The sequence below is a fragment of the Diceros bicornis genome, chromosome 30, assembly GCF_020826845.1.
Source record: "Diceros bicornis minor isolate mBicDic1 chromosome 30, mDicBic1.mat.cur, whole genome shotgun sequence".
In the NCBI taxonomy this organism is placed as follows: domain Eukaryota; kingdom Metazoa; phylum Chordata; class Mammalia; order Perissodactyla; family Rhinocerotidae; genus Diceros; species Diceros bicornis.
The window spans coordinates 2,843,442-2,899,944 of NC_080769.1; the positions used below are offsets into that span (position 1 = coordinate 2,843,442).

Here is a 56,503-nt window from a genome sequence, read left to right on the forward strand (position 1 = left end):
TTAAAACCCGTTGCCTCCCATCTTTCAGGGAGATGAGACAAATTTGAGAACTCTTGTCTCCTGGTTGACATCATCTGAAATAAAAACTCTGTCTTTGCCATAAGCCTAGTGTTCTAGTGTTATGTGGCCCCTCTTGTGTGGCGGGTAAAGAACCTGGGCATGTATCCGGTAACAAGCCCTCTCCTATCTTTTGCAAGTACTGACCCTTGGGTAATTTTGGCTCCACAACTGAAGGACTACTCTGTGAGAACTCAACTTGATGCCCTGTGTTAGTAAATCCTTCTCTCTTACTCATTGTAATATGAACTATCAGTCTGTGCGAGTTCTGGAAATTGTTCCACTTCTGTTTTTCTGGTTTTACCCCTAATCTTAGGTAATGTCCTCTCTTTTGTGTACATACCAGCACTCAGACAAAGACTCCAGGGGAAACTTCTGGAGATCTCTGAAATTATCTCTGTGTGCAGCACCCTCCTCTCTGATCATTTGCTTTGCAAATTCCAGCTGCCTCAGCCTCTCAAAACTCCAAACTCAGTCTCCTCAACTCAACAAGTCTGTTTGGGATCCCCCTTCCCTAGACAGTAGCCTGTGGTTTCTCTCCAGGAGGCAAACTGGAAGAGTCATAGAGTTCACCCCATTGTTTCCCTTTTTCAGGAATCACTGTCCTCTCCTACATTATGCTTTGTCTGAAGAGTATTGTTCTGTATATTCTCTTCTTTTTGGTTGTTGTTTAAGATGTGAGGTAAGTCCAGTCTCTGTTATTACATCATGAGGAGTAGCGGAAGTACTGAAAATTGTTTATGAGGTATCCCAAAAATCTACATCTTCAACTGTAAAAGTGAGAACACTTATAGTAATTGCTGATATATTCAGATTTACTTCTATCATATTACATGTTCTATATTTATATTTCCTGTTTATCAAGCTTTCCCCTCTGTTAGGTGCTTTATATCTCTTCTTTTTGCCTAGTTATTTAATAATACATAGTTTTCCATAGACATTTCAAAAAGATGAAAGAAAAATCTATATCTTTACTCACCTATGGAAAAATACAGATACTTTAATTATGATTACAGTATTTTAGTTCTATTCTGTTTTATTTCCTGCAAATTAGACATTCTTGTTGTTTATGTAGTCAATGATTAACAATAGGATTCTTTTTTAAGAATTAAATTTGGGCCTTCATATGATTGTTCTTTTATATAAAGTCCACCACCCATATCTACTATATCAAAGGTCTTTTAATAATAACTTCTCTCAGATTTTTTCCAGTTAAAACATCTTTATTTTAAGTCCTTCTTGAAAGATAATTTCACTTGGTACAGCATTCTTTGTTGATATTATTTAATATCAGTACATTATAGATACTATTTCACTGGATTATATTTTTTATTATTGCTTTGAGACATCAGTAGTCATTCAGGTCTCATTTCTTTGAAAGTCTGCTTTTATTTCTGGCTGTTTTTAAGATTTTGTCTTATTTCTTGGTATTCTGCAGTTTTCTTATGAGGAATCTAGATTAGATACTTCTAGTATTAATTGGGATTTGTTAGACTTTCTGAACTTGAGAATTTGTGTTTCAAAAATTCTAAAACACTCTCAGCCATTAAGATATTTGAATATTACCTTTTCCTTATTATTTTAATTATTCCTCTCTAGGACTCTGAATAAACATATTTTAAACAATTTCACCCTCTCCACATATTTCTTAACATATTTTTCATCTCTTTTTCCCTCAAGACTGTCTTATTAACATTTTTTCAGTATCTATCTTCCAGTTCACTAATTTTTCTTCATTTGGTTCTAATCTCTCAGTTAATAGATTCATGGCCTTTTGCAACTTTCATCATTATGTTATTTATCTCTAGAGATTCTATTTAATTATTTTCAAATATGTTTGTGCCCTGGTGTGTATTTTCAAAATTCCCTTTAATTGTATCAAATTTATTTTAAAAAGTGATTCCATGTTCTGTATCTGATAATTTCAATAACTGAAATACTACTGTTTATTTTTCTACTGGCTCTTACTCATGTTACTTTGTTTTCTTAGTTGTTCTGTGATATTTTTTACTGTTTCTTTTTATTTTCTGTATGCATTTATTTGTGAGAATTCTTTGAGGCCTCAATGGGAAATGAATTTTTCCAGACACAATTTATGTTTCATTTTATTTTGCCACTACCAAGTTGGGATAACATAAAATCAACATTGTCATCTAAAGTTTTCAGGCCACATAGTCGGTGTGATTTTAGATTGCTGGGCTGGCTTATCACTCAGAGGCTATTCCCCGCCATGTAGAACCATAGCCAGGCCAAGCATGCCTCTTGCTACTTCTTTTTTTCCTGTGTTTATTTATAGTTAATCATTAGATGCAAATATAAAAATAAGGGTCTCACTTTTTAGAGGAATTTTCACTAGAGTTTCTACTTTGGGGTGCCTGGAGTTAATCCCCATCCTAAACCTACTTCGCCAATATAAAATCTGAAGTTCTTCAGTGTTGATATATACCCTGAAAACCACAACTGTCATTTGAAAGCATTTACCCAAGGCGTTCCCTATTTTCATTTATTTTGGAGTTCAATTAATTCCTTACCTTCAGACTGCTCAGAAATGAATTTAAAATGATGATTTCTTTAATAAAAATTCATTTTTCCAGCATGTTATTTGAGAGAGCAAAGTGATGTTTCTTCCATAGTGGAAATGGTCCAATATACTCAACATGTCACCAGGTGGCTGACTGGTTCCTCCAGTGAATGGTACCCTATTGGGTGTTTCAGTCTCTGCTAATGGCAGATTGGTTGCTCAGCAGTGACAATAGCTGAATTTATCTTGGTGACTGTAAGTCCATGTTGCTATCCCTGCTACTGTAGCCATCTAATCATTAGTAAGAACAGAAGTACCTGGGGGAAAAGGCGTCTGATGTCCACATAAGCTTGTTTATTTTTGCAATGATCTTCCTATATGGAAGTTTCCTTCTGTGAAAATTCATACAGGATACAGGTATGTTCATACTCTATGCTTATTCAAGGAGGTCTATCCACATACTTCTATGCCAGACCTTTCTGTCACCAATGTCCCAATCATTTTCCTTCCAAATCCCTAAACACCCAGTCAAACCATCAATTGATTCAATTGATTCAAATGAAACAATATAAATCTGTACCACTGCTCATATCTCTTTCCAGGCATAAAAGGCAACCAGATAGATTGCTCAAGGTTCTGCCTCCCTCAGAAGACTTACCTTCACTGCTTTTCTTCAGGGGCGCTACTGAGTGGGCATGCCATACTATTGGTCTCCAAGTTTGGATTGTGCTGGAATATCCCGTTAATCAGGCCTGACGTTTTTCTTTCTTACTCAACTGTTCATAATAAACTGCCTAAGAGGCCACAAATGCAGGTTTAGGAAGCTTAAGAGCCAGAAAATTTGAACTACTTGCTCATTTATATTTCTTGTACCTTCAGGACCAGCTCAACATTGATCTTGTGTATCCTGCTTGCCTTAGGGTACTACTGCACATGGCCAAATGTATGTCTTGGTGAGTTCAGGATGAGCAGCTCCAATTACATGGTATCTTGGAGACCCCAGGTTAAGAATTTATTCTCTACTAGGGCCCAGCAACAAGACATAAGCTTTTTCTCAAGTGAAGAATAGTTACCTACAAAGGGTGGTATAACATTACTCTAAATTCCTGAAGGTCTGCTTTGTAATTCACTTATAAAAGTCAGAAAAGGCTCCATTCAGCACCTCATCTACCATGGACACTTCAAGTACCATTGCATCTGTTGAGTAAGAACAGTATACACAAATGAAGTATATGTTGACTCCAAAATACATAGAAGCCCAAAAGGAATTGTGCCTCTTTCTTAGTGTTAGGAAAGGCCAAATGCAGCAATTTGACTTCATATTGAGATGGGTATCTCAACATTCCCCTGTACTGCTAGTAATTTCACCACCTTGGTAAGCTCCTTAATTTTTGTGAAATATATATTCCATATTCAGACATACATATTTTTATGTAGATGTGCATAGTATTTGCTAATTTCCTGACTATCACCTGCTTTTGTTAGTCTTTAGTAATAACTATAGAAAAAGAAGCATTTGCCCAATCAATAGCCACATTCCAAGTTCTGTGGGATGTGTGGATTTGCTCCAACAACGAAGTCAGTTTCGAAGAACAATTACAACTGGTGCTGTCACCAGATTAAGTTCATGAAAATCCAGTGTCATTTTCCAAGCCCTGTCTATCTTCCAAATGAGCACAGTGTTTAACAGATATGGTATGAATCAACATCTCTGTACCTTTAAAGTACTTGATAATGGATCTAATCTCTCAAATCTTTCCAGTAATAGAGTATTGCTTTTGGAGGATTTTAGCTTTCAGTTTCCTTACCTGGAACTTGAACTGAAAATTAAAGCCATTTCAAGTCCTAAGGTCAATATTTTTGTCCTCCAAGTTCTCCAGTGCCCTTAGAAGCAACCCACCAACCCATTACACTTCTTTCACTAAAATGTTATAAGATAGCGAATATGAGGATACTCAGTGTTCTGCCTTCTATGGGTATTTATCTATAGTTATCTACACATTTAAGTTTAATGTAATTTAAATTTGTTTAATTTAATTACTGTTTTGTTATAATATGCCAAGAACTATTGGTGTCCCCTTTAGCACAACAAATAGAGTCATTAATGCCTTTCAATCTAATCAGATCACAGAATCAATTCCAGATACCCATTCCTAAGATTCCATTCCTTTGGAACAAATTTGGAACCAATAATTGTAGAACTTAGCATTCAGTCATGAAACCCAGACTACTATGAATTAGGGATAATGGATTTATTATAGGAATTAGACCTCATACACTTGAGGGAGCAGGTTGAGAAGGGAAGACTTGAAAGAGGAAGTTTTGAATCTCAAAGGAGCCACCAACCAGTTAATTGGAGAGCATCTACCTGCTGAAGAGAGACCGCAAAGGTTAAGTTTGTGGTGAAGCCTTTGAAAATCTGTCATCTCTCTCTCTCTGCAGCCAAGTGTCTGTTGATAGTCTTGAGGCCACTCTTGATCACCAGGGACATCAGTTGTAAGAAGAGCTGAGCAGAACAGAATAGAGTGAGGTCAAGCTGGAACTCATTCGCACACGTGCATCTGTCTGTTGCCTCATCACATGCCAAAAACCTTCAGAGAGTAATTATTGTTTCACTTCTGCCTGTTAAATCACATGATAATTCTCTTTTAGCTTGAGGGAAGGTGATTCTAGAAAACCTGTTAACCAAGTTGATATAGAACAGCTCAGCACAACCAGCACATCCTCCTGGTTAGATGGTATTAGGCAGGAGGACAGGATTCAGTTTCTAAACTTTCATGTGGCTGGTCAGAAATGTTCTAGAGTGTGGCAAACTATGTTACTGTTCAAAATATTTACCACCACTCATTCAGTGAAATATGTTTCCCTCCTCCATTGACTAGTTTGGCTACAGTGAATTTCAGTTAAATACAATGTCTATAGTGAATCAATCTATGCAATTACACTTATTTTCCAAGTAGACTCCATTTTACTATAATTAACCATGCAAACAATTATTACATCGCTAATTTGTACCAAAGGTCGTGTTTGATACTACTGAATAAGATAAAAGTCTCTCTGTTTGCAAAATATTAAGTGTATTAAAGTCTACATAAGGGGTAAACAAAATATGGCATGTAAGCCAAATCTGCACACCGCTTATTTTGGTCAATCATGTTTTATTGGAATGCAGACATGTTCAGTTGTTTTCATGTTGTCTTTGGCTGAGTTTTGTCACAACGCTAGAGTTGAATGGTTGTGGTAGACATCATGTGACCTGCAAAGCCAAAATTATTTGCTCTCTGGCTCTTTACAGAAAAACTGGACAACCTGTGATCTAGATTATTAGAAAAATAATATGGAGATACAAATACTGAAGGATTTACACATGGAGATGATATCATTGTAATCAATGGTATAATTCTGAACGAAAAATTAAGTTCAATCTCTTATTATATCTGTAGAAATTTTAGCCTTCATCACAGATATGACACATAAAAGGGGAAAACATCATGTGTATATTAATATTTCTATGGATTGGACTAGTTTAATACAGTTGTTCAAAATATAAATGTCACCACTTAATTAACAAATGATTACTACCAAATTTCTTCATTTCCAAAATAAGAGATGAATTTTAGGTAAAGGAAAACATGAAAATGGTGAAAACAATTTGGAGATATCTAGATATATTATCAGTGTAATCTTAAGGAAGCAGATGTTAGAAAAAACATGAACTAGGAGATTTTAAAGACTTAGGAACTTTAGGAATAAGGAAAAAGAGACAGACATTCACACCCACCAAAATATCTGGATTTCTGAATCTCAATAGATATTTTTTAATTTTGTGCTATTAATGAGCACTTCTGCAGTCCCAAGACAAGCATCCCTGTCACTCTTAGAAAGTGAGAGTCATGACAAGACTTATCAAAGTAGCTTTTATGTCCTTCTTCCTAAGACTGTGGATAAAAGGATTCAGCATGGACGTCACCACAGAGTACATAACTGAAGCTATTGTACTGACTTCGGAATTTGGGGTAGCGGCAAAACTCACATACACCCCAAGTCCTGTACCGTAGAACAAGGAGAGGATAGAGAGGTGAGACATACAGGTGGGAAAATGCTTTATACTTGCCACCAGCTGATGAAATTCTCAAAATAGAGGCTACAATCGTAGAGTATGAGAAAATGATCCCATTGTGTGGAATAACACCTATAATTTCACTTGCAAAATACATCACTATATCACTGAGAAATGTGTCACAGCAAGAAAGCTGGACCAGCTGATTAAGTTCACAGAAAAAGTGAGGGATTTCCAACTCTGCACAAAAAGACAGTTGCAAAACCATTAACCTCTATGACAATGACTGCAAGGCAGTTATGACCCAGGATGCCATAATCAGGAGGCCACAAAGCCAGGGATTCATGATGACCATGTAATGGAGGGGGTGACAGGTGGCCACAAACTGATCTTAGGCCATCACAGTCAGGAGGAAGTTATCCAAATCTCCAAAAAGCATAAAGAAGTATATCTGAGTGATGCATCCTGCATAGGTAATGACTTTTTCTGTGTCTGGATGTTCAGCAGCATTTTGGGGATTGTGGTGGAGGTGAAACAGAAGTCTGCAAAAGAGAGATTGGAGAGGAAGAAGTACACAGCCATGTGGATGTGGGAGTCAGTGAGGATGGCCAGTATAATGACAAGGCTCCCAAAGAATGTGACCAGGTACACGGATAAAAACAGCCCAAAGAAGAGAGCTGAAGTAATACCTCTTGTGTGAGTCCCAGGAGGATAAATTTTGAAATATGTGTTTGGTTTTCTGGTTCCATGTAGCCAATGAATCTGTTGAAAAAGAGACAAAAGTAATACAAATTTAGCCTCAAACAGTGGTGAAATAATTAGTAGAAATGACATTTGTCTTTGCACCTATTTAATGAATTATTATATATTATGTATAGATCAATGTGTTTTTAACTGAAAAATCAGGGAATTCCAAATGCTCCCTTTTATTCTTGATGCTGTCACTGATAGCCATTATAGTCCTTTGTCCTCAAAATTTGCACTAGATAATTTCCCCTGCAAATTCTCTGAGACTTTATTTTCTTCATTCATCAAATATACTTGACCAATTATTTTGTGGCAAGTATTGTTAAAGTCCGTGGATATAGCAGTGAAGTTAATTTTTTAAAAATCCTTTTTATGTGTCTGTTGGCCATCTGCATATCTTCTTTGGAAAAATGTATGTTTATATCCTCATGCCCATTTTTGGATCAAGTTGTTTGTTTTTTTGTTGTTGGGTTGTATGTTTTTTTGTATATTTTGGATATTAACCCCTTATCAAATACATGATTTGTAAATATCTCCTCTCAATAGCTAGGTTGTCTTTTCATTTTGTTGATGGTTTTCTTTGCCCTGCAGAAGCTTTTACGTTTGATGTAGTCCCATTTGTTTATTTTCTCTTTTGTTTACCTTGCCTGAGGAGACATGATATTCAAAAAGATACTGCCAAGATCGGTATCAAAGAGTGTACTTCCTATGTTTTCTTCTAGAAGTTTTATCATTTCAGGTCTTACATTGGGAAATGCAAATGAGATATTATCTCACACCCATAGAAATGGCTATTGTTAAAAAGACAAGAAGTAAAGAGTGTTGGAGAGGATGTGGAAAAAAAGAACCCTGATACACAGCTGGTGGGAATGTAAATTGGTGCAGCCACTAGGAAAAACAGTATGGAGATTCCTCAAAAAATTAAAAATAGAAATACCACATTATCCAGATATTCCATTTCTGAGTATTATCCAAAGAACATGAAAACACTAATTCAAAAAGATGTATGCACCCCTATGTTCATTACAGCATTATTCAAAATAGCCAAGACTTGGAAGAACTTAAGTGCCATCAACAGATGAATGGATAAAGATGTGGATAAAACTTTTTTTTTTAAAGACTTTATTTATTTATTTTTTCCCCCCAAAGCCCCACTAAATAGTTGTATGTCATAGATGCACATCCGTCTAGTTGCTGTACGTGGGACGTGGCTTCAGCATGGCCAGAGAAGCGGTGCGTCGGTGCGTACCCGGGATCCGAACCTGGGCCGCCAGCAGCGGAGCGCGCACACCCAACCGCTAAGCCATAGGGTCGGCCCTAAAACGTGCTTTTTTTTTTATTTTATTTTATTTTTTTTATTGATGTTTTAATGGTTTCTAACATTGTGAAATTTTAGGTTGTACATTTTTGTTTGTCCATCACCCCATATATGACTCCCTTCACCCCTTGTGCCCACCCCCCACCCCCACTTCCCGGGTAACCACAGTCCAGTTTTCTCTGTCCATGTGTTGGTTTATAATCCACATATGAGTGAGATCATACAGTGTTTGTCTTTCTCTTTCTGGCTTATTTCACTTAACATAATACGCTCCAGGCCCCTCCATGTTGTTGCAAATGGGACGATTTTGTCTTTTTTTATGGCTGAGTAGTATTCCATTGTATATATATATATACCATATTTTCTTAATCCAATCGTCAGTCGAGGGACACTTAGGTTGCTTCCACTTCTTGGCTATGGTGAATAATGCTGCAATGAACATAGGGGTGCATAAGCCTCTTTGGATTGTTGATTTCAGGTGCGTTGGATAGATTCCCAGTAGTGGGATGGCTGGATCATAGGGCATCTCTATTTTTAATTCTTTGAGGAATCTCCATACCGTTTTCCATAGAGGCTGCACCAATTTGCATTCCCACCAGCTGTGTATGAGGGTTCCTGTTTCTCCACATCCTCTCCAACATTTGTTGTTTTTTGTCTTGGTGATTATAGCCATTCTAACGGGCGTGAGGTGGTATCTTAGTGTTGTTTTGATTTGCATTTCCCTGATGATTAGTGATGTTGAGCATCTTTTCATGTGCCTATTGGCCATCTGTATATCTTCCTTGGAGAAGTGTCTCTTCATTTCCTCTGCCCATTTTTTGATCGGGTTGTTTGTTTTTTTTGTTGTTCAATTGTGTGAGTTCTTTATATATTATGGAGATCAACCCCTTGTCAGATGTATGTTTTGCAAATATTCTCTCCCATCTGGTTGGTTGTTTGTTCATCTTGATTCTGGTTTCATTTGTCTTATAAAAGCTCTTTAATCTGATAAAGTCCCACTTGTTTATTTTTTCTTTACTTTCCCTAGTCTGGGTAGGCATGTCATCCGAAAAGATTCCTTTAAAACCAATGTCAAATAGTGTGTTGCCTATATTTTCTTCTATGAGTTTTATAGTTTCAGGTCTCACCTTCAGGTCTTTGATCCATTTTGAGTTAATTTTTGTGAATGGCGATAGCACATGGTCCACTTTCATTCTTTTGCATGTGGCTGTCCAGTTTTCCCAACACCATTTATTGAAGAGACTTTCCTTTCTCCATTGCATGTTCTTAGCACCTTTGTCGAAAATTAGCTGTCCGTATATGTGTGGTTTTATTTCTGGGCTTTCAATTCTGTTCCATTGATCTGTGTGTCTGTTTTTGTACCAGTACCATGCTGTTTTGATTACTATTGCTTTGTAGTATGTTTTGAAGTCAGGGATTGTGATGCTTCCTGCTTTGTTCTTTTTTCTTAGGATTTCTTTAGCTATTCGGATTCTTTTGTTGCCCCATATAAATTTTAGTATTCTTTTTTCTATTTCTGTGAAGAATGTCATTGGGATTCTGATTGGGATTGCATTGAATCTGTAGATTGCTTTAGGTAATATAGACATTTTAACTATGTTTATTCTTCCAATCCACGTGCATGGGATATCTTTCCATTTCTTTATGTCATCTTGGATTTCTTTCAGTAATGTCTTGTAGTTCTCATTGTATAGGTCCTTCACCTCCTTGGTAAGATTTATTCCTAGGTATTTTATTCTTTTTGGTGCAATTGTAAATGGTATTATCTTTTTGAGCTCTCTTTCTGTTAGTTCATTATTAGCATAGAGAAATGTAACTGATTTTTGTAGATTGATTTTGTACCCTGCAACTTTGCTGTAGTTGTTGATTGTTTCTAATAGTTTTCCAACAGATTCTTTAGGGTTTTCTATATATACAATCATGTCATCTGCAAATAGTGAGAGTTTCACTTCTTCGTTACCTATTTGGATTCCTTTTATTTCCTTTTTCTTGCCTAATTGCTCTGGTCGAAACCTCCAGTACTATGTTGAACAGGAGTGGTGAGAGTGGGCAGGCCTGCCTCGTTCCTGTTCTCAGAGGAATGGCTTTCAGTCTTTCCCCGTTGAGTATGATGTTGGCTGTGGGTTTGTCATATATGGCCTTTATTATGTTGAGGTACTTTCCTTCTATTCCCATTTTATTGAGAGTTTTTGTCATAAATGGATGTTGTATCTTGTCAAATGCCTTCTCTGCGTCTATTGAGATGATCATGTGGTTTTTATTCTTTGTTTTGTTGATGTGATGTATCACGTTGATTGATTTGCGGATGTTGAACCATCCCTGCGTCCCTGGTATAAATCCCACTTGATCATGGTGTATGATCTTCTTAATGTATTGTTGTATTCAGTTTGCCAATATTTTGTTGAGGATCTTTGCATCAATGTTCATCAGCGATATTGGCCTGTAATTTTCTTTCTTTGTATTGTCTTTGTCTGGTTTTGTTATCAGGGTGATGTTGGCCTCGTAGAATGATTCAGGAAGTGTTCCATCTTCCTCTATTTTTTCGAGTAGTTTGAGAAGGATGGGTATTAAATCTTCTTTGAATGTTTGGTAAAATTCACTGGAGAAGCCATCTGGTACTGGACTTTTATTTTTTGGGAGGTTTTTGATTACTATTTCAATCTCTTTACTTGTGATTGGTCTATTCAGATTCTCCATTTCTTCTTGGTTCAATTTTGGGAGGTTGTATAAGTCTAAGAATTTATCCATTTCTTCTAGATTGTCCAATTTGTTGGCATATAATTTCTCATAGTATTCTCTTATAATCCTCTGTATTTCCGTGGTATCCGTTGTAATTTCTCCTCTTTCATTTCTAATTTTATTTACTTGAGCCTTTTGTCTTTTTTACTTAGTAAGCCTGGCTAAGGGTTTGTCGATTTTGTTTATCTTCTCGAAGAACCAACTCTTTGTTTCATTAATCCTTTCTACTGTTTTTTTGGTCTCAATTTCATTTATTTCTGCTCTGATATTTCTCTCCTTCTGCTGGCTTTGGGCTTTGTTTGTTCTTCTTTTTCTAGTTCTGTTAGGTGTAATTTAAGGTTGCCTATTTGGGCTTTTTCTTGTTTGTTAAGGTGGGCTTGTATCGCTATGAGTTTCCCTCTTAGGACCACTTTTCCTGCATCCCATATGGTTTGATATGGCATATTATCATTTTCGTTTGTTTCCAGATAGTTTTTGATTTCTCCTTTAATTTCATCAATGATCCATTGGTTGTTCAGTAGCATGTTGTTTAATCTCCACATTTTTGTCACTTTCCCAGTGTTTTTTTCATGGTTCATTTCCAGTTTCATAGCCTTATGGTCTGAAAAGATGCTTGTTATGATTTCAATCTTCTTAAATTTATTGAGGCTTGCTTTGTTTCCCAACATATGGTCTATCCTAGAGAATGTTCCATGCATGCTTGAGAAGAATGTGTAGTCAGCTGTTTTTGGATGGAGTGCTCTGTATATGTCTACTAGGTCCATCTCGTCCAGTTTTTCATTTAAGTCTAATATTTCTTTATTGACCTTTTGCCTGGATGATCTATCCATTGTTGTAAGTGGGGTGTTAAGATCCCCTACTATTATTGTGTTGTTGTTGATGTCTCCTTTTAGGTTTGTTAATAGTTGCTTTATGTACATTGGTGCTCCTATGTCGGGTGCATATATATTTATAAGTGATATGTCTTCTTGATGGAGTGTCCCTTTTATCATTATATATTTCCCTTCTTTGTCTTTCTTAACCTGTTTTATCTTGAAGTCTACTTTGTCTGATATGAGTATGGCAACACCTGTTTTCTTTTGTTTGCCATTAGGTTGGAGTATTGTCTTCCATCCTTTCACTCTGAGCCTGTGCTTGTCTTTAGTGCTAAGATGTGTTTCCTGAAGGCAGCATATTGTTGGGTCTTGCTTTTTAATCCATCCTTCCACTCTGTATCTTTTGATTGGAGAGTTCAATCCATTTACATTTAGGGTAATTATTGATATATGAGGGCTGAATGTTGCTGTTTTGTCACTTATTTTCTGGTTCTTTTGCATTTTCTTTGTTTCTTGTCCCATTTGTTTCGGACTGCCAAGTCAGTTTGGTTGTTCTGTCTTATGATTCTTCTAGTTTTCTCTTTGTTTATCATATGTGGTTTTAATTTGATTATTTGTTTAGTGGTTACCTTGAGGTTTGGGCGAAGAATCTTCTGTATGAGATAGTCCATTATCTGATAGCCTCCTATTTCCTTATACTAAGTCAACTCAATCACTTTCCTCTTCCCCTTCTAAGTTGTTCTTGTTATACCTTATTCTATCTTGTGTTTTGGCTGTGTGTTTACAGTGATGAGGTTAAATTTATTTTTGGTGAGTTTCTTCCTTTGATCTTTGAATTTAGTATTTAAGTGGTTGCTAACCTACTCTGGTAAAGATCTACTATTTTTCTGAGTTTGTCTACCTACTTTTCTCCTTGCTCCAAGCTTTGTGTTCCCTTTCTCTTCTTTTTTTCAGGCCTGAGGTCCTTCTTGAGTATTTCTTGTAGTGGGGGTCTCGTGGCCATGAACTCCCTTAGCTTTTATTTATCTGGGAGAGTTACTATTTCTCCATCATATTTGAAGGATATTTTTGCTGGATAGAGTATTCTTGGCTGAAAGTTTTTATCTTTCAGTATTTTGAATATATCATTCCAGTCTCTTCTAGCCTGTAAAGTTTCTATTGAGAAATCCGCTGAGAGCCTGATGGGAGTTCCTTTGTACGTTATTTTTTGTTTTTGTCTAGCTGCCATTAATATTGTTTCTTTGTCATTGACTCTGGCTAGCCTTACCACTAGGTGTCGTGGTGAAGGCCTTTGTCTGTTAATATATATAGGTGTCCTGTTGGCTTCGCTTACTGGTATTTCCTGCTCCTTCCCCAGATTTGGGAAATTCTCAGCTATTATTTCCTTGAATAGTCTCTCTGTTCCTCTTTCCCTCTCTTCTCCCTCAGGATTACCTATAATTCTTATGTTACATTTTCTAATAGAGTCAGATATTTCTCGGAGTCTTTCTTCATTTCTTTTTAGTCTTAGTTCTCTCTCCTCTTCCATCTGGAGTATATCTGTATTCCTATCCTCTAAAGTGCTAATTATTTCCTCCATATTGTCAGCTCTGTTCTTTAAAGATTCCAGATTCTCCTTTATCTCCTCCATTGTTTTCTTCATCTCCATCAGCACTGATTGGTTTTTCTGTATGATTTCAATCTCTTTTGTGAAGAAACTCCTAATCTCATTGAATTGTTTGTGTTGTCTCGTATTTCATTGAGTGTTTTTATGATAGCTATTTTGAAATCTCTGTCATTTAGATTATAGATTTCTGTGTCTTCGGGGTTTATTTCTGGGTGCTTGTCATTTTGTTTCTGTTCTGGTGATTTCATATATTTTTGCATTGTGGTTCCTGTGTTGGTTTTGTTTTTCCTCATCCTGGAAATCTCTGGTTGCAATTTCCACCTGCCACCACTGTCTGGTGGTAAAGGGCTGTGTAGTCTAAGCCCCCTGCGCTCTGCCCGGGTTTTCTGCTGCGATCCGCAGTTTTGTTTTCTGGTTTTCTTTTGTTTTGTTTTTTTTTTCCCGCTGCAATCCATGGGTTTGGTCGTTTGATCAGGTCTGCCGCAGATAGCCTGGTCTGGTCTGTCACGGATCTCTTGGTCTGGTCTGCCGCAGATCGCTAGGTCTGGTCTGGTCAGTTGATCTGTGGGGTCCGGTTTGCGGGGTGGGGGTGAGGCTCTCTCTTTTGCCCTCTGGGTCCCTGACGTGGGAGGCTTCTTGTTTGCCCCTCTTTATCTGCTCTCTAGGGTGCTCAGATGTTGATGGTATCCCTGTGGCTCTTCTGAGTCCTCTGTTTGAGAGTTTCCCACTGGCTGAGAGAGTCTGAAGAGCTACGGTTTCCCCGCTGAGGGCCACCCCTCCCCCATCTCTGGGAGCCACGCGGACCGGGATCGCTGATCTGATGGGGAGGGAGAGGAGTTCTCCTTACCTCTCCCCACTTCCTCTGGGGACCCAGCATGTTCTGCTCTCAGATGTGCGGCAGTGTGGATCTTTCCACTCTAGCTTTTCACTATCTAGGATTCCGTTGTTGGTCTGTGACTGTTCCTTTTGTTGTATCTTGTCCGGGGAAGAGTTCATGGGAAACCTCACTCTGCCATGATGCTGACGTCACTCCCCAAGAAATAGTTTTTAATGCATGAAAAACTAAGAGAATGCACCATGGAAATGATATAAATGCTGATATCTTTCTGCAAGTTGAGAAAAGTACCATGACTTGGTTCTTCCAGGATTTCAAGCCTTTATGATGAACGACTAATTCTGAAATAAGATCTTGTATGTAGAGAATGTTTCTCAGCTGAAGAATTTTTTTAGGGCCTGCTTTATATCCTTGTTTTTAAAACTGTAGATAAAAGGGTTCAGCATGGGTGTGACCACAGTATATGTCACTGAAGCCATGACACTTGCCCTGGAGTTTTGTGTGGCAGTGGAACTAAGATACACCCCAAGGCCTGTACCATAGAACAAGGAGACAACTGAGAGGTGAGACCCACAAGTGGAAAATGCTTTATACTTGTCCCCAGCTGATGAAATTCTCAAAATGGAGATAACAATTCTAGAGTAAGAGAAAAAGATACCAGTGAGTGAAATAAAACCCAGAAGTCCACTTGTAAAATTCATCACTAGATCATTGAGGAAGGTGTCAGAACAGGCAAGGGGGCCCACCTGAATGAATTCACAGAAAAAGTGAGGGATTTCTGACTCCGTACAAAAAGACAGGTGCAAAATCATTAAGCCATGTAACAAAGACTCCAGAACACTCAATAACCAGGATGCCAGAAGCAGGATGCCACAAGACTTGGGGTTCATGATGACTGTGTATTGGAGGGGGTGACAGATGGCCACAAACCGATCATAGGCCATCACTGTCAGGAGAAAGTTGTCTAATGCTCCAAAAAGCACGAAAAAGTACATCTGGCTGAGGGAGGCTTCATAGGCTGACTTTGCTCTGTGTCTGCATGTTCAACAGCATCTTTGGGATGGTGGTGGAGGTTAAACAGATATCAGAAAAGGACAGGTTTGAGAGGAAGAAGTACATGGGGATGTGCAGGTGTGAATCAGTGATAATAACCAAGACAATGAGCGAGTTCCCAATGAGGGTGACCAGGTACATGGACAGGAACAGCCAAAAGACCAAGGGCTGCAGTTCTGTCCCTTCTGAGAGTCCCAGGAGGATAAATTCTGAAAAACAGGTTTGATTTCGTTGTTCCATGTTACTGACTAAACTGCTGGAACAGAGACAAGAGCATTGCAAGTTTAGCCTCAAGCAACAATCAAGAAATTAAGACAAGTGTTGTGATTTGTGTTTTAAACACATTTAATTGATTAATTCTTATATATTTTTCAGATGTCGTGCCTTTAGCACATGTGCCAGTGAACTGTACCCATAAAAATGGTTATAATGGTAAATTTTATGTTACATATATTTTACCACAATAAAAAACATTAGTGACATGACAGTAATTTCTTCCAAATATTTGAGGAAAAAATGATACCAATCCTTGACAATCTCTTCCAGAATCTAAAAGCAACAGAAACATTTCCTAACTCATTCTATGAGGCTAGAAATACGCTAAGAGCAAAAACAGAGAAAACGATTAAAATAAAGGAAAACTAAAGAACATAGTTCTCATGAATGTAAGTGTAAAATCTTTGACAAAATATTGGCAAGTTGAATCCAACAGTGTAATGAAAATCATACACCCTGAACAAGTGGGATTTATTCCAGGAATGCATGGTTGTTTCAGAATTCCAAAATTAAATCACTGTTATCTACCACGTTATAGGCTAAGGAAGAAAATTCATATCATCTTATAAATTGGACAGAAAAAATGCATTTAAGAAAATCCAACACCAATACATGATACAAACTCTCCACAAAGGAGAACTAGAGGGGACCCTCCTCAACTTGATAAAGTACATCTACATATATCCTAAACCTAACACCATATTGGGGGAAACAGGACATTGTATTCTTAAGATTGGGAACAAGGCAAGGATGTCTTATCTTGCCACTCCTAATCTACATTGAACTGGATATCCTAGCTAATAAAGTAAGACAAAAAAAGAAAATAAATTCAGATTTAGAAGGAAGAAATAAAATTATCTTTGTTCACAGATGACATGAATCTCTGTATGGAGAATCCTAAATATCCAGGCAAATGACTCTTGGAAGCCAGTATAGCAAGATCACAGCGTACAGGTAATTATACGAAATTCAGAGGTTTCCTATATGCCCACAAAAACAAGTTGGGATGAGAAATGTATAAAAATATTCTCACTTAAAATAACACCCCCTCAAAAAATTATATACCTAGATAGAAGTCTAACAAAATATGTACAGGATCTATATGCAGAAAACTTTTAAACTCTGAGGAAAGAAATCTAAAAGGAGCTAAATAAATGAGAGATGATAACCCACGTTGATTAAATGGAAGACTAAGTAGAGTTAAGATGTCAATTATTTCAAACTTGATCTATATATTCAATGCAGTCCCAATGAAAACCTTGAAGTCTACTCAATTAGAGATTTACAAAGTGATTCTAGAGTTTACATGAAAAGGCAAAAGGCCTAGAGTTGGCAACACAATAATGAAAGAAATTGGGCTCACCCTGCCCAATTTCAAGACTCACTATAAGGCTTGTTGAAAGAATAGAAATATATATCAGTGGAACAGAAAAGATAGAGCAAAATAGACCCACTTATACAGTAAACGGATCATTGACAAAGATCCCAAGGCATTTCAATGGACAAAAGGTAGTCTTTTCAAAAACTAGTGCAGGAACAATTGGATGTTCATATAAAAAAATAAAAATGAACTTAGACACATTCTTTATCCCTTTTTCAAAAATTACAGCCAAGGGATCTTAGACCAAAGTATAAACTACAAAGTGTAAAATACCTGGGAGAAAAATGTAGGAGAAAACTAAGTGGCCTTGAGTTAGGAGATACATTTTTACCTTCAACACCAAAAACATGATCCACACATGAAAAATTGATAGGTTGAAGTTTATTAAATTGAAATCTCCTGCTCTGTGAAAGACACTGTGGCAGAATCAAAAGACAGGTCAGATACTAGCAGTCAATATTTGAAAAACACATATCTGATATAGAACTTGGATCAAAAATATTTTAAAAACTCTTAAAATGCAACAGTTGTGGGAAAATACAAATGTGAGGTGATACAAACTCTCATCCATTGCTAGTGGGAATGCAAAGTGGTACAGCCATATTAGAAGACAGCTTGGCAGTTTCATACAAAGTTAAACACATTCTTACCATACAATCCAGCAATTGCAATCCTAGGTATTTTTAATTAATTTCAAAACTAATATTCACCAAAAAAACTCACATGTAAATGTCTATAGTAGCTTCATTCATAATCTCCAAACACTGGAAGAAATCAAGACGTCCTTAAACAGGTGAAGGGTGAAGGGGGGAGAAAATGTGGTACATCTATAAAATGGATTATTATTCACAGATTTAAAAATAAACTATAAATCTACAAAAGTCATGGATGAATCTTAAAAGCTTATATCTGAGTGAAGTAAGCCAGTCTGAAAAAGCTACATTCTGTATAAGGCCAATTATAGGTCATTCAGAAAAAGGCCAGTGTACAGAGATGATCAGTGGTAGAGAGGGAGGGTTGGAGAGATGAAACACAGGGAAAATTTTAGTGCAGTGAAATTATTCTGCATGATAATGTAAATGTGGATACATGACACACAGCTTTTGTGGGCATAACATGTTGAATTTTACAGCATGGAGAGTGAAAAAGATGTACGCAAACTGAAAAAATCAGTTAGGGAGTTGAGAGAATCCCTAACAGAATTCAGAATGTGAAAAAAACTTTCCAGTTGTATTGCAGACGTATAAAACAACCTAAATGAAGAGGGTGGGGGGAAAGTGCCTTTGGAATTGGATAGAGTCTGCAAAAATAAAGGCAAATGAAACTGTATAGAAGCACGGTACTAGAGTCGATAAAGTTGCATCCTAGAGGATATTGTTAACAATGGTAATACTCTTATACCTATATACTGAAATTGAACAATTAATTAAATGGATGGTGGATGGTGGAAGCAGGGTTATCACTTCTGGAGTGGGACTTTAAAGATAAACAAGGGGAGGAGTCTAGAATGACCTGTGTGATAATAAATTAGGGTTAAGATATGAGCATGAACTTACTTTAGCTTAACACAGATACAGATGGTTACACATAGATACTTTTATAGATATCTGTATACACACAGGTTAGTATACAGACATATTTCTTTGCCATGTTAGTTGAGAGGGTCTAGAGGCCCTGGGAGCAACAAATATACCCAGAACCCAGATCTTGATTCTAACACCAAGTTCCAGTAAGAGGAAACAGGGCTCCTTGGAGAAATGACTGATTCCAGGACTGGGGCAGGAAATGTAAGAAAGTGAGTCCGTAGCATCTTGTAGTCTAAGAAAGTAATGAAGTGATCACTCCTCAAAAAGTCCAAGAATGATGGGAGTATGCCAAAGGCACACATCAGGTAATTGAAGGAGCTGTTGGTGGCCACAGTTGGAACAATAAGCAACAAAGAAAGTAGTATTGGATTACAAGACAAAGAATATAGTAAATACCAATGAATGCAACAGTATAAATAAAAGACTGTATAAATAAACAAACAAGAAGAAAAATGTCTCCTCTACAGAAGAATCCCGATAATTCATGTAGATATTCCACTCTCAAAAAGGTGGAGGATAACTCTCCATTCCTGAAATGTGGACTGAAAACAGCACAGTGAGGGAAGGAAATTAGAGTGCAACTTTACATCTAAGAAACCTGGCAAACTCTATCTCAGCCAACTGACCAACATCAACAGTGAGGACTCATGTTCACAGTGTGTATCTTTCCTATGACGTGATGAAAATGACAATTTACCTCTCTGGTCTTCCTGCTGCAAATGCATAATCCCAGTCTAATCACAAGAAAAACTTCAGACAAATTCAAATCAAACAACATTTTACCAAAAAAACACCTGACCAATACTCCTCAAAACTATCAAGGCCTGCAAAAACAATGAAAGTCAGAAACTGTCACAGCCAGGAGAGGTAAGAGGTAAATGAGGACTTAATGGAGAACCCAGGGTGGAAAATGTCAGCAATAGTAGAAGCTGGGAATGGGGCTTATGAGAATTATCTGTGTTATTTTAGCATCCTTTCTGTAAATGCACACCTGTTTAAAAAAGAGGTTTATTGAAAATGTAAAGTATTAGTAAATTGAAAGGCCTTGGAAGTGCTGAGCTCTGACCGTGACTCCAGATCCCACTGTGCATCTCGGACAGGCAACATTACTGCTGTGAATCTCACCTGCTCCAGCCATGAAACAGTATCATGATGCCGACTGCATAAAGCTTTTGAAAGATTTAAATAAAATAATAAGTAGAAAGTGCCTAATATTTTTTCTAGTAGTAAAAATCACATTTTTGGATACATTGTTTTTCTATCCCTCACAGACCAGTTCCTCTCATCCTACCCCTACTACCTCTGAGCTATGTCCATCCCTCATCATCTCACATTTTCACAGCAGTGATCTGGTCCTCACATTGGCTCTGGTGAATTTTCCACAGGCCTTCCCTAATTATGGCCATGCCCTTATGTAAAACTTGCATTTGCTCGCCGTTAATTTTAGAATTAAATACCAATTTTGTGGCCAAAATATAAAGTTCTTTGTTAATCTGACTCCTGCCTACCTGGCCAAGCTCATGTTTCTCTTTGCATCCCCTGTATCAGACTGTTGGTCAGATATTAAGAAATATTTGTAATTTCATAAACACACCTTATAGCTTAACCCCACATTCCTCCTCTGCTGTATCATCCTGGAGGTTTCATACCCCTTGTCCACCTGGAAGAGTTCCAACACCTCCTTCAAGGTTCAGTACAACTATAGGCTTGTCTGTGAAGGCTTCACTAACCTCCCATTGAAGAGTCAACTTCTTCTGATCCTCTTCACCAGATTTCAATGTCACCTCAGGATATTGCATTTATTTATTTTTACAGCTCTTGCTATGTTTACACAGTGAGTACCTTCAGAGAATAAACAGTATCTTAGTCATTTCTTTATTTCCAGAATATCTTAGTCATTTCTTTATTTCCAAACACTCTCAATAATGGGGAAGTAAGGACAAGCAGTAAAATTAAGAAAAATGCAATTGAAGTACAGAGAACCCATGATGAAACACCAAAACCAAAGGAGACAGCTCAGAGAAAGCAGATGTTTTTGTGTCTCTAGAAAGTCCCTCCAGGATCTAGATCTTTAATTGGCAGGACTTTGCATTATTTAACTCTCTTTAACTTATTATCCATGTTGATGACCTGAAAGTAACTACCAATAAAAGGGGTCCCTCACTCTGTACCACGCGCTCTCCACCCTTAAGAACATGAAATGTCTCACCTAGATGTTCACAGGGCACAGTCTAGGATAATTGATCCAATTTCTTCCATTGTTAATTGATGATGATGCAAGTTACGCCACCAGGAAGGGAAAAGAGCCTCACTCACGTAGGCTCTGGAAGACACAGTTGGGTTTTATTACCACCTGAGATTAGGAGAATAGCCTGTAGTGGGTGTAACAAGCATTTACAGTTTCTGTGGCTTTAGGGGCTGAATTCCCATGAGTTGTATTAATGAAATACTCTTTTGTCTCTCTTCCCCTTAAGAGACTTACTTCTCTGGAGCTAGGAGAAAAAAACAGAATGCAAATTTGTGCCAATTTTGGTCTTGAAAAACATCTTTGCTATTCCTTGATCATTTATTATCCCATTAAACTCCTTTATCCTAGGAAGAGGTCACCTCTCCTTAGATGTTCTCACTATTATGTCTAGATACCATATAATATCTTCTTTCTCCAATCTATATCCTCTAGCATTGGTTCATAGTCATAGAACATCCTCTCTCAATAGCATTCCATCTTTTTCCATGCTGCTCTTTTCTCCTTCATTGTATGCAATATCTGTTTAACATCACTCAGCCACTTGCCTTTTCAGGCATTTTACAAATATTTATATTGCAATTACTATATGGTAGGCACTAAACTATGTCCTAAGGATGAAGAAAAGTGTAAGAAATTGTTTCTACTCTAAAGGAGCTCACAGGCTAAACAAGGTGAGACACAAAAATAAGTGATGCAATAACTTGAGATGGCACTGAAATCTGATGAAGAGGAGGCAAACACAGTCAATGCTTCCAGGGGAGATTAGTGAATGGTACACAGACATGTATCTTACTATATTGAGACTTGAATGTGGAGATATGAGTAAGAACTCTCCAGGAAGAGGCATCAGGGAGAAATGTGGGGATTAATTAAATTGTCAGGTCTACTGAAAATATTTCAAATAGTTCATGCTATCTGACCAACAATCAGAAGCAAAGGATGTAAATTGAAACATGACCCTGGTCTGATAGGCAGCAGCCAGATAACAGAGATGCATATATTTAGGCTACATGATTGATATTAATTACTAAATTGGTGGAGGGTCAGTGCAGGTTTTATGGCAGGGGATGTCCAGGATCAAGCTTTCTCTATATAAAGGTTGTCCTGGGTCAACATGAAGAATAAAGTATTGCTACTATGAAAGCCGTAGGAAAATGAGGAGGACTGGAGGACCACAGGAAAAGTGTGGATGGAATGACAGGGAATGAATTGGCACATGTCAGGGACAAAAAAAAATTAAAAATTATTTAAAAAAATAGTAGAATAGCAAAAATTATAGTGTGGGAGACATTGGTGGGGAGTCATTTACCAGAAACACAACAAAACTGGCTGAAAACATAATCAGAATCAACCTTATTGGAACTCAGGAGAAGACTCAAATGTTTGCAGTAACCAAGAAAATTCTTAACTAGGTTAAAGGTGAACTAAACATGGGAGGAGAGCCTTCAGACAATTTAAGTTACACCTCACTAATCCTCCACCCTGGATCAATGGGCGTCAGGGAGATAGCTGACTGTATTCCTTCATGTTCCATGATTGAACCCTAACTTCTAACTATTTATTCAAGAAGTGATTCCAAAGAAAGACACCTTAAGCCTGGCAAACTAAAATTCGCTCTGTGATCTGGCCAAACGGAAACAGGTTAACTGATGGTTAAATGATAACCGAGGTGACCACTTGAAGAAAGCAGTAAGTCAATGCTGTAGAAGGTAAGGCTTTGAGAGCCTGTGTTAGCTACCTTACAGCATTTAAATAAACATAACTAATATGATGGGTTAGTGGATTGCTTTCAAAGTGTGCAGTAAAAGTGAGGTAGAAACATGATCATCTCAGTTTTTGAATGGTTGTAATTCCCAGTTCAAGCTCCAACTAAAGACACAGAAAGCTAAAATTTACCAAATAAATGTCGTGTTGCTGGAGGGACTGCAGAGGAGTGTCCTGTGTGATTCATACAACACTGGAGAGCTTACAGGAAGAAAATGAAAAGCTGAGGATTTTAAATTTTCAGATCAAAGAACAACAAGGATATTTTCAGGACTGCATGAATTGAATCTCGTATCTCTTGAAGTTGCACCTCTAATGTGGGTATCCAAAACAGAATCAGCTCTCACAATTTCTCCGTTACTGGATTACTGCATGTTGATGGGTTACAAAACAAGTTGAATTCACAGCCTGCTCATTCTCTTAAGTAAAATTCAAGGCATCATTTCAAAAGAGGCACTTGAAAAAATCCACACAAGTGCAAGGCTCTGGGTAAATTAGAGTACTCTCATTCCCCAAACTACACACAGCTTCAATGCTAACCTTGGCAGCTCATGTCAACCTCGCTGATGAGGCACGTAGCACCTTGTCTAAAGGCCCTGTAATGCCTTAAGATAAGTTCACATTGCAAGGGGATGTCAACTCTTCTCATGTCCCATCAGCTCCCCTTCTAATTGCCTCCAGATCAAGGTAGAAAGTCAAATCCCAGGAGACCATAGAGAGAAAAACACAAAGTATGATTATTCTAGTTCTCCTCCAAATAAAAGGAGACTAAGGTATCAAAATGATTGCCATATGTTTTTGAATTTTGTTATAAAAAGTTGGACAATACTTGTGAGAATGCATTCTACTGGTCCTATTCCGTGAAATAAGGAAAGAAATTTTAGAGTAAACCAAATATATTGATGGGGTGCGTTATCAAAAACTCTAGGTCTATTGTCACCTTAGGCAAATGAGAATATTTAAATTTTTTTCTCAATTAGTTCACTAAAAGAACTTCGGAGCTGGCCCAGCGGCACAAGTGGTTAAGTGCATGCGCTCCACTGTGGCGGCCCGGGGTTTGCCGGTTTGGATCCCGGGCACGCACCAACGCACCTCTTGGCAGGCCATGCTGTGGTGGTGTCCCATACAAAGTAGAGGAAGATGGACACGGATGTTAGCCCAGGGCCAGTCTTCCTCGGCAAAAAAGAGGAGGACTGGCATTGGATGTTAGCTCAGGGCTGGTCTTCCTCACAAACAAACAAACAAAAAAGAACTTCAGAGTAAACCAAATATAATGATGGGTGCATTATTGGAATTCTGGAATCCACACGCCAGCTTGGCAAAGGAGCATATTTAAAATTGTTTTCAATCAATTTCCTGAAGCTTAGATTCAACAGTGGTCTGTTCTAAAAGAAGTTCAGTGATATAAAAATGTGATAGTGTAGAGCAAGGAATTAAACATACAAGGAGTCTGGGAGGCTGTGATGCATTTATCATGTGTGAACAGTCACTTACCCAGGGATCCCCTCAGACAGGGCTCAGAGGCCATTATGTTCATGAACAGATTGAGAAATGCCCTTGTGAGGAGTGCAACAGCACCCAGGGAGCTTTGTCAAGGCTTCTCTTGTATCATAGACCTAAAGCGAGAGACGCTGAAATTGAAAGGGTGCTTCCTGAGCTCAGTGGGGATTGTGGCATCCTGCAGTGACAATGGCCATGAGGAATCGCTCCACCATCAGAGGCACGTCAGTCATTCACAGTTAATGAAATAGGCAGCAGGGCCAACATCTTCATCCAAATAGATTGAACCACAAGGATCTTTGAAAAGGGCACATTAGTCATGTAATTTCCATGAATAAAAAATATGGGCACCTTTTTAGGTCTCCTCAATCTGTATAACCCAAAACATCCTCTAGTTCTGGTAAAAAGAGGTTTGACCTATGTCACAAAATGAAGATTACAATCTCTCACTTGATTCTCAGGCCTGAGACTGTTCACATACCCAAATTCTATAATGATAAGGACAGGTACTCTTGAGTAAGACTGAAAAATTGCCACAGATTTATGCTCTGTACTTTCCTTGTAATCTCACCTAAAGGCAGACTATCATGAAGCTGACTCAGAACGTCTTATGAGGGCCTATTGCAAATGTCTCTGTCCCACTCCCTCCTTGCTTAGTAATGTCACATTGGCAGTAATGTCACATTGACATAGACCATGAAGAGAGTATTCGTATCAAATAAATTGGAAATGCTACATATAAGTACTTTTCCATCTTTCTCTTTTTTCTCTTACTATCTTGCATTAATTCTTCCCTCTCTCCATCATTATCTGCTTTGTTTCCTCATTTCTTCTTTCTTCTTTCCTTCCTTCTTTCTCTTCCTTTCTTCTCTCCCTCATTCTCTTTCTTCCATTTTTTTCAGCAAAAGCTGGTTAAATATTTCCCCGAATATTAGTGTTAGAAAGGAACTGTGGCCTTTTACCCTAAAAAATGTGAGCTGGGAAAAAGAAGTATCTAAATCAACTTTTTGAAAATTGGAAACTGCTTAAGAGGAAAAACTCTTATGCACCCATTGCTTAAAAATCAGACAACAAAGTTCAATACATGCAGCTGTAGTTTACAAATCAGAGTGATAGTTTGACAGCCAGGTGATGAATGAACCCTGTGCCTTACTCTATGACGAAGAATACAAAGCATCCTCTGCATTCCTTGTGATGGAGATACACGGATATGTACAGGGACATCTGGAGGCATACCTGGAAAACACACAGCTGGCAATTGACATAATATGCACATGGCTTTCATGATCTGTGGATGAGAACTATTGTGGTAGAAACTGCCAAGGAGTCTATCCTGAAAGTGGCGCTCTCAAAATGTTAAAAGAAAATCAGCAATACACATCGATGGGCAATCAGGGACATTAGTGACAACATAAATGTTTGAAAGATCAGACATTATAATTTCTATTAAATCTCCAGTTAAGATTGCTGTGCAGAAGAAACTTAGATGTTGGGGAACAGAAGAAGGTTATTGTAAACTTAATTATATCATGACTGCAGTTCCACATATGAAATTTTTCTGGTGCAGTTAACATAAACCTTTATTCCTGCCACACAGTTTTTGATGTGACAAATAATTTCTCTCCAAAGAGATATAATCCAAGAAGCAGTTGTTTTCATTTGGCAAAGACAGCAATACACTATCATATACCAAACCCTTCTTAAAATTTTATAAGTACCCTATTCCCTGTATTAAATATTTTACTGCAGAAAATTTATACAGTGCATTCTCCTGTCTATACTGAACCCAGAGAATACAGTAAGAGAGGTCAAAGAGAAAATTACAGGAATTAACAAAGAACAGGTGTTTATAACATGTGATAAGAGATTGAACTATGAAAAAGATACATTGCCAATTATCTTTCTACAAACACATTAAAGTATCATGATTTAAGTCTTCCAGGGTTTGAGATGTATTAGTCCAGACCAACTCCATAATTCCATGGCAAAGTATCCTGTACATAGAGAATGTTTCTTAGCTGAAGAGTTATTTTAGGGCTTGTTTTGTGTCCTCGTTTCTAAGTCTGTAGATAAAAGGGCTCAGCATGGGGGTGACCACAGTGCATCATGGAGGTTACTGCACCTGCCCTGGAAGTTTGTGTGGTGGCAGAACTACGATGCGCTCCATGGACTGTACCATAGGAAAAAGAAACAGCTGAGAGGTGAGACCCACATGTGGAAAATGATTTATACTTGCCCCAAGCTGATGAAATTCTCAAAACAGAGGTAACAATCTTAGAGGAGAAGAAAAGAATACCAGTGAGTGAAATAACACCCGCAAGTCCAATTACAAAATTCATCACTAGATCATTGAGGAAGGTGTCAGAACAGGCAAGGGGGACCACCTGATTGAATTCACAGAAAAAGTGAGGGGTTTCTGACTCTGTACAAAAAGACAGGTGCAAAATCATTAAGCCCTGTAACAAAGACTGCAGAGCACTCTAAAACCAGGATGCCAGAAGCAGAATACCACAGAGCTTGGTGTTCACGATGACCATGTACTGCAATAGGTGACAGATGGCCACAAACGGATCATAAGCCATCACTGTCAAGAGGAAGTCATCAAGTCCTCCAAAAGGCAAGAAAAAACACATCTGGCTGAGGCAGGCTTTATAGGTTATGATTTTGCTTTATGTCTGGATGTTTAGCAACATTTTGGGGATGGTGATGGAGGTGAAACAGATATCTGCAGAAGACAGGTTGGAAATGAAGAAGTACAAGGGAGTGTGGAAGTGGGAGTCAGTGATAATGGGCAAAATAATCAGAGTTCCCAAAGAAGGTGACTAGACACATGGAGAGGAACAAAGAGCAATGGCTGTAGTTCTCCCTCTGCTGAGATTCCCAGGAGGACAAATTCTGAACACAAATTTGATTTCTTCATTCCATGTGACTGATGAAACTGCTGGACCATAGACGAGAACATTGCAAATTTAGGGAAAAGTAGTGATCAAAAAATTAAGAGAAATGCTGTGATTACTGTTTTCAACAACTTTAATTAATTTTTACATATTGTCTGCAGATTTAGCACATGTAGATGAAAGTTTCAAGGACTCCCAAATGGTCCATGTCTTCCACGTGGATGAAGCTGACTATCCATCCTGGCTCCTATTCTAAACATTTCCCAAGGCAAAGTTTTCCCACTTTTAGGAAAATGACATTTTTTGTTCATTAAACAAATATTCTAATCATTATTTTTGTGCCAAGTGTTGTTGAAAACTTTGGGAAAAGCAGTGATGTTAACTTTAAATAAGTTTGATCTTAACGAGATTTATTCTAGAATATGTCAGCTTGGCAATAGAATATTAATAAATCAGCAAATGATATTTCAAGTGATGGTTATTACTATTAAGTAAATTAATACAGGACAAGGTAATCATAGAAAAATTTTCCATTGTATCATCATCTCTGATAAGGGGACTTTCAGTGGACAAACTGAAGGCAGTAGATGTAGGAACCAAGCAGATAAGTTTGCACAAACATTTAGGGCAGAGAAATAGCCTGTACAAAGATACTGAGAGCAGATCTTACCCCAAACCATCAGACAACATCAAGGAGAATGCTGAGAGTGGAGTGGGTAGCACAACAGTAGATTTTGGAAGTAAGGTAAGAAAGAGAAAAGGAGATCAAAACCTCCTGCTGGTGTGGAAACATAACATATTGGATACTACGTTTCAGCTGCTGTTTATAGATGTATATATTATATTGTATATGATATCTACAACAGCATATATTTATGTAATTTATACACATGGACTATAATTCTTCCCTCCACAATTCTCTCTCTCTTTCTTTCTCAATTTCCAGTTGGTCTAAATTCTACATAACACAGCATCAGCTTACTATAAACTATTTACCTGTGTATACTTCATTGATAACTTCCCTAGTCCCTATGCACACAGACACACACACATACGTACACACACGTGTAAGGCTAAATGAAGAGATAGACCCATGATTGTGGTATTGTGTACCCTTCACCTAAATCATAGCTGATTTAGGCAGCAGAGAACATGATACCAAATGAACCAAAGAGATCTCTCTCCTAGGAGAATTGAGTTTTGTAATTCAGGCATTCCAAGGAGGTAATCATGGATTAAGGATCACAAAAAATACACAGAATTGGAAGAATTCACACAGATCCTTCTCAAATTCTTCCAAAATATTCAAGATTCAAGAAGAGGAAATATTTCCTAATTTATTTCATGAAGCCAATATTACACTGACACCAAAGCCAGATACAGACAGTGCAAGAAAAGAAAAGTACAGAATAATACTCCTTAGGACTATGGATGCAAAAATCTATGACCAAATACTAGCTAATTGAATTTAGGAGCCTTTTATTCAAGGTATATCAGATTATACACCATGACCAAGTGGAATTCATTCCTGGAGTGCAAAGGTGGTTTAACTCATGAAAATCATTTGTGTAATACATCGTATTAACAAAATGAAGGGCAAAAACTATGATCAATTCAACTGTTACAGAAAAAGAACATGAGAAAATTCAGCATAATGTCATAATAAAAACATTCAATAAAGTAGGAATTGAAGGAAACTTCCTCAACAGAATATGAGCCACATATGAAAACTTACCACTAACATCGTATTCAATGATGAAAGGCTAAAAGTCTCCCCTGAGATCAGGACCAAGAAAAACATGTCTTCTTTCACAACTTCTATTCAAAATGATATTGCATATTCTAAACACAGAAGTTAGGCAAGAAAAAGAAATAAAAGCATCAAAATTAAAAAGGATGAAATAAAATGATTTCTGTTCAGAGAGGACATTATCTTATTTAAAACAACAACAACAACATAAGACTCCAAAAAAGAAAAACTGTTAGAATTAATAAACAAATTTGGCAAATTTGCGGAATACAAAATCAACACACAGAAATCAATTGCTTTTCTACACACTAGGAATGAAAAATTCATAAAGAAAATTAAGAGAATAATTCCATGTATAATAGCATCATAGAATAATTATTTAAGAATAAAATTAACCAATATTTGTGCACTTGAAACTATGAAACGTTTCTGTAAGAAATTAAAGAAGATATAAATAAAGAGAACAATATCCCATGTTCATGGTTTGGAAAATTTTAAATTGTTAAGATGACAATACTACAAAAAGTCGTCTATAGATTCAATGCAATTTCTATCAAAATATCAACATCTATTTTGCAGAATTAGAAAAACCCATTCTAAAATTCATGTGGAATTTCAAGGGACCCATGATAGCTGAAATAATTTTGAAAAGGAGGAACAAAGTTGGAGGACTCACACTTCCTGGTTTCAAAACGTACTACAAATGTACAGTAATAAAATCAATGTTTTACTGTCATAAAGACAGACATATAAACCAGTAGAACATAATGGAGAGCCCAGAAAGTAACGCATATATGTAAAAATGATTTTTGGCAAGGATGCCAAAAATATTCAATATAGAAATGACAGCATTCAACAAATGGTGCTAGGAAAGTTGGATGGAAAAGAATGAAGTTGGACTCTTTCATTATACCATACACAAAAAATAACTGAAAATAGATCAAAGAACTAAACATAAGATCTAAAATTATATTACTTTTAGGAGAAAACATAGCGAGAAAACCTTGTGACATTGAATTTGACAATGATATCTTTGACAATGACACCAAAAGCACAGACAATACCAAAAATATTAATAAACTGGACTACAGGAAAATTAAAATTTTTGTACATCAAATACACAATCAAGAGTGTGAAAAGGCAACCCATAGAATGGGGAGAAAAATTTGCAAATCATATATCTGATCAGTGATTAATACTTAGAATATATACAAAACTATTACAACTTAACCAAAAAATAAATAAACAGATTAAAAAATGGGCAAAAGACTTGGACAGACATTTCTCCAAAGAAGAAATTTCTATTCTTCTACAAATAGCCAATAAGTACATGAAACGATGCTCAAAATCATTAGTCATTAAAGAAATGAAAATCAGCACCATAATTCTATACCTCTCAATACCCATTAAATTGATATTATTTAAGGAAAAAGCAACAGAAAATAACAACTATTGGCTAGGATGTGGAGAAATTGGAACCTCTGTACATTGCTGAAAATACAAAATGGTGCAGCCCCTGTGGAGAACAGTATGGCTGTTCCTGAAAATTTATGCACAGAATTAACTTATGACCTGGCATTTCCAATCCTAGGTACATACCCAAGAGAATTGAAAGCAGGGATTCAATCAGATATTTGTACACCAACATTCATAACAGCATTCTTCACAATAGTAAAAATGTCCGAATCTCCCCAATGGATTAATAGAGTAACAAAATGTGGTATATACATAAATGAAACATTATTCAGCCTTAAAAATGAGTGAAATTGTGATACTTGCCACAACATGGGTGATCCTTGAAGACATATGCTAAATGAAGTAATCCAGACACACAGGCACAAAAAAGAAATTTGCATGGTTCTACTTATATGAGACATTAATAATTAATAAAAATTCTGGAGAAAGACAGTGGTGGTAGTTTCACAAAAATGTGAATGTACTTTATGCCAGTGAATTTCATACTTAAGAATGGTCAAAATGGTAAATTTTGTTAAGTATACTTTGCTAGTGATATGCTAGTGAATTCTTCCAAACATTTAAGAAAGAAATGGTACCAATTCTTAACAATCTGTGCCACAAAATAGAATCAGAGAAAACACTTTCCAACTCATTCAATGAGGCTGGAATTACCCTAAAAGCAAAATGAGATAAAGAGATTAAAAGTAGGGAAAACTAGAGAACAACAATTCTCATAAATGTGGATGGAAAGTCGTAAATGAAGTATTAGCAAATTGAATCCAACAATGTAAAAAAAATCATACAACAGGACAAAGAGGAATTTATTAGAGGTATGCAAGTCTGTTTCAGCATCCTAAAATCAAATCAATGTGATCCACCACATCACAGGCTAAATGAGAAATTCATGTAATCATATCAATTGGTGTGGGAAAAAAACTCATCAAATACTATTTATTAAATATGTGGAGTTCTTTGTATATAAATTGTATTTCAATAAAACTCCTTACAACAAATGAACTTAGACACAGACTTTACACCTTTCACAAAATTTATAAAAATGGATCAGACCTAAATATAAAATGCAAAACAATAAAACTTCTAAAATATACGTATACAACCAAATCTATGTGGCCTTGAGTGTGGAACTATGATTTTAAAAATAAACTGAAAGGTAGGCCCAGTGGCACAGTGGTTAAGTGCACGCCTTCTGCTTTGGTGGCCCCGGGTTCACAGGTTCAGATCCCGGGCGTGCACCTATGCACCGTCTGTCAAGCCATGCTGTGGTGGCATCCCATATAAAGTGGAGGAAGATGGGCATGGATTTTGGCCCAGGGCCAGTCTTCCTCAGCAAAAAGAGGAGGATTGGCAACAGATGTTAGCTCAGGGCTGATCTTCCTCACACACACACAAAAAACTGAAAACATAATCCATGTAAGAAAAAAATTGATGTTAGACTTTATTGAATTAAAAACTTCTGCTCTGTGAAACACAAAAATTGATGAATCAAAAGACAAATCACAGACTGAGAGACAATATTTGCAAAACACATATCTGATAAAGGACATGTATCCGAAATATACAAAGAATTCATAAAAGTCAACAATAAAAAGATAAAATAAGCAGCCTTCTTGAAATGTGGGTAAAAATTATGAACCTACCCTTCACCAAAAAAGATATACACTCTGAGCCTATGTTCTCATCATCACACATCATTTGGGAATTTCAAAGTAAAACCACAATGAGATACTTCTACAAATCTATTAGAATTAATAAATCCAGAATACTGACAATACCAACTTCAGATGAGGATGTGAGGCAATATAAATTCTCATTCATTCCTATGGAAATGCAAAATGTTACAGCCATATTAGAAGACAGTTTGGCATTTTCTTACAAAGATAAACATGGTCTTACCATACAATCCAGCAATTGCACTCCTAGATATTTACCCAACTAATTTGAAAACAGGTTCACAAAAAACCTGTGCACTAATATGTCTAGTAGATTTATTTATAATTTCTAAGCACTGAAAGCGACTGAGATGTTCTTCACTAGGTGAGTGGAGAAACAGGTGTGGTGCATCTATAAAATGGATTATTAATCAGAGATAAAAATAAATAAACTATATAGTCATAAAAGACATGAATGTATAGTAAGAACGTATTTCTAAGTTAAAGAAGCAATTTGAAGAGGCTATATTGTATAACATGAATCACATGTCTTTCTAGAAAAGGCAACTGTATAGCTACAATAAAAATGTCAGTGGTAGCCATGGTCTTGGTGGAAGAGGAAGGAGAGTTGAATAGATGAAGCACAGGGGAATTTTTGGTGCAGCAAAATTATTCTGCATAATGCTATAAATGGGGATACACGACATCAGGCATTTATCAAAACACATTGAAGTTTACAGCATGGAGAGTGAAACAATCTATGCAAACAAAACAATCATTTAGGTGACTGAAGGAATTCCATAATTGGATGCAAAATGTGCAAAAAAACAGTCTAGCTGTGTTACAAATGCAGGAAAAAAATCTCAATGAAGGTGGTAGGTGAAAAGGTGCAGAAATATGTAATTTGGGAAATAAGTGGTGTCTGCAAAACTGAAGATGAAAGAAATTGTACGGAAGTACTGTACTGTAGTTGATAATGTTGTATCCCAGGGGTATTGTTAACAATGCTGATACTTCTATACCTGCCTACTGAAACTGATCCGATAAGTAAATGGATAGTGAGTGATGGGAACGAGGTTATCATTTTTGGAGTGAGGGTTTACAGATAAGCAAAGGGAAGAGGCCAGAATGATCAATGTGGTAATAAATGGAGTTGGGACACCAGTGTGAGCTTACTTTCACTTAACATAGATACAGAGGGTTGTGTATAGATATGTTTATAGATGTGTGAATATATACAGGCTGCACATACAAAAATCCCTACAACAGATACAGTATGAAAAGAAGAGGAAAGAGGAACTTTGCAGTGGAGAAATTTGACCAACACTCTCTCAGCCAGGTGATCAACATGAACGGGAGTAAGTCATGCTGAGAGCATGTGCCCTTGATGTGATGAGATGAAAATGACAACTTACTTCTCTGGTCTTCTTGTCAAAAATTCATAATCCAAATCTACTCATTAAAAAAAGAGAGAGAAATCCAAATTGAAGGATATTTTACCAAACACCTGACCAGTACTACCTAAAACTATCAAGTTCTTCAAAAATGATGAAAGCCTTAGAAACTGTCATGGCGAGTGGAGACTAAACAGAAATGAGGAAGAAATATAATGTAGGATAATGGATAGGACGTGTTAATAATAGCAGAAACTGGGAATGGAATTTAGGCAAACTCTTTGTACTATCATAGCAATTTTTTGGAAATGTACAACTGTTCAAAAAATAAAGTTCATTGAAAATTAAAATATTAGATTGAAATGCAAAATCCTTGGAAACAATGAGCTCTGAACATGTCTCCAGACTCCGTTGTATGCCTTTTACAAGCTTTACCACTGGTGCAGTCACATTCTTCATCCATAAAATAGGATAATACCAAGTTTGTAGTTTTTGAAATATTTATATAAAATAATGAATATAATATATCTGGCATTGTTTCTAGAAAAAATTCACTAATTAATGAAAAATCAGTCTGAATTTTTGGATACATTATTTTTCATCCTACAAACACCCATTCCCCTCCTGCCATTCCCAGTATCCATATGCTAGTTCCACCCCTCAACATCTCTCTCATACTTTGAAAACAGCAATAGTTTGTTCCTCACATTGACCTGGGTAACTTTTACACAGAACAGACCTGATCATGGCTGTCCCCTGACATAAAACCTGCACATACTCTGGACTAATTTCAGAATTAAATTTCAATCCTGTAGCCAAAATATAAGATTCTTTGTTAACTTGACTGTTGCCTGTCTGGCCAGGCTCATGTTACTTTATTTTGCATACCTTGCTAGTGGTTACTGGCCAGATAGCAAGAAATAGTTGTAATTTTATAAACACAGATTAGAGTTTAATTTAGCCCTAAATTTCCTCCCTTGCTGGCTCTTCCTGGAGTGCTCATAACCCTTGACCACCTGGAAGAGCTCCAACACCTCGCTCAAAGTTAGGCACGATTATAAGCTAGTTTGTGAAGCCTTCACTAACATCTCATTGAAGAGTCAACTTCTTTGGATACTCTTCACGAGATTTCAATGTCACTTCAGGATATTACATTAATTCCTTTTTACATCTCCCTTCATGTTTAGACAAGGAATACTTGGAGAGAATAAACAATCTGTCAGTCATTTCTTTATTTCCAGAAAAAATTTAGTGCCTACTCTACATTAATTGCTGAAGAAAATTTTGTTGAATGACAGCAAGAACAAATTGTTGAATAAGGATAAACAGACATTCCCAACAATGAGAAAAAGAAAAACAAGGAAAGAAGGGAAAATGCTATTTAGGGATGAATACCCCATAATTAAGCACAAACACCAGAAAAGACAGATCAGAGAAAGATATTTCAGTGTATCCAGAGTTTCCTTCCAGAATCAAAGTTTGTATTGGCAGGACTTGGTATCATTAAATTCTCCATAACTTATTGCCTTTGTTGATACCCCAAAAGTAACTGCCAATAAAAGGGATCCCTCACACCATGACACATTTCCTCAGCACTTCTGAAGATGCTGTGGCCCACATGTTATCACAGAACACCCTGAAGTCACTGATCCAGTTTCTTCCATAGATGATTCATGATGATGGAAGTTATGGCCCCAGGAAGGGCAGGTAGATGGTCCCACTCACGAAGGCTCTGAAAAACACTAGTGTTTTCCTATCACCGGAGTTTAGAAGAGTATACTGTAGTGGATGTAGCATAAGCATTTAGAGTTTCTGTGGCTTTAGGGGCTGAGTTCCCATGAACCTCATTAATGAAATACTCTTTTGTCTCTCTTCCTCTTGAAGGACTTATTTCTCTGGAGCTAGGAGGAAAAAAAGAAAATTTGTCCCAATTTTGGTCTTGGGAAAGAACTTTGGCATTCCATGATCATCTCTTATCCCATTAAACTTCTATATCCCAGGAGGACGTCACATCTCTTTAGATGCCCTCACTATTATGTCAGAATATCTCATAATTGTCCACACCCTGATTTGAAAGAGAGTTTCTGGATATCCTAAATATCTTCTTTCTTCAACATTTATTCTCTAGTTTTGGCTCACAATCATGGAACTCCCTCCCCTCCACCCCCGGCCCCAACAGAATTTCTCCTTTTTCTCTGTTTCTCCTTTCTCCACAATAGGCAATACCTGTTTAATATCACTCAACCATTTGATTTTGGGGGCATTTTGCAAATGATTATGCAGCAATTACTATATGGTAAGCACTAAAGTATGTCCTGAGGATGAAGAAAAGTGTAAGATATTGTTCCTTCTCTTAAGGAACTCACAGTTTAAACAGGGTAAGAGACATAAGAATAAATGAATGCAACAACCTTACGTGGCACTGAAATCTGATGAAGAGGATACAAACATAGTCAACTCTTCCAGGGGAGATGAGTGAAGGCTACACAGACATGCTTATCATTGTCCTGAACCTCGAAGCTGGAGATGTGAGGAAAAGGCATCAGGGAGTAAAGGTGGGGATTAATTAATTAGAAAGAGCTATTTAAAACATTTCAATTAGTTCATACTATCTGTACAACAATCAGGAGCAAAGAATGAAAATGGAAACATGATCCTGGGCTGATAGGCAGCAGCCAGATAACAGAGATGCATAGATTTAGGCTACAGGATTGATCTTCATTATTAAATTGGTGGAGAATCAGTGCAGGTTTTAAGGCAGAGAATGTGCAGGATCAAGCTCTCCCTATGTGAAGGTCATCTGGGACAGTGTGAAGAATGAAGTATTGCTATTACAAAAATCACAGAAAAAGGAGGAGGGTGTGAGGAGCACAGCAGAAGTGTCAAGAGAATAATGGGGAATGAATGAACACGTCAGGGGCAGAAAAATAATAAAGTGTCATTTTAAAAATCATTGATTAGCAAAATTCATAGAGTAGTAGACCTTGAAGGACAGTAACTTACTGGAAACACAGCAAAATTCACAAAAAACATAATTAGAGTCAACCTCATGGGTACTCTGGAAGATACTCAAACGTTTGCAGAAACCAAAAAACGCTTAACCAGGAAAAAGGTAAATTAAACATGATAGGAGAGCCTTCAGACAATTTCAGTTGCACCTCCCTAATCACCCACCTTGGTCCAGTAGGTTCAGGGAAGTGTCTGTCTGCATTCCCATTGTGGATTCCTGATTTTGGAGAAAGGACAATAAAGCCTGTTTCCAAGGAATGGTGTTTGTGATGTGACGTGTCTCACAGTAGTCCAGGGAATGAAATTAAGAGGCTGGTATTTGACTTGCCTAACACAGAACTCTCTCGTGGTTGGGAAGTGACTACAATGAAGACGTTTTTGAAAAGTTTGAAAAGCAAATTAACAAGCTGCTGCAGCTGGCGACAAAAGATAACAGTTGAGACAAGCAATAGATACAATGAAAGCAGGAAATACTGAGTTTGTGGAGTGAGGGCTTTGACAGGCTTCCACACATATTACAAAATATAAAAAGCCACAGACGGCCCAGGGAAAGACTGATGCTCAGAAAAATCTAAAAACACTGTACACTTTTGTATGTCTCACGCTCAACACAAACAGTAAGTGAAGTCAAAGGCAGAATTGTGATTGAGGACTTAACATTGTTAAATGGCAACACTCCCCCAAAGTGACCTCTAGATTCACTACAATCCCTTTCAAATGCACAGAGGCCTTGTCTTGAAGAAATGGAAAAGTGATCATAAAAAATCATATGGAATTGCAAGGTGTCTTGAGTAGTCAAAATAATACTGAAAAAGAGGAACAAAGTTGGAGAACACACAGTTCCTGGTTTCAAAGCTTACCATTAAGCTTCAGTAATCAAAAACAAAGTGGGACTGGCAAAAGGAGAGAGATGTAGACCAATAGAATAGAGATGAGGACCCATAAATATACCCAAATATTCATATTCAATTGATTCTTGACAAGGATGCCAAGACTATTCAATGAGGAAACATCAGTCTCTTCAACAAATGGTGCTGCAACAAGTGGAAGGCCACATGCAAAAAAAAAATGAATTTGCACCTCTTCCTCAAAAATTAATTCACCATAGATAATATGATAGCTAAAACCATAAAACTCTTAGAAGAAAGTGTAGAGATAACCTTCCTGATCTTCATTTGTCTATGGTTTCTTAGTCATCACAGGGAATTAAAAAAACAAAAGAAGTAATAGATAATTGGACTTCATCAAAATTAACCATTATTGTGCACTAAAAGACACTATCAAGACAATCAAAAGGCAATCCACATAATGGGAGAAAATATTTGCCAATCATATATCTGATAAGAGTCTACTATCCAGAATATATAAAGAAGTATTAAAACTCAACACAAAACAACACATTGGTCAAAGAAGAAATCAAAGGGAAATAAGAAAGTAACTTGAGAGAAATGAAAATGAAAACACAACATAGCAAAATTTATGGGAGGCAGCAAGAGCAGTTCCAGGAAGGAAATTAATAGCAATAAATGCCTACATTAAAAAAGAAGAAAGATCGCCAATAAACAGCCTAAACTTATACCTTAAGAAACTAGAATAGAAGAACAAACCACGTCCAAAGTTAACAAAAGGAAGAAAATAGTAAATATTAGAGTAGAAATAAATGAAATAGAGAATGGAGAAACAATAGGAAGGACCAATGAAACTTAGTGTTGATTTTTTTAAAAGGTAAACACAATTGACAAAACTTTAGCTAGACTAAAGAAAAAAGAAAAGACTCAAAAAATAATTGTAAATGAAAAATTTCATTACAAATGGTAGCACAAAAATAAAAACGATCATAAGAGACTACTATGAACAATTATATGCCAACAAACTGGATCACCTAGAAGAAAAGGATGAATTCCTAGAAACAAACAACCTACCAAGAAAGAATGATGAGGAAATGGAAAACTTGAACGCATTAATAGGGAGTAAGAAGACTGAATCAGTAATCCAAAACCTCCAAGAAAGATAAGTCCAAGAGCGAATGGCTTCACTGGCAAATTATACCAAAGATTTAAAGAAGAGTTAATGCCAAACCTTCCAAAACTCATGCAAAACAACGAAGATGAGAAAACACTTCCAAACTCATTTTATGAAGTCAGCATAATGCCTATAGTTAATAATATTGTATTGTATGCTTAAAATTTTCCTAAGAAAGTAGATCTTATGTTGTGTTCTTATTGCAATAATGATGATGATGATGATGATGATAGAAAGTGAGAGAAAACTTTTTGAGGTGATGGATATGTTTATGACATATAAAGTCATGATGTTTTTGTGGATGAATATTTATATCAAAACTAATCAAGTGGTACACAAAAAATGCATGCTGCTTTTTGTATGTCAATTGCACCTCATTCGTCAATGGTACCTCAATTATATCTCAATTAAAAAAACCCACAAAAATGAGAAAGAGTGTGGGGCTGAAAAAGTATTAAAACAAAGTCTGAAATTTCCCAAAATTTGGTCACAAGCACAAACTTATAGATTCAAGAGGCAAAGAAAAGCCTGAATAAAAAAAAAGCCAAAATAAATGTATTCTAAGACACATCATAATTAAACCTCCAAAAAATAATAATAAAGAATAAATTGTGAAAGCAGCAAGTGATAAATAACACTTTACCTTTAAGGAAAAATAATTCTAATAACAGAAGACTTCTCTTCAAACACAGTGGAAGCCAGAAGGAAACAGTGCAACATTTTCCCACTGTTGAAAGAAAAAAACGGTCAACCCAGAATTCTGTACACAGTGAAAATAACTTTCAAGAATGAAGGAGAAATCAAGCCAAAGAAAAAAAATGAAATCTTGACATATGTGACAACATGGATGAAGCTTGAGGGTATTATGCTGAGTGAAATAAGTCAGACAAAGAAAGACAAAAATACCATATAATTTCACTTATATGTGGAAGCTAAAAAACAAAACAAATGAAGAAATAAAACAAAACTCATAGATACAGAGAACAAATTGGTGGTTGCCAGAGGGGAGTGGGTTTAGGGGTTGGCAAAATGGATGAAGAGGGTCAAGAGGCACAAACTTGCAGTTATAAAATGTGTCATGACAATGCAATGTACTGCATGATGACTATACCCGATAATATTGTATTGCATATTTGATAGCTGTTGGAGTAAATCTTAAAAGTCATCATGAGAAAAATAATTTTTTGTAACTTTGCATGATGACAAATGGTAACTAGACTTATTGTAGTGATCACTTTGCAGTGTATATAAGTTTCAAATCATTATGTTGTACACCTAAAACTACCATAATGTTATGTGTCAATTATACTTCAATAAAAAAAGAGTCTACATGTAAAGATAAACGTAATTATAGAGATGGAACACTGTAAGTATCATATTTTTAAAAATTACGATATAACCTTGTCAACTGAAATTCAGTGTGTCTAAACCTGATATCAGTCTGGAAAGGAAATAAGTTCCCCCAAGGAATGGTGGCAAATATATTGAACAACAATACAATATTCCACACTCTATGTTCTATTTCTATCCACAAGGCATATTAGGTACCTGGAATGACTCCCCTCATTAAAACAACTAAAATTTTTGTGCTGGGTTGTTCTAATGTCAACTTGGTTAATGAGTCTTATTCTATGTTCCTTTTATAGTTCTGCCAATAGAGGAGCTTGTATGTTATTTGGGAGGTAGAGATGAAGAACAATCATTACTCTCTGAAACTTACTGCATTTGATGTGAAGACAGATGCAAGTGTGCCAATGAGTTCCAGCTTGACCTCTTCCTATTCTGTTCTACTGAACTCTTCTTCCCAACTGATGTCCATGATGACTAAAAGTGGCTCCAAAGCATGTTACCCAACCCTTGTCTGCAGAAGCAGGCACATGACCCACTTGCACAAGCTTCACCACCAGCTTATATTTGTAGCACCTCTTAAGCAGCTAGATGTGATCTGCTTCCCAATTAATTATTTGCTGACTCGTCTGAGACTCTACACCCCCTTTTGAATCTTCTTTTCCCTGGCTGGATCCATAACTGTGTCAGGTCTACATTCTATGATAAATCTATTATTCTTAATTCATACTGGTTCATGTTCCATAATGGAACCCTTACTTCTATCTACCTTAATTAAATAATTAAGCTCTAATTATTTATTCCATAAGTGATTCCAAAAGTGAGACACCTTACGCCTGGCCTACTGGAATTCATTCTGTGATCTGCCCAAACAGAAACTGAAGTTATCATTTGAAGAAAGCAGTAAGTCAATGCTGTAGAAGGCAAGGCATTGAGAGCCCAAGTGTTTACTACCTTACAACATTTTAGTGAACAAAAGAAATGTGATGAGTTGGTGGATTAACTTCTAAGTGCACAAGTAGAATTGAAGAAGAAACATGATCAGCTCAATATATTAATGGTTTTAAATCCTGGTTCAAGGTCCAGGTAATGACACAGAAAGGTAAAATCTACCAAATCAATTCTCCATTGCTGGATGGACTACAGAAGTGTGCCCTGGGTGTTTTTTATGGCACTGGAGAGCTTACTGGAAGAAAATGAAAAGCTAAGGATTTATATTCTCAGATCAAAGAAAAATCAAAGAACCAGGACACTTTCAGGACTGCATGAATACAATATTTTATCTCTCAATGTTGCATCTCTAATATAGGTATCCAAAACAGAGTCAGATCCAGCAAATTCTCCATCACTGGATTACTGCAGTTTGGTAGATTACAAAATAAGTTGAATTCACAGTCTGCTAAATGTCTTATGTAAACTTCAAGGCATCATTTGAAAAGAGGCACTTGAGAAAAATAGTAGATACAAGTGAAGGGATCTGGGTGAATTAGTATACTCTGATATTCCAAAATACACACAGCTTCAACGTTAGCCTAGGCAGCACGTATCAACCTTGTTGATGAGGCACGTAGTGCCTTGCCTAAAGGCCCCATAATGACTTCACCTCAGACATATTCACCTTTCCAGGGAATGCCACCTCTTCTTATGCCACATCTGCTCCCCTTCTCATTCCCTCCAGTTCAAGATCTAAATTCAGATCCCAGGAGACCACAAAGAGACAAACACAAATAAGAAGGAGACTAAGGTATCAAAATGATTGTGATATGTTTCCAAATTTTATTATAAAAACTAGGAGAATATTTGTGAGAACGAATTCTATTGGTCCTATTCCACAGCATAAGGAAAGAAATTTTAGAGTAAACCAAATATATTGATGAGTCATTGTCAAAAACTCTAGGTTTTTTACACCTGTGAGAATGGCTACAATCACCAAGACAAAAAATAACACATGTTGGAGAGGAGATGGAGAAAAGGGCACGCTCAGGCACTGCTGGTGGGAGTGCAAACTGGTGCAGCCTCTATGGAAAACAGTGTGGAGATCCTCAAAAAATTAAAAATTGAAATACCATATGATCCAGCTATCCTACTTCTGGGTATTTATCCAAAGAACTTGAAAACAACAATCCAAAGAGGCTTGTGTACCCCTATGTTCATTGCAGCATTATTCACTATAGCCAAGACATGGAAGCAACCCAAGTGTCCACTGACAGATGATTGGATAAAGGAGATGTAGTATATATATACAATGGAATACTGTTCAGCCATAAAAAAAGAAAAAATCATCCCATTTGTAACAATACGGATGGACCTGAAGGGTATTATGTTAAGTGAAATAAGCCAGACAGAGAAAGACAAACACTGTATGACTCACGCATATGTGGAATATAAACTAACACATGGACAGAGAGAACAGTTTGGTGGTTACCAGGGGGAAGGGGAATGGGGGTGGTCACAGGGGTGAATGGGTGCATTTATATGGTGACTGACAAATAATAATGTACAACTGGAATCTCACAATGTTATAAACTATTATAACATCAATAAAATTTTTTTTAAACTCTAGTTTCCATTGCCATCTTAAGCAAATGAGCATATTGAAATGTTTTTCTCAATTACTCGACTGAAAGGAATTTTAGAGTAAATGAAATATAAAGATGGGGTGCATTATCAGAATTATCAAAAATTCTAGATTCTAAAAGAAGTTCAGTGACATAAAAACCTTATTGAAATGTAGAGTGAAGAAATCAAAATATGAGAAATCTAGGTAGCTGTGAAGCATTTAGTGTGTGTGAACAGTCATTCATCCCCAAGGATCCCCTCAGAAAGGGCTCAGAGGCCACTACATTCACCAACAGATTGAGAAATGCCCTTGTGAGGTCTGCAACAGCTTCCATGGAAGCTTGTATCACAGAGCTCAAGTGAGAGATGCTGACAATGAAATGGTGTTTCTTGAGTTCAGTGGGGATTGTGGCATCCTGAATTGGTAAAGGCCATGGAGGAATCACTCAACCATCAAAGGTATGACATTCGTGGTTACTGTAATAGGCACCAGAGGCAGCTTCTTAATCCAAATAGTTTAAGCCACATGAATCTTGGAAAAGTCAAATTGACCAGGGCAGTTCCACAAATAAAAAATATGGACAGCCTATTAAGATCTCATTCATCTGTAATATTTCAAACACTCTAGTTCTAGTGAAAAGAATCTTGACATGAGCAACCTAAGTGAAGAGTCAAAATGTTTCACTTGATTCCCAGATCTGATACTTTTCATGAACCCAGCCCTCAAGTCATAAAGCCAGCTAACTATGTGGATGGACTGTAAAACTGCCAGATTTATGGTCTACATTTTCCTCCTAATCTTACCCAAAGGCAGTGGTGTAATGGAGTTGGCTTATGATGACACTTGGAGACCAAAGGCACGCATCACTTTCCAACTCCTTGTTTACTGATGTCAATTAGTAGTTTGAAATTAGCCTGGCAAGAGTATTTGTATTACAAAAATTGACAAATGCTAAAATTAAGTACTTTCGTTGTTTTCTTTTTCTGTCTTACTTTTTTGACACTTTATATCCTTTCATTCTTCCCTTCCCTCTTCATTCATTCCTTCTTCCTTTTCTTTTTTAAGACAGAACTAGTTATACATTTACCAGAATGTTAGTGCTCCGGGAGAACGATGGTGTCTTACCTACAAAAGTGTGAACACAAATGGAAATACCCAGACCAATATTTTTAACTTTGAATATGGCTCTGATCTAACACTAATCCCAGCATAACAATTAAATTTAGTAATTAGAGTGGTGACTTTTCAAGTCAGGTGATGAATGAGGCATTAGCCTACTCAGTCTCACAAAGAATACAATAAGTACACATATATATACTGTTAGTATTTTCCAATTTAAGAATGAGTAATTGGAAAAGACCTAGCTGGCAGATACCCACAATGCTTCTATGATCTGGTAGTCACGGCTATTATGATAGGGTATGCCAAGAGAAAACTCCGGAACATGTTTCAGCCTATCAAAATGTTAAAAGAAAGCAACAATGCATAGCTGAGGAATCACAAGAATTAGTAATAAGATAAATATTATTTCAAGGACTAGGGATTGTAATTTCTATTACATCTCCACTTACATGTTAGACTATTCAGAAGATAATTAGATGTTGATCAATGAATGTGGATTACTATAAATTTAATCTGATAATGATTTCAGTTCTAGGTGTGATATTTTTCTGAAGTAGATTAACATAAACCTTGGCAACTGACACAGACTTCGACATGACAAAAGTTTTTCTCCAAAAGCAGATAACCCAAAAAGCAACTGCTTTTTTTCTGGCCAGGAGGCAGGACACTTTCATTCTTCCATCTCCCCCTATAATTTTGTAAGCCCCAAATTCCTGTGTTAAATATTTTACTGAAGAAAATTCATACAGAGGATTGTTTTCTACAATGAACTCAGAGAACACAATTGGAAAGATCAAAAATTATTAAGGAAATACAGGAAAAAAACAGTCATTTATAATGTATGAAAAAATAAAGGTTGAACTCTGTATATAAGGTAAATTGCAGACTATCTATTAACTAATAAAAGCATCATAATTTGGGTCTTCTAGGGCTTTCAGACCTGTTACTTTTGAGCAAGGCTCTAATCCTGAGGCAAAAGTAGCTGTCATGTATAGACCATTTCTCAGCTGAAGAGTTTTCTGAGGGCCTGTTTTATGTCCTTGTTTCTAAGACTATAAATGAAGAGATTCATCATGGGTGTGACCACAGTGTACATCACTGAAGCTATTGCACTTGCCCTGGAGTTTTGGGTAACAGCTGAACAAAGGTGCACTGCAATGCCTGTACCACAGAACAAGGAGACAATTGAGAGGTGAGACACACATGTGGAAAATGCCTTATACTTGGCCATTGCTGATGAAATTCTCAAAATGGAGGCTACAATCTTAGAGTAAGAGAAAAGAATACCAGTGAGTGGAACAACACCCAGAAGTCCGCTTGCAAAATACATCACTAGATCATTGAGGAAGATGTCAGAACAAGCAAGTTGGACCACCTGAGTAAGTTCACAAAAAAAATGATGGATCTCCAACTCTGTACAAAAATAGAGTTGCAAAATCATTAAGCCATGTAACAAAGAGTCAAGAGCACTCAATAACCAAGATGCCAGAAGCAGGATGCCACAGACCTTGGGGTTCATGATGACTGTGTAGTGCAGGGGGTGGCAGATGGCTACAAACCGGTCATAGGCCATCACTGTCAAGAGGATGCTGTCTAATCCTTCAAAAATCATGAAAAAATACATCTGGATGAGGCAGCCTTCACAGGTGATAACTTGACTCTGTGTCTGGGTGTTCAGCAACATCTTTGGGACTATGGTGGATATGAAACAGATATCTGAAATGGACAGATTGGAGAGGAAGAAGTACATGGGTGTGTGGAGGTGAGAGTTTGTGATAATTGCCAGAATAATGAGAAGGTTCCCAATGAAGGTGACCAGGTACATGAACAGGAACAACCAAAAGATGAAAGGCTGCAGCACTGCCTCTTCTGAAAGTCCCAAGAGGATAAACTTTAAAACATGTGTTTGGTTTCTTGGTGCCATATCGCTGTTAAAACTGCAGAAATAGAAATAAGAGCAAAGCAAATTTAGCCACAGCAGTGATCAAGAAATTAACAGAGAAGGAACCAAGACATCCTTCAGTAGGAGAATGGATATATAAACTGTGGTACATCCTGACCTTAGATTATTATCCTGTGCTTAAAAGAAATGAACTATCAAGCCATGAAAAGACATAGAGGAACCTTAAATGCATATTATTAAGTGAAAGGAGCCAATATGAACAGGCTACGTACCGCATGTTTCCAACTATATGACACTCTGGAAAAGAAAAAACTATGGAAACAAAAAATTTCAGTGGTTTCCAGGGGTTGGTGGAGTGAAAGGAATGAACAAACAGAGCACAAAGATTTTTAGGACTGTGAAAATACTCTATGATACCACCATGATGGATACATGTCATTATATATTTTCTCAAACCTATAGAAAATACAACACCAAGAGTAAACAATAATGTAAACTGTGGACCTTGGGTGATTATGATGTGTCAATGTAAATTCATCAATTGCAGCAAATGTACCGCTCTGATGGCAGATGTAAACTGTGGACCTTGGGTGATTATGATGTGTCAATGTAAATTCATCAATTGCAGCAAATGTACCGCTCTGATGGCAGATGTTGATAATGAGGTTGACTATGCATATGTGGGGGCAAGGAGTATATGGGAAATCTCTGTACTTTCCTCTCAATTTTGCTGTGAACCTAAACCTGCTCTAAAGAAATAATTTTCAAAACTATAAAAATTAACAGAAATGCTATTATATTATTTAAACTCATTTAGATCATTAACTCCTGTATTTTTTCCATGAATCTAGTGCTCATTACCTGAAAATTTCAGAGAATCCCAAATGCTCCATCCTCTCCTTGGTGCTGAAACTGATTAGCCATCCTTGCCCCTAATCCAAACATTTTCCCAAGGCACTATTTTCCTCTGCAAATTTCCTGAGACTTTCTTTTGTTCATCAACAAATAGTTTTGACCAATTATTTTTTGCCAAGCATTGTTGAGGGCACTAGGAAACAATAGTAAAATTAATTTTTAAAAACTCTTGTCATTAGCTAGTTTTATTCTAGGATATGTGTGTGGCTGGAGGGTAATGGAATATCAGTAAATAGGTAAATTGTATTTCATGTGGTGATTATTATTAAACAAAATAGTGCAGGATGATGAGGTTGTAGAGTAAAGAGGAAACCCTTCTCTTCTTTAGCCACTTCTAATTGTGGGATTTGGGAAAAAAAATGAAGTCATTGGATGCAAGCCAAGGATATATCTATAAGAAGAGCATTAGGACAGAGAAACAGCGAGTGCAAAGTCCCTGGTACAGAAGCATGTCTGGCATTGTTAGAGAACCAAAAGGAGGATGGTGTGACTGGAATGGGAACAACAGGAATAAGGGATAGAGGTAAAATACAAGAGGAAGCAAGAAGACAGAACATCCAGCTGCTATAGAAAGCCCTGAAGACGTGGGATCTTACAGCTGCTGTTCCTTATATGCATATATGTTATGCTATATATAATGTATATAAATTACATATAATTTAGCCCTCCATAAACTACAATTTCTCTCTCTCTCAATTTCCATTTTGTCTGAATCCAGTATTTTTGATTGTGGAATACAGCTTCAGCTTGAGATATATGCTCAGCCTGTGTCCCCTTCACTGATAACTAGATTTACTCCATTCACACACACACCAGAGCCATGATTGTGGCATTGTGTCCTCCTGCATCTGAAGCAGAGCTGATTGAGCCAGCAGAGGACACTCTATAAGATAAACCTATTAGCTCACTCTCCTCTGAGAATTAAGATTTGTAGTTCAAGCATCCTAATGGGGAAGCCAGGTCTGGAGGTCTCTCAATAATGAGCCGGATCTGAGGCAGGGAATTTTGTGGTCGTCTTCTGCCATATGCATGGAGAGAAAGAGAAAACTAGTCTATAGAGTGGGAGAGAAGAATGAAGTAGACAAAAAGGGAGGAAAAGAAACAAAGACTGCATTTGATTGAGAGAGGGAGTGTTGGGGAATCAACTTTTGGTGCTAGTAGTATTACATACTCATGTTATAGTTCCCAGAATGCCCATAAAAATAATAATAATATGAATATGCAAATAGGTAAATATTTTCAATCATTATGACTAAAATGATTCATATCCTCACACTATCATAATAACTTACAAATAAAGATCAATAAAAAAGGGAAAATACATATAGTAAAATTGACAGAATTGAAACAGAAGATTTTCAATGATTTTTTTTCAAAATCCAATGAGTTGAGGAAATGTTTTGCTGTATAAAACAGTCATATTTTAAAATGTTACTGAAATGATAGTGAATTCTAGCAAACCTTTAAGGAAGAAATTACACTAATTCTCCATAATAGTTCTGGAAAATAGGAGCAGTCAGAATACTGCCTAACTCATTGTGTGAGGCCAGCATTAACTAACACCAAAACTAGAGAAAGATATTACAAGAAAGTAAGACTACAGACAAATAGCTCCCTCATGAACATAGATGCAAAAATCCTCAACAAGATATTAGCAAATCAAAACCAACAATATATAGAGAGAAGTTTACACCAGGTGAAATTTATTTCAGTTATGCAAGGTTGATTCAACATTGGAAATGAATGTAATCTGTGCCTGTAGTTAATAATACAGTATTATGTACTTAAAAATTTGTTAATAGGGTAGATCTCATGTTAAGAGTTCTTACCACAATAAAAAAAAATACTAAAAAGAAAAAGAAAATCAATGTAATCCACCACCACAACAGGCTAATGAAGAGAATTCACATCAACTGATGTAGAAAATCACTTGATAAAATCTAACACTCATTCATGATAAAAAAAAAAATCTCAGTAAATTGGAAATAGAAGGAACTTCTGCAACTTGACAAAGACCAGCTACACAAAACCTACAGCTAACATCATATTTGATGCTGAAAATCTGGATGGTTTCCCCCTAAGATCAAGCAAGAGACAAGGATGTCCTCTCTCACCAGTCCTGTTCAATATTATACTGAAAGTCTTGTTTGATACAACTAGACAAGAAAAGGAAGTAAACATATACAGATTGAGAAGGAAGAGATAACTTTGTTCACAATTGACGTGATTGTCTGTACGGAATATCCCAAAGAACCAACAAGAAAACCCTTGGAACTAATAAGTGAGTATAGTAAGGTTGCTTGAAACAAGGTAAATTTGCAAAAGTCAGTTTCCTGCATACCAAAATTAACAATTGGAATTTGAAATAAAAAAAATAAAAGGATGAAATGGGACCTCAAAAATGAAATATTTAGATATGAATTTAACAAGATAGGTACAGAATATAAGGTGGAAAACTACAAAACAGATGAAAGAAATCACAGAAGATCCAAATAAATAGAGAAATATTCCACATCCATGGATTGGGAGCTCCAATATTTTAAGACATCGGTCTTTCCAGTTTGATCTATACATGCAATGCGGTTCCAGTCAAAATTCCAGCAAGATATTTTGTAGCTATCCACAAGCTTATTCTAAAGTTTATATGGGGAAGAAAAGTCTTATAGTAGCCAACATGATAATGAATAAAAGAAAAAAGTTGGAGGACTTACACAACCTAATTTCAATACTTACTGTAAAGCTACAGTAATCAAGACAGTACTGTCTTGGTAAAATAATAGACACATGGATTAATGGAACAGAATAAAAACTCCAATTACACCCATGCAAATAGAGGATTCTGACCTACGACAAAGGAACAAGAGAATTCAATAGAAAAAGGATAGTCTTTTCAACAAATGAAGCGAGAACAATCAGACACACATGCAAACAAAAAGAACTAGACACAGATCTTACACATTTTAGAAAAATTAAATCAAAATGTATCATACACATAAAATGTGAAACCATAAAACTTCTAGAAGAAAACACTGGAGAATATCTAGGGGGTCTTGGGTTTGGTAATGAGTTTTTAGATACAACACCAAAAGAATAATCCATGAAAAAAACAATTGATAAGTTGTAATTCATTAAAATTAAAAACTTCTGCTCTGCAAAAGGCACTGCTAAGAGAAACAACATGCACACCACAATCTGGGAGAAAATGTTGGCAAAACACCTATCTTAAAAAGGAATTGCATCTAAAATATACAAAGAACTCTTAAAAACCAAAAATAAGAAAACAACCCAATTTAAAATAGGCAAAAGATATGAACAGAGACCTCACCAAAGGAGATCTACTGATTGCAAAGAAGTATCTGGAAAGATACACGACATCATTTGTCTTTAGAGAATTAGAAAGTACAACTATGACATACCACTATACAACTATTAGAATGGCTAAAAAAGACCAAAAACCCCCAAAAATCTGACATACCAATTGCTGACAAGGATGTGGAGCCATACAAACTCTCATTCATTGCTGATGGGAGTACAAAATGGCATAACCACTTTGGAAGATAGTTTGTCAGGTTCTTACAAAGCTAAACATAATCTTATACAATCTGGCAGTTGCACTATTATGTATACACCCAACTAATTTGAACACTTATGTCCACACAAAAACCTGCACACATATATTTATAGCAGCTTTATACATAATGTCTAAAATTGGAAGCAACCAAGATGCCCTCCAACAAGTAAATATATAAACACACTGTGGTACATCTATACAATGGAATATTACTCAGTGTTAAAAGAAATTATCCATTGAGCCACAAAAAGACATGGATAACTCTTAAATGCTTGTTTCTAAATGACAGAAGCCAAACTGAAAGGTTATGTATTGTATGATTCCAAATATATGACATTCTAGAAAAAGAAAAACTACAGAGAAAATAAAGTGATCAATGATTGGCAGGAGTTTATAAGGAAGGAAGAAAGCATTGAATAGGTGAATCATGGGGGATTTTTCAGAGCAGTGAAACTATTCTATATGATAGTGTAATTGTGAACACACGACATTATGTGTTTGTCAAAACACATTGAACTTTACACCACAAGATAGAACCTTAATGTATGCAAATGAAGACATCAGTCAGGAAGCCAAGAGAACATTGGATGAAATGCAGAATGTGAAAAAAAATCTAATTGTATTAGAAATGTGTGAAAAAAACCTCACTGAAAGTATGGGGGAAATAGTGCTGAACTAATGTTGGAAATGAGTGGAGTCTATAAAATTAAAGGTAAAAGAATTGTACATAATTACTCAAATTGATAAAGTTGTATTTTACCATGGCATGGATTAACAATTTTGGTGCTTTTATACAAGGATACTGAAATGGAACAATTAAATATATAGATGACAGAGGGAAAAACTAGGATTCTCATTGTTGCAGTGGGGTTTACAGATAAGCAAGGGGAGGATGTGGTAATGGATTCAAGTTAGAGACATACACTCATGTGTCGCTTAACAATGGGGATGTGTTTTGAGAAATGCAACATTGGTTGACTACGTCATTATGCAAACATCATAAAATGTACTTAAACAAACCTAGATGGTATAGCCTACTACACAAGTAGGCTATATGGTACTAAGCTTATGGGACCACCATTGTATTTGTGATCCTTCATTGATGAGAGCATCTTTATGGGGTGCATGACTATATATACACATGTTATACACAAAGGTATATACACAAGTTAGTAAACACATAACTATTTCCTCCTCATTTGTCAACTGACAGGGCCTAAAGTCTCCAGTAAAAGGGAACAAACCTAGTTTGGATCCTGATTTCTAATACCATTCTCCAGTAGAAGGAATCTGAGCTTCTTGGAAAAGTGACTAATTCTAGGCCTGGAGCAAGAAATACACCTGGTGAGCCTGGAGCATTTTGTAGTGCAAGAAAGTAAGGAAGTGTTCAAAAAAATCCCACCATGATGGGGATATATCAAAGTGACATAAGATCTATCTGAAAGAACTCCCAGTGCCCAAAGCTGGAACAATTTGAGCAACAACATAAAGTTGTATTGGGTTGTAACTCAGTGTATAAAATAAATATTCATTAGTTTATATTGATATAAACAAATTATAAATAAGGAAACAATATAAATAGAGACAAATCATTCATGCAAAAGAAATTTAATAAATTATTTAGATATTCTACTCTCAAGGATGTGGAGCATAATTCCCCATTTCTGGAGTGTGGACTGCACGTGGTAACTTCCTTACAAAGAGTACAATTTGAAAGGGGAAAAAAAGAGAAAGTTTACAGTGAAGAAAACTGAGAAACACTCAGCCAGGTAACCAAAGTCACACTGAACAGTGATAATTTATGCTGATAGAATGTACTATTGATATGATGTGATGAATATAGCACTTTAGCTCTGTGGTCTTCCTCCTAAAAATCCATAACCCAAGTCCAACCATGAGAAGAGCATTAGACAAATCCCAATCAAGGGTTATTCTACAAAATATCTGACCAGTACTCCTAAAAATGTAAGTTTATTAAAAACAAGGAAAGTCTTAGAAACTGTCACAGCTTAAAGGATCCAAGAAGAAAATATGACTAAATGCACTGCGGTATCCTGGAAGGGAGATAAAAATAGGGGAAACTGGGTGTGGAGTTTACAAGACCTCTCTGTACTACCTTCACAATTTTTCTGTAAGTCTAAAATTATTTAAAAAATAAAGTTAATTAAAAATTAAAATTAAAATTGGTGTAGCCACTATGGAAAACAGTATTGAGATTTCTCAAAACAATAAACATAGAAATACTCTTCTGAGTATTTATCCAAAGAACATGAAAACACTAATTCAAAAAGTTATATGCACCGTATGTTCATTGCAGCGTTATTCACAATAGCCAAGACAGAAGCAGCCTAAGTGCCCATCAATGGATAAATGGACAAAGAAAATGTGGTATATACATACAATGGAATACTACTCAGCCATAAAAAATGAAATTTTGCCATTTGCAACAAGATGGATGGACCTTGGAGGCTACTATGCTAAGTGAAATAGGTCAGACAGAGAAAGACAATACCGTATGACTTCATTCATATGTGGAAGATAAGCAAACAAAGACATAGACATGGAGAACAGATTGGTGGTTACCAGAGGGGATGGGGGTGGGAAGAGAGTGAAAGAGGTAAAGGGGCACATACGTATGGTGACAGATGGAAGCTAGACTTGGCGGTGAACACGGTGCAGTCTATACAGAAGCCAAAATATTATGTATATCTGTAATTTACATTATGTTATAAACCAATGTAACCTTATTAAAATAAATTTTAAAAATAAAATTATTAGTGAAATGTAAACATCTTGGTGCAATGAGCCCTGAACTTGACTCCAGACAAACCCCAATAAAGGGACATTTTACTTAATAGTTGACCAGTACTCCTCAAAATTTAAGTTCATTAAAAACAAGGAAGGTCTGAGAAACGGTCACAGGCAAGAGGAGCCAAGAAGGAAGAACGACTAAATGTAATGTGGTATCCTGGGTGGGAGGTATAACTAGGGGAAACTGAGTGTGCAGTTTACAAGACTTCTCTGCACTATATTCACAATTTTTCTGTAAGTCTAAACTATTTTAAAAATACAGTTCATTAAAATTAAAATTACTAGTGAAACATAAACACTTTGGTACACGGAGCTCTGAACTTGACTCCAGACGCCATTACATGCCTTGCACAAGCAATATCACTGCTGTAGGTCTCACATCGTTTATACACAAAATTGGAATAATGACGCTGATTTCATAAAGTTAATGAAATAACTAAAGAAAATAACGAATATAAAAAGCCATGTGTGCCTAGTATTAATCAATGAATTTTTGGATACACTGTTTCGATCGCTCACAGATTTATACCCCCCTCCCATCTCTACCTCCATTGTGCTATTTTCACTTATCATCTCTCTTTTTTGGTGTGTGTGAGGAAGATCAGCCCTGAGCTAACATCCATGCTAATCCTCCTCTTCCTTTGCTGAGGAAGACAGGCTCTGAGCTAACATCTATTGCCAATCCTCCTCCTTTTTTTCCCCAAAGCCCCAGTACATAGTTGTATGTCATAGTTGTACATCCTTTCTAGTTGCTGTATGTGGGACATGGCCTCAGCATGGCCGGAGAAATGGTGCGTCAGTGCGGGCCCAGGATCCAAACCTGGGCCGCCAGTAGCGGAGTGCAAGCACTTAACCACTAAGCCATGGGGCCAGCCCTCATCATCTCCTTATGACTGACAGAAACAATGCTCTGTTCCTCACATTGAGCTGGGTGGTCTTCCCACACAGTGAGGCTGATCATGAGCATCACTTACTATAAACACTACATTGATTCCACTAACTTCAGAGTAAAGTATCAGTGCAACAATGAAAACGTAGAGTCTCTGTTACCTGGTTGCTACTTACCTAGTATAACTCTTGTTTCACTTTTTGCCCCTGCTCTCATTATTGGTCAGATAAGAACTATTTGTAAATTTCATAAGCACACTTTACAGTTTAATCCCCACATTTGTTCTTCTGCCACCTCATACTCTTTCTCCACTGGAAGAATTCCATTCCTACTTTAAGGCTCAGTAAAAATGTAAGCTTATCTGTGAAGCCTTCACTAAACTCCCCAGAAAGTGCCGACTACTTTTGGGTCACTTCACCAGGATTGCCGTGCCACCTCAGGATATTTCCTTTATTTGTTTCTCCTGTTTAAACTGTAAGCTCCTTGAGAGGAGGAACAATGTCTTGTGCATTCCTTCAGCCCCAGAACATAGTTTAGTGCCTAATGTGCAGCAATTACTGAATAAATACTTGTTGAATGACTGAAAGGACAAATAATAGAATGAGGTAAGGTGGATATTTCCATGAATGAGGGAGAAAGGAAAAGCAATGAAACAAGAGGAAATGCTGTTGAGGGAGGCCTCATGATTAAAGGCCAATGCCAGAGGAGACAGATTGAAGAAAAAAGATATTTTAGCATACACACTCTCTCCGTCCAGAATCGGAGATGGTAACTTGACAGGGCTTTGTATTATTAAGTTTTCCTTTACTTGTTGTCCCTGTTGATTTCCCCAAAGTTACCACCAACAGAAGTATTTCCTTGTGCTATGCCACATCCCCCAACACCTGGGAAGATTCTGTGGCTCACCTAGATATTATCAGGTAACAGTCTGAGTTCAGTGACCCAGTTTCTTCCTTGGGTGATGGATGAAGTTGGGGGCTCTGCTCCCAGCAAGGCAGTGAGATGGAACTGCTCATGAGCTTCTGGAGGACACTGTTGGGTTTTCTCATCACCTGATATTAGTAAAGTAGTCTTGAGGGGATGTAGCAAAAGTGTTTATAGTTTTTCTGTGGCTTTAGGGGATAAATTCCCATGAGGGTCATCAATGATGTATTCCTTTTGCCTCTCTACTCCCTGAGAGATTTAGTTCTATGGAGATAGAAGGGAAAAACAGAATATAAATATATGCCGGTTTTGACCCTTGGGAGATATCTATGGAGCTCCATGTGCATCTCTTATCCCATTGGACTCTTTCCTCCAAGAAGGAAGTCATCTCTCTTTAGGTGTTGTTTCTGGCATATGGGGTACTCCATAGTGATTGCCCCATTCATCTCTGGGATACATTTCCTTCTCCAAAGACCTAAAGAACACAGATGGACATCCTAGTGTTGTGAAAATATACTTCAGATCACATGCAACTGAACTCAGGCTCACCACTGTGTTTTTATCATAATTTCTAGGTTGATTAGTGGGCAATAGGATGAGAACAAAGGGACAGTCCATCCCTATCAAGAGGGCATAGGGAGAGGGACTTATAAGATTGTCTCACAAGCATGGGCTCTGGGAGTGTCTACACATGTTTAGGTCACAAAATGTGGAGACTGGTTATCATCTTTTAGGTTTCTAGGTAGAGGTGAACAGGTTCTGTTATGAGACTGGCTCACACATGGTGCTCAAAATTTGTTTCATTGTGTTGCATGTCATATAGTACCATGTTAATATATCCAAAGAATTATATTATTACCTGTAAGAGGACTGTACAATCCAAATAAATGAGAGAGCTTACATGCATATTAAGCATTTACAGCAAAAGAAATATTTCCTTTGGGAGATTTCTACACTGTGAATTGGAAGTACAAAATTGTGTATGCATATGGCAGAAACATCCAATCTATTTGGAAATATTAGCACAGAAGAGGGAAAACTTTTGTGAAGAGGAGCCATTTAAGCCCTTATCAAAAAGATAAGGAGATGTTATCTAAATGAACAGATTGTGGTCAGATGCTGCAAACTGGGCATAATCCTCATTCATATATCCATTTCTCAGCCCTTCACCAAAATAGACACAGTTGAAACATGCCAAGCTATGATGTCAGATTACAAAATTCCTTGCAACAGATTAGAAGAAACCCAAGTTTTTTTGAAAGTGGTATCTGATTGTGATTGTCCTCTAGGATTCAAAACAGTTCCCTCATGCCAATTCCCCAGAAAAGGCACCCAGTCCTTTCATCTGAATCATGATGATGACGAGGATGGTTATATATTGTTGTTACAATGGGACCAGAATGAATTTGTGCCCAAGAACTCTTAATGGAGGTAAAATATTGTCACTGTGAGACATATTGGAAAATCAATAAAAAAGGAGTTACTATATTGACATTATGCTTTCTATGGGAATTTACATTGCCAGCAAATAAATGCCCACAAAGTTTTATTCCCCATACCTAAAACAGTGTCCAGCACGTTTCAGTTGTTCATATTCGTTAAATGAAACAGTAAAAGCTCTATGATAAAGTACTCAATTGTTAAATGATTCGTGAGTAATTTGTCTTTTCATGGAGCAAAGACAAAGAAGTCAAGTCTCTGTCCTCCATTGGAGAGAACAGATATGGTGTGAGGAAGGAATTTCTCATAGACAAA

General features: G+C 36.8%; 1 protein-coding gene and 3 pseudogenes across 1 annotated transcript; all 4 read right to left on the reverse strand.

Moving 5' to 3' along the window:
• Nucleotides 1-6,455: 6,455 nt before the first annotated feature.
• LOC131394168 (olfactory receptor 7A17-like) lies at nt 6,456-7,387 on the reverse strand (annotated as a pseudogene).
• A 7,685-nt stretch (nt 7,388-15,072) lies between these two features.
• On the reverse strand, nt 15,073-15,991 carry LOC131394169 (olfactory receptor 7C1-like; annotated as a pseudogene).
• A 10,541-nt stretch (nt 15,992-26,532) lies between these two features.
• LOC131394170 (olfactory receptor 7A10-like) lies at nt 26,533-27,456 on the reverse strand (annotated as a pseudogene).
• Nucleotides 27,457-44,738: 17,282 nt separating this feature from the next.
• On the reverse strand, nt 44,739-45,659 carry LOC131394171 (olfactory receptor 7A17-like). The gene has a single exon (XM_058525414.1). It carries the CDS (start codon nt 45,657-45,659, stop codon nt 44,739-44,741), a length of 921 nt encoding a protein of 306 aa, XP_058381397.1.
• Between the last annotated feature and the right edge of the window lie 10,844 nt (nt 45,660-56,503).

Excerpts from the sequence above, each read along its gene's own strand:
- LOC131394171 (XM_058525414.1), bottom strand. The coding sequence starts at position 45,659 with ATGGCACCAAGAAACCAAACACATGTTTTAAAGTTTATCCTCTTGGGA.